General features: G+C 37.6%; 1 protein-coding gene and 2 pseudogenes across 3 annotated transcripts; all 3 read left to right on the plus strand.

Moving 5' to 3' along the window:
- The first annotated feature begins 11,298 nt into the window (after positions 1-11,298).
- kcna2b (potassium voltage-gated channel, shaker-related subfamily, member 2b) lies at positions 11,299-19,574 on the plus strand. Of its 3 annotated transcripts, none has more exons than XM_028453040.1 (3): positions 11,299-11,325; positions 11,915-12,015; positions 13,509-19,574. In XM_028453040.1, the coding sequence occupies exon 3, from the start codon at positions 13,614-13,616 to the stop codon at positions 15,111-15,113; it is 1,500 nt and encodes a 499-aa protein (XP_028308841.1). In that variant the 5' UTR covers positions 11,299-11,325; positions 11,915-12,015; positions 13,509-13,613; the 3' UTR covers positions 15,114-19,574. The 3 variants fall into 3 exon arrangements, with proteins under 3 accessions (XP_028308841.1, XP_028308840.1, XP_028308842.1); XM_028453039.1 differs by having other exon boundaries at positions 11,312-11,520; XM_028453041.1 differs by having other exon boundaries at positions 11,312-12,015; positions 13,513-19,574.
- Positions 19,575-30,141: 10,567 nt separating this feature from the next.
- LOC114466634 (ras GTPase-activating protein-binding protein 1 pseudogene) lies at positions 30,142-34,589 on the plus strand (annotated as a pseudogene).
- Positions 34,590-36,839: 2,250 nt separating this feature from the next.
- LOC114467158 (ras GTPase-activating protein-binding protein 1 pseudogene) lies at positions 36,840-37,924 on the plus strand (annotated as a pseudogene).
- The last annotated feature ends 12,597 nt before the right edge of the window (positions 37,925-50,521 follow it).

The following is a 50,521-nucleotide window of genomic DNA, read 5'->3' on the forward strand; positions in this document are numbered from 1 at the left end:
CAAACACGTAATTAATCTACAACTCTTTCATGGTGGAAGATCGTCTATATCGCTGAGAAAATTAGCACCTGGAAATGTCACATGTGGCATCCCTGATTTCTGATTTCCTTGGAAGAAGAAGAGGAAGAAGAAGAAGAAGAAGAAGAAGAAGAAGAAGAAGAAGAAGATTTCCTGGCCCCTAATTTTACATAACAACATATAATACATACAATCAGCAAACGTAGTGCTTTAACTCATAGTGGAACGCCCTAAGATGATTCAATATGATAATTTAACTGTAACCTCACTGAAATCAATGCTAATCCAAAATCAAGCTCTACAGACCTATGAATAATTGCGACAGAGCCTTTTGTCTCATAAATAGACAAAAGGCAACATGAATTTGAAATTGACTTGGATGAGACAAGATCACTGTCTCATCACTTGTAAGCAATAGTTGATGTTGCCACATGGAGGATTGTTGCCCGAGCTTCATGTAAACAGAGTTGAACTGGGCAAGCATGATGGAACACATCATTTTATCCTTGTATACAAGCGAGGTAAATATTGACATAAAAGTGCTTTACAGTGACCATGATAGGATGCTGTGTGTGAGGAATTGTGTTACAATGCCATAGTAAATGTATTGGTTCACTAACACTAATGACAACAGTGACTCGTTTGGATGGTGTCTAAAATCCAATGAGTCTCTAGTTAAGGCAGATCTGAGGTGGGAATCCCCTTATTTATCTGCCTCTGGGGGGCGGGGAGGTGAATGAAATTATATTGTTTGACATTTCTACTGCTTGGCAAACCCAAGAACTCAAAAGTAACCACTTTCAGTTTTTTCAGGACCAAGATTGATCAGAAAAGCCACTCATTGGACAGGTTTGCATGTTCTCCATAAGCCTCACATCAGGTTTTCTATATGAGACAAACAGAAAAACCTTTACATAATGATAATAATAATATTGCATTGGATTTCATATAGTGCCTTTTCCATATACAATCAAAGTGCTTTTACATTGATGTGCATTATTCTTTCACTCCACACACAGTGGTGGTAAGCTACTATTGTCGCTACAGCTGCCCTGGGGCAGACATCGGTCCCTCCGACCACCACCAACACTCACTCACACACCACATTGATAATATGCAATGTAAGTAAAGTGGCATGCCCAAGGACACAACGACAATGACATACATACAGTGGGATTTGAACCAGTAACCCTTCGGTTATTGGACGATCCACTGAGGAAAATAATATACCCCTCATTTTATTCAAAACTAATTTTGAACCTTTTTGTGAACCTTTTTCAATTAAATTTATTTATTTCTTATTTAAAAAAAAATGATAATAATAATAAAATTACTGTTATTTTCCTCATTGAGGCTATTTCCACCCAAACCAGAAAGGCTGCACCACTGCATCAGTGAGAAAGGATGGCTACCAAGGCAGATGATGCTGTTGCTATACTTCCACATAAATCTCATTACACTTGATGCTGATTGGCTGATTGCACTCAGTCTCCAGCTACAGGCAGCACGCCAGACAAGGTTCACCTCACTGATATATGCAGACATATGCTGTTTTGACAAATGCAGAAAACACAATTAGCCTTGCCCAAAAATACTTCAGTGTTAGTGCACTCTAAGACCTGAAAACACATCTTAAAAAAAGGAAAGAAAGAAAAAAAAAAAGTCATATGCCGACGCAAAATGAATTTATTTGTTTGCTGTTGGAGTGGGTGTCCTGCTGCCAGTCATTGCCGTTTTTGCTGTCAAAACAAAGAGACAGATGGTGGAGTGGGTGCTGGAGTAACACACAGAAAGATGCTGCTGCATCGACTAGATGACTCATCACTCTGTCACAGTGACCTTTAGCAACAGCTCTCTCTCTCTCTCTCTCTCTCTCTCTCTCTCTCTCTCTTTCTTGTCTCAACACTCTTTGCTTTTTAAGTTCTGCACACCTCTAACTTCATCTCGTGCTATCTGTGATGCAACAATTCCGAGACACATATACAGGCATGCATGGATGCATACTACTTTCATATGTATAATTTCACAAGTAGTTGTAGGGACACGATGGCAACAGATGCTTGTAGCGAGCAGACTGTGATTGTATGATTTTGTATACATTACTGTTTAGAGACACAGCAACAGCCTGTGTCAGAAGAAAGCACTTAGTGAAGGAAACGTCTATCATTGTGGTGCAGATCTTTATAAGTCAGACCGTCAGGCTAACCTATAAATAAAGCTCTGCATATAGCCAAACATTACAGGTACAGTATGTAAAAGAAATGCATTCTATATTCCTCTGTTTGCTAAAATTCAGGCATTATCTTAAGTACTGCCATTGATTCTGGTGTGTTTTCTAAGGCTGAGATAACAACACAAAATGAAACCACAACCAGGATCAATAATGGAGTACTCTACTCTGAAATTAAGGGTGTATCTCATCATGAGAGCAGCTGTAATGATGAGCCTGGCTGCATTCAATAGCCAGGTAGAGAACTCACAAGGTCAGGGTGTGGATATAAATGGACCTCAGCAGGAAGCATGACTGGAGAGAGGACAGGAGAGGATGGGAGGGTGATAAAGGACAAAAAAAGGCTTACTGTATGTGTATTCATGTAATGTGGGTAAACACTTTTTTTTTCTTCTGTAAAACCATATTCTTGTTTTTAATCATATCTGTATGTTATGTTGTCTAAACATTATCTTAAGCCACTAAATCTCAGGCTGAAAGAAAGCGTTTGCATGTGTGACTGAGCTCAAACAAGTATTGCTCAATGTTTTCATAAATCTTTGTTGTATGAAATTGAGCACTGAGGTCAGTTTATAGATGTATGTTAATGCCTACACTCATCAGGCTGGTGTGTAGTTAGTTACCTGATGCTGCATCAGCAGCAGAGGTCACCCATGGACATAGCTCCTCCCCTACAGTCTGCTGCTGTCATCAGATAGATCAACACCCCACTTTCTCACCTTCACTCCTGCTTATTCTCATCTCTAAATGGTTAGAGGCATAGGACAGGAGAGGACAAAAGTCTGCAAAGTCACACCCTTAAAATAGATCCTAAATATCTCACAAATAGGCTTACATTTTTCTTACGTTTTGCTATACAAATGATCCTAAATAATGAACTTCATGTTATTATTATTATTATTATTATTATTATTATTATTATTATTATTACATTGTTCTAGAATATTTCATCCTGATCCTTTCATCTGTGTTACCTGTTTTAAGGATATTAGTGCAGTGCCCGTGTATATATTTAGCACTGTAAATTAGGCTAGCATACATCTGCAGCTTGCTGAGAGAGAGAGATAGAACTACAAATTAACTTTCTTCTGTTGATTCTTTTTTTTTTATTTTGCCATTGAAAGAGGCCATTGAATGACTTCACTAATTCATCGATCTTTATTTGTATAGTGCCAATCCATAACAACGTGTTATCGCAAGACACATATTCACAGAAAGCAGGTCAAATTACTGTTTGTACTGTTTGTTTGAATCACTGCAGTCCAAACAAACTTGGCCGTAGACTGAGGCAACGTTCCTTAGAATATTTTTAAAGATACCATCATGAAACAGTCTTCATTTTACATCTTCATGGCATTTGTAAAAACGCAAAACATTGTTGTTTTTGACACTCCTACTTGCAAAGCATTAGGCATGGTTGAGTAATACACATTTTGTCAATTCCATCTATCCATTTCCTGTGCCCTCTCCTTCCTGCACTCAGGGTTAGTTCCAGCTCACTATGGGTGTGTAAGACCCACTCATTTACACCCACGGGCCATTTCATTTATTCCAAGCAACTTAACATGCACATTATTACATTGGGGGTGGAACATGGGGTAAAAAGCCCCCAATAGAAACATGGAGAACATACAAATTGTATGTCATTCATTGTAATGTTTCAGCTACTTTGTTTTAGATTTTAGTTCTTATAAAGACTTTTGTGAATTTATTTATCTTCAAAACTCATCTTATGCTGTATGCAGCTTATGCTGTGCTCCCTCTGGACAGGATATTTGATTTTGGACTGTAGGAGGAAATCAGAATACTTAAGGAAACATGCAAGTTCCAAAAAAAAGGTCCCGGGTCCACCCAAGAATTCCAACCTCCTGTGTCAGAAACCTTTGACCACTACATCCCTGCGCTGTCCAACTGATGCTACTTTAGGTTTATATTCAACTCCCAACCTCTATAGCTTTACGCTGTCGTAACCCAAATAAAAATGCAAAATACATTTGAAGAACAAATATAACTTAGGTCAATCAATAAATGTCACGCCTCATCCATTTCTAAATGCAAACAAACTTTCCTCTAACACACAGCTTGCACTAAGTGCCCTCTCTCCATACCCCAAGAGTACAACAGATGATGATTGATAAATCATTACTCTGACATGGGTATTGCTGGCAAGGCTTTCATCTGCCTTTTAGAAATGTTCTCTGTTTATTTACATCCAGAGACAAAATAGAATTCTAAGTTTCTGACTATCAATCGTTCTTCACCTGTAAATGTGTCAATAGATCTGTAATGGGCCCTTTAACCTGAGTAGAATTAGTGCAGCTGCAGACTTTGTGGCCCCAATATCTTCATCAGTGCTTTGCCTGTGACGTTTGATTTGAGGACAATTGCATATCACGCTGTAGTTATCCTTAGTCAGAATGGAAACAAAGTACTGCTCTTTGCTTAAAGACGAATCCCACAGTCACAGACAGCCGATGTTTGAGATGCAGGAAGTGAAGGCTGGACCTGATCAGCACATCAGCAAATTTAGCTGCTCCGTGTGAGGATAACAAAAGCTCCAACACGTGTTCATTAGGCTGTATTCTCTCACTGCATGAGGCTGCTTCTGTATGTGCCTTATTTGACTGCTTAGCAATTAGTAAATGTTGATTTTTTTTTCTAATACTTTCAATGATCAGAGCTACACAGCATCAGCACAGCAGGGCCACAAAGGCTGTGCCATAATATCTGTGGGTTCTATTGGGTCATACCATTTCATTAATGACCAGCAAGGACATTGGCAGATTTCATTTAAAGCGGCTACCGGAGTTTCTGAGAGGACGTCTCGATGTCCCGCCCTCAACAGCTCCACTTCCGACCCCTGCCTCTCCCAATCTACTTTTCTGCACGTGCATCACAGAACATAACAAGGTTGCATTGGGTCATATTGATATAGGTCTATGGGTCAAGTAAGAACCAAATTCATGTTTATCTGTTTTCTGCTGTGATGCTTGGCCTTGTTTTCGTGCACAGTCACACTTTCACTTTGATTGACAGTCTCAAAAACAGGAAGTCGAAGCCTCGGCGATCGTTTATTATTTGTATGGGTGTCTATATGACGAAGGAGGGACTTACTGTATGTACATTAATGTATTTGAATGACCACCGGCAGTAGAACATAGTAAAAGACTAGTTAGGTATTTTTTTGCATTTCAAAAGAATCATACATAAACATAGATTTTTCAAAAGCTCCAGATATCAGCTTTAATGGTACGTTCACACCAAACGCGTTTCGGACTTCAAAATTGTGCCTCACGCACATTGTTGGACGCTTGTGTTCATTGAATACAGATGCTTGTCACCGGTGTCGAAGATGCTCGGGACGCGCGTCAAGGGGAGGAGCTTCTCTGTTGCTGGTTGTGTTCATACATTGGAGGATATTGTGGCGATCAGTTACGTTCATAATTCACCCAGTGACTGTGAAGTTGCGGGGAACATTATCCGGTCGGATGTATTTTGGTGTGACTCAGTGTGTGCACTGTGATGTTAGAGGGCTATAGAGAAGTGTGGTTGAATGAAGAATAAAGTTTGGAGTTCCTTGCCTCCGACTCCCGTTCATCGGCTCTACATTATTATACAGGAGGCGCGGGATGCACAGCGGGACCTCAGAGGCTCCCAAGAAGCGCGTCCACCATATATTGTGAATGTAAACCTGCCGCTTTCGACGTGTTTGACGTGTTTAGTGTGAACGCGCCATAAGAATGTGAAACCCAGAGTTTAATTTGGAACGGATTTTGCCGGAGCAGGATGCGGCACCTCCCAGATTTTGACTGGCACTTATTTGATTGGACCCAGTGTCTTTTTTGAGTTGAAATCATTGGAAATTTTATTGTAAACACAAAATTGAATGTAGACACAGCGCAAATGTGAGGAAGAGAGTGAGTAAAGCCATGCCCCCATGCAATGAGGGTGATTTCGCTCAAAAATAGTTTGTCTGTCAGAGCTGAAGATGGTAGAAAATGGCAAAAAAAAAGAAGCCAATAAGTGAAGCCAAGCCTGAGGTAAAGGTTGTTACTGTGGAAATCCCGGAGGAGAGCAGCAGAGTAGCAGTTAGCTTAGCAACGAGCAGCACCTTGTCCTGCACCTATCTAGTGGAGATGAGGAGGACTCTTGGGTGATGAAAGACAAGGCAGGCCTCGGCTGTTAAATACGTTAAAAAGTTGCGAGAATACAAAGTTCTCTATGGCTGTTTTTTTTTTTTTTACAGCTGTCACTCAGAGAGTGAGAGACGGATGCTCTGTAATGGGCAATTTTCTTTAGATATTGGTGTAATTTTTTTAAAAACACCCACTGTTGATCATCATAACTTCATAGCATTTATTAAGAAATTCTCAACACAGACAAATGGCGATACAGGACTGTCGACCAGAACATGTTATCAGGGGGATACAAATTATTTCAGCCTGCCTCACTGTGCCTGTATCCCCCTTCTATTATCCTCAAAATGTGTGAATCAAGACTAGTTTCATCAAACTAGTTACACGTTATTATTATTGTGAGGGTTTGGGGGTGAAACAAGTCTTTCCATCTTTGCTACATCCATGTCTAAAGAATGTCTTTTAAAGGGGACATATCATGCTAAATCCACTTTTTTAGCCCTAAATGCATTTTGATGTTTATTTAGAGTGTTTAGAAGTACAGAAAAGTTCAAATTAATCTCTTCAGGTGCTCCGCTGATATCTTTATATTCTGTTTTGGTCATATTTTTCAATCTGTTTTGATTTTTCAATTCTCTATTACGTTTTTTGAACAATGACGTCACAGTATTTGCAGCGGAACTGCCAAATTAGGACATCGACTCCAGGCCCAACACTTCGAGCAATCCGCCATTTTTATTTCTCGCTGCGATTTTGTAGTCCAAGCTCAAGGATGCCGAAGTTACCAGAGGATAAGTCAAAATGTTTGGTTGTTGGATGTAGTAACCCACACGCTTCATTACACCGTCTCCTAGCATCAGAATCTTTTCGAAGTGCCTGGTTGAGTTTTATTTTTCACGGAAATGTACCCACATCTGTGGGTAAGGTCATTTTTGTGTGCGGGAAGCACTTCAAGGATGACTGCTTCAGCAACCTCCGCCAGTATAAAGAAGGATTTGCCGAAAGACTTTGTCTGATTGAGGGGTCAATTCCTTCTATCTTTGGAGACGATGAACAGAGCACTTCGGTAAGCTGTAAATAACGCTAAAAAGTGTGATGATAAGACGTCCCTGTCATTGTTTTGTTAGCATTAGCAGTTGCACCGTCTTCAGACTTCAAATGTTAGCGCTGTGTGCTCGTTTTAGATCCTTGATGATATGGCCTACGTGATTTAATTTAAGTCTAAAGTTTTCATTAGTCATTTCATTTTACCATTTTTGTCTCAGAAAAGACTGTATTAAAATGCATTTCGTGACGTTAGCGTTAGCTCGGTGCGCGTGTTAGCTCACTTGTTAGGGTTCTGCAGGTTCATCATCTTCATTTTCATCTCGCTCCACCGGGTCAGATTCTGGCTCGAACATGTAAAGCTGGATGGACAAGTCTTCTGTTGTTGACATTTTGTAAATAACCTCTGAATAAAAAGTTTCTGCACCGCTACATAGCCGTATCTCTTCTATCAAACTACAAAAAAGGCCGAGCAGGGTGGAGTTAAACCGAGTGTCATCTCTGTAACCTGAAGAGGGGGCGGGCTATGGAGTGTCTCATTTGCATTTAAAGAGACCGCACCAAAACGAGTTGCTCTCAGAAGCATCAGAAAGGGGGTAGAAAAGGGGCCTGTGGAGCTATAATAATGAGGAATTCAGACCAAAGCATTGCAGTTCCACTTTATATAGACCACAACTGTATGATTTATATGTAAAAAGGAAGGATTTAAAACCATGATATGTCCCCTTTAACTGCAATAGACATTAGTCAAGGTGAAGGTCCCAATTGACATTTTGCAAAAGCCCGCCCACAAACAGTCATTGTCCAATCATAGCAACCGTTACTATATATAGTATGGGAGATGTGTATGTTCAGCAAAATGACAATAAAGTTTGATTTGATTTGATTTTTGTCATGTTCTGTTTAGTTTTTGTTTGTGTTGCAGCTCTTGTGGTTCTCGAGTCTTTGTTTATTCTGTTTTTGAGAGGAACTCTTGCTCGTGGCTCCACCCCCCCAGTGATGTCATTGTGTTTGAGTTGTGACTGATTAGCTGTCTCAGGTGTGGCACATTCCCAATCCAACCTCCCTCACTATTGTGTGATTGCTGGATCATTGTACTGTTGACCCTCCACGTGTCCTGCTGCGTTTGTTTCCTGTACCTCCTTGTGTCTTTTTGGATTTTGGTTAGTTTTGGAATAAACATGGGCTGATTCCAAAAATGCTACGCCTGCATTCTGCCTCCATATTTCTCTGCAGTTGGGTCCAAACAATAACACTCTGTAACAGTTTTGATTAAATAAGGTGACATTACTATACATTCACGTACCTAGTTAAAAAAAAAAAAAAAGGTGGTGGGGGGGTGATTATTAGCAACTATATCACTATCAATATTTCAGTCGACATGCTCATGAAACATACAGGGACAAGTCTCCCTTTCTATATTAATAGGCTTTGTTACCACTTAGCAGCGTTGATAGCTACTATCTTACCTATCTTATTAGCCTTGGGTCACCTGCAGGTTTGTTTTAAGATCCCCATCAGCTGTGGTAAGGAGCATATGAACAATATAAGGAAACTTACCCAGCAGTGCAGGAGCATGACTGGTCCGGTATGTTTTTGCTTCAGTAGTTGTAATGTCCCCTTCGATGTTTTTGTTTTTTTTCCAATATGTTGGATATATCCCTCCAGAGCATAATGTAACCCCTTTTGCCTGGACATGGAGAACATCGCGCAGGTATTGCTCCAAAAAGAGTCACTAACACACACTGGTAGACTTCTCCCAGCCATTACAGACGAGAAACTCAGGAACATGATGCACATCCCAAAAGTAAAATGCTGCCAGAAAATGTAGACATGCTAATATTCTTGAAAAAGAACATGTCCATATCTTAAATATGGGCTGTGTGGACTATTGTAGTTTGATGTATTAAAAAACTTGTGCAAAATTCATGCAATGATAAAAATATTCTTTTGAAGAATGTCATGATGACATGATTTGGTTTTAATTTTGGACTGGCAAGAATTTGTCTGTTTTTGGGTTCTATTTGCAAAATTTTAAATATGAATAATTGGTATTTTATTTATTCACTTGACAAAGTTGTTTCCAGAGTAAGTATGTCCAGACTTAATCAAATAAAAGCATGGTGAATTTTTCAGACTGCTTTAAAATATATTGTATTGTTTATCGTCTCGCGAACTTTGTATATCGTCACACTTTTCTTTAATTTCACTGATAAGGATCACGATCAGTGAAAGGATAAATGAAGATGCATATTCGCATGCGGTACTAATTGTAAAGTTGCGCATGCTAAAAGAAAAAAGCTACTTTTTGCCACATTTAGCAACAAACCACATTCAAAAAACGTATGTGAATTTTTTTCATGTTAGATTTACAGCAAATAAGATTTAGATTTAGCATTTAGATTTAGATTTAAATGTGACATTTAGATTTAGCATTCAGATTTAACATTTAGATTTATATTTAAATGTGACATTTAGATTTAGCATTCAGATTTAACATTTAGATTTAAATTTAACATTTACATTTAACATTTACATTTAGATTTAGATTTAGATTTAAAATTTATAATTAAATGTGACATTTAGATTTAAATTTAAGGTTTAAATTTAATATTTATATTTAAGATTTATATTTAAATGTGACATTTAGATTTAGATTTAACATTTACATTTAAAATTTAGATTTATTACTTAACATTTAGATTTACACTTATATTTCACATTTGTCTTTAGATTTAGATTTAACATTTATATTTAAATGTGACATTTAGATTTAACATTGAGATTTAGATTTAACATTTAGATTTAGATTTAACATTTAGATTTAGATTTAACATTTAGATTTAATACTCAACATTTAGATTTAGATTTAACATTTAGCATTTAGATTTAACTTTGATTTTTAAATGTAACATTTATAGATTTAGATTTAACATTTAGATTTAATACTTAACATTTAGATTTACATTTAACATTTAGATTTATTACTTAACATTTAGATTTACACTTATATTTCACATTTGTATTTAGATTTAACATTTATATTTAAATGTGACATTTAGATTTAACATTGAGATTTAGATTTAACATTTAGATTTAGATTTAACATTTAGATTTAATACTCAACATTTAGATTTAGATTAAACATTTAGCATTTAGATTTAACTTTGATTTTTAAGTATAACATTTATAGATTTAGATTTAACATTTAGATTTAATACTTAACATTTAGATTTACATTTCACATTTAGATTTATATTTAGCATTTAGATTTAACACTGACATATTTTCATGGGAAGTGTTTGTTGCTAAATGTGGCAAAAGGTTGCTGTTTATTTTAGCATGCACAACTTTACAATCGGTGCCCCATATAGTTGTATAATAAAATATACGTATATTTTGGACCAATCTGTAGCCAGACATGTGAGCAGGTATAGATCTGAACTATATTATTAATAGATGATATTTAACTTGTTTTTTTTTTTTTTTTTGTCAGTTCTATATTTGGTGATATTTGATGCTCTCTGGGAAGATTTGAGTATTAATGAGAAACATTTTTACTGTGGTTGGCATTGCTTTTTCTTTAATGGGAAACTGTGAGAGCAGGAAGGGGCGAGGCGCGCAGGACGCTTTTAGTATGCGCTGCAATGCCCAGCTGCAGCCCACGCATCCCAACTACGGAGAAATAGAGTGAAATATGAAACCCGCCGAAAGCTCGAAATACTGGGAGTCGCGATGAAGATGACACACCCAATAGATAGAAGAGTCTAACAAGTTGAAGACGGACAGATATGGACTGATGAACGAGCTGAAATCATATTTTAACAAAGAGACTATAACTGGGGGGGTGGGTGGTGGGGGGGGGGGAGAGAGAGAAATGCAAGCAGAATAAACGCGGTGAATTCCTGCATGATGTTATTCTGTGAAATAATGCTGAGCGCCAGTTGATGCTGCGCTTCATTGTCCAGTGCATGCAATGCTGATCATCTATGCATGCACATGGCTGCTGTGGAGCAACTTGATCAAACTGCTGTTAAAGCTTTCCAACGCGCCATCTCGGGGATGCGGGACTCCATGGATTGGCTTGTGAATGTAAGCCTGCCATCGTTACTCATGTGCATCATCGCTGTGTGTGTGTGTGTGTGTCCATGTGAATATTCCCTATCAGGAGGATAAAAGGTGGGGTTTACAGCATGTTCAGGCTGAATGTGGGGGTTCTTGGTGATCAAACAGGTGATTTCGTCTGACATGGAGCCTTTGGGGGAGATAAACTGCGTCCTTTCATCATTGTCTGCAGATACCAGACTGTATACGCCTGCTGCCTTTCCCTCAGAGGCATTTTGTATCCAAGACAGGCTGACACTTACATTTTAGCTTTAGATTTGCTGTTATGAGAATTGCCTTGCGCTCATTGTCTCACACACATGCCTGTGATGGGGTGAGGGGGGCTGAGTGCTGCATCCTCACACCTTGTCCCCTCTCCCAGTCCCACTGCAGAGCTACAGGTGAGGTGACAAACAGAAGCTGCATTGGCCGCAGTGACTTGGACATTTGTGACACAAGCTTTGCAGCTGCCTGTTCAAGCAGGTAGGACATGATTGCATCTGATGTCCACTTTTAATATGGGATTCATTGGGACTTATAACATTTGCATGTTTTGAGTTTTCTTCAGACTGTGTAGCTAAGTTTGACATAGATAGAAACAGAAGTCTAGGATGGATTGAATAATTGTGAAAGATCTGGTCCAAGAATATAAGCAATAACATTTTCTAATGAATCTGAGTAGATACTGATTGCATGTATCTTATTTAGCTTGGCTTTTTTTAGACTCATGATACCATATTTCAAATAAGCTTCTAAATAATCACACAACATTTATTTTATTCATATGAAAATTTAAGTCATTTTTCTAATACAATTTATTTACAATTATGTGTTTATTTTATTTAGAAATATTGTTCATATCTTTGGATTGTGAGGTACATAAACCACCTTTAATAGTTAAAGTTAGGGCTGCACAATTAATTGAATTTTAATCGTTGATCACTATTTTTATTGTCACCTGATCGTGACATTTTTTTATCTATTTTTTTATTATGTTTTTAGTATAATTGTCATTTAAAACTTATTTTGCACTGTAAACTGTACACTTATTGTTTGTTTAAAAGCAGTTTAATAATAGTACAATTTTCTTTCCTAACATGATAAATAATTGTGATTATAATCAGGATTACAATATTGATTAAAATAATTGTGATTATCATTTTGGCCATAATCGTGCAGCCATATAAAGTTCAAAGCTAATGGTCAGAAAATGTGTGCTTTACAGGGGTTTTTTTTTGTTTTTGGTTTTTTTACTAAATTGTCAACAGTGATTTTCCATGCACCATGGACAGTCATTTAACGTAACTTTTAAACTAACCATAGCCTGATTAGACACCACTGAAGAAGTCAGTGTTTTAATGATGTTTGTCTCATAGCTTTTGTTGAAATGAGAGCTGGATTTTTTCTCATGGAGAGGGGGGGGGAAATCCATCTTAGAGATTCCATGAAGCACTCAGCAAATAATCAGATTTATTGGTTGTAATAGCACGCTGTGAGAGTGGATAAAGTATTACTGGCTAGCGTATTGATCTTTCAGTAAGCTCATATGAGAGAGAACTCATAAACTGATACTAATAGACACAATGGAGCCAATGCGCTCAAATGGTTCATCCAATCTGCATGGCATTTTCAGCTGCTCTGTTCATGTGTCTTTGCTGTAAGTTAAAAATGTCTGTGTGCATTGCTGATGCAAAAGACATTGCATGTCTTAAAAAGCTTTTTAAACTGGTTTATGTTGGTGCTATGCTTTAGGCAGTTCCAAATTTAATCTCTGCAATTGTTATACTCATGCTTTTCAGTGTTGTTCTAGCATATTGTATCTTGAAATGTAGTTTTCCTCTTAAATTATATTCCCCTTCTCTTTCTAAAAAAAATTTCTGCAACCCTTAAATCACGTGTAGATGTGCCATGGTGACAATTACAACATAAGCTACAATAATTGCATCTCTTTTCTCTTGATCTGTACATTTTGGCAGGCAGATCCACCTGCACCTGTTTCCCAGTTTGTGGACCCGTCTTACCATCGCGGCCCACCGAGGCCCCACCCTCATTGAAAGCTGCAGGTCCCATCTTCCTCCACCATGACGGTCGCTACTAGCGACCTTGCAGACGAGTCTGCAGCTCATCCAGGACAGCCACATGATCAGTATGACCTGGAGCCGGACCACGAGTGCTGCGAGAGAGTCGTCATCAACATCTCGGGCCTACGCTTTGAGACGCAGCTAAAGACACTCTCCCAGTTCCCGGAGACACTGCTGGGTGATCCCAAAAAACGAATGAAATATTTTGATCCTCTCCGGAATGAGTACTTCTTTGACCGCAATCGGCCGAGCTTTGATGCAATTCTGTATTTTTACCAATCAGGAGGGAGATTGCGCCGGCCAGTTAATGTGACTTTGGATATTTTCTCAGAGGAGATTCGCTTCTATGAATTGGGCGAGGAAGCTATGGAAATTTTCAGGGAGGATGAAGGGTTCATTAAGGAAGAGGAGAGGCCGTTGCCAGAGAACGAGTTTCAGAGACAAGTCTGGCTTCTCTTTGAGTACCCAGAAAGCTCAGGTCCAGCTCGCATCATTGCTATCATTTCCGTCATGGTGATTCTAATTTCTATTGTCAGCTTCTGCCTGGAAACACTGCCAATTTTTCGAAACGAGGACGAGGAGATGTACAATTATCCATACCACTCAATGTCCAATGTGACCACAACTTTTCACACCTCACCATACTTCACGGATCCTTTCTTCATCGTGGAAACACTTTGCATTATCTGGTTCTCTTTTGAGTTCCTGGTGAGGTTTTTTGCCTGTCCCAGCAAAGCTGGATTTTTTGGCAACATCATGAACATTATTGACATTGTCGCAATCATTCCCTACTTTATCACCTTGGGCACAGAGTTAGCAGAGAGGCCAGAAGACAAAGCAGGCCAGCAGGCTATGTCATTGGCTATTCTCCGTGTCATTCGTCTCGTAAGGGTGTTCCGTATCTTCAAGCTCTCACGTCACTCAAAAGGGCTCCAGATCTTAGGACAGACTCTAAAAGCCAGTATGCGTGAGCTTGGCCTTCTTATCTTTTTCCTGTTTATCGGTGTAATCCTCTTCTCCAGTGCTGTTTACTTTGCAGAAGCAGATGAGCCGCAGTCTCAGTTCAGCAGCATCCCTGAGGCCTTCTGGTGGGCAGTGGTTTCTATGACCACTGTAGGCTATGGAGACATGGTCCCAACAACCATTGGAGGAAAGATTGTCGGATCTTTGTGTGCGATTGCCGGTGTGCTTACTATTGCCCTACCTGTACCCGTCATTGTTTCAAACTTCAACTACTTCTATCACAGAGAAACAGAGGGAGAAGAGCAGGCACAGTATCTGAATATCCCGAGTGTGCCTAAAGCCAGCTCAGCTGATGATCTGAAGAAAAGCGGTCGAAGCGGTAGTGGATCCACTCTGAGTAAGTCCGATTATGTGGAAATCCAGGAAGCAGCGAACCACAGCACTGAGGACTTTAGACGGGAGGGAATGAAAACAGGAAACTGCACCGTAGCCAACACTAATTATGTAAACATCACCAAGATGCGTACAGATGTATAGGCTATTGCTAATGCTTGACTTCTGCCTGGATCTACTTAAGACTGTAGCCGGTGGGTGAAATGGCGACTTCCTGTACCAGCCAGTGTACGGCTGCTCCTACAGGAAGACAGATCGGAGGGCTGAGTGAGAGTTCCTCAGAGAAAGAGGTCCAGCAGAGGGGACCCTGTGTTTCCAACATGCAGTGTAAAGACCATTTCTAATGCATATCAACTGCCACTTATCTCATTTTGGACCTCGTAAGTGTCTGCATGGAGTTGCTTTAGTGTTATTTGTGACAGTAGTTGTACTTCTTGCAAAAGTAGCCAAATAGTAGCCTAAATAATATTATCAATTTCAAACAACATAGAGGGACCATTAGCTTCTACTGTACCTGTGTGCTCAAAATGAAACTGAGGATGCTGATGACAACAATAACACAAATCCTACCCTTTTGTCTTAAGATGTGATTTAACTTATTATTGTGAGATTAAAAGCAGGCCATGCCAGTCAGAGAGCCAGAGTGGATAGATGCTATTCTGTCAGAGTAACAAAAGACTGAGCTGAAAAAATACAAGTAAGCTCTCGTCCGCCCCTTGCCTGGTAACCTTTTAGAGACCAGTTAAAAGCGTGCCGTGCTGTAGCCTTTACTTCTGAACCACAACAGCACTGCAAATAGCTTTCCTGCCATTTGTCCTTGATGACGTCTCGAGTTACAAATAGACGTGAGATTATTTGATATATTCTGATATTTATATATTACCTTACTGATATAATTTATTGTTAAATCAACTGTTTTCATTTGTATTGAGCGAGTGCCTAAGTTTCCATCTACTTACGTGTACCTTAAGTGTCTACTACGCTGTCAAACTTCGATAGGAAGTGTTCCATTTGACAACAAAGCCCAGCAGCTATTAGTGCTTCTTCTTATTTCACATCGTCCTGTGTTTCTAACAAAATATACATTAAAAATGGAAGAGCAAACAGTCCAAGATAAGCTATGTTTGCTCATCTAAAGGTTGATTAATTCATATAAAAAGGGACTTAATTTTACCCTGTCACACTGCCTAAAGCTGTGGAAAATCTCAGTGATTTATGTAGCATTAAGGGCCCTCTACCATAATACCCATAGCACCATACTTGCAATAGTAAATCTTACAGAAAATGTGGCTTATGACATGTAGGAGATCAATAATTCTTAGGAGCTTTACTAATTTCAATCAAGTGAAAATCAACAGCCAAGTTAACCCTGTTTATTTTTAATCCAGCATCTGTGTTTGTATATTTATCAGCCTCTTTGGTTGTTCAATACAATTAAAATGCTTGGGTTTTTTTCTCTCTCTCTCTATAACCAGATCGGCTGTTCTATGATGGCTGTGAGTCATTTGTTATTCCACAGTTAGACTGGTCCATTTTACTGGTAGGACGTCAGACCTAGAATAATATATGTATTCTGCTTTTGTAGAACAGCATGTCCCCCAATTTAGTCAACGCGGCGAGCATTTGCATATGAACCAAAAGCTGATTTAAATATATTCCTACACCTCTCGATGTCTGCTTATATATATATATATAACAGTCCTGTAAAATATTTAAACACAAATGATATTTGGGTGTCCATCCAAGTTACTCTTATTCTGAAAGGATGAGGAAGCAGGTGGAAGAAATGGTGACATGACATTTCGTAAAGCATTGACTGCAGGTCCACAATTCCTAAACCATCAATCGACTGTTGTTAGAGAGAGTTTTGTTGTCTTTTTATCTTCCAGTCACAACCTGCCTGTTTTAATAAACGCACCAAAACTACTGCCTGCCCAATATTAATAATAAAGAGTTAATTATTGAAGAGCATTTCTCAGTATTGCAAAACTGAATAAAGGTGAAAATGAAAATGCCTACAGTGGTGTGATCCTCGAGAGGGATTATTAATGTCTTTGAATTAGCTGCCTGTTTATATAAAACCCAAAAGTGGATTTAAGCGTCATAAACAATATACTATAGGCTGCTTAACAACTCATAATCATTTGTCTATTTAGAAATCAGACTCAATTTGTGTGAAATTTGCTGTAAATACTCACTGAATATCTAAAAACCAAATATGCATTGTAAATATGAAAAGAAAAAAAAGTTGTCCACAAACCTTTGCAGCACATCAAAAATAAATGTGTGTTACAGAAAATCTGATCAGGAAAATCAGACGACTTTTAGAAACTCACTGATTTCTGTTTTATGAACCGTGACCCTTAAACTCAGGCCAAAAAAAAACCCTGGTGCTTTTGTTTTCTATCTTATCTAGACACACTGCACTGACAGCGCTCAACACAGGCATGCGGTTTATATTGAAAATAGATTTTTATTCTTTTTCTTTTGTATTTGTTGACGTCTGGAATATAGGACACAACTTCCTTCGTGGTTGGGATGATAGGAAATTGTAGGGAGATGATTGGAAAGATGGGATTTGAAATGTAATACCTGCCTTACTCTATACCGTGTACAAACGGACCAAGACATTTCTACTTGTTAGCAAGCGCACAATGTAACGAACTGCAGCTCGGTCAAAGGGAGAAAAAAAAAAATGTTCATCAAGAAACCACACATCTGGATCTGTGTCACGGAAAACCCATTTTCTTTACACTGCCACAGAAAGAAATGGAAATTACATGAATGTGATCATTTAAGGATATTTATGCACATGCTTGTGTAACCGTATACTGCCTGTAAACGGTAACCTTAGAGGACACGTCTGCTGTTGGGACGGAGAGCAAACAGAAGGCCACAATGGACTCAAACCCTCTACTGGTAGTTTTACAGACTTGTAGCCATGTGAATGTGTCTTATTATTACAGCTGCTTTAAATGATGTCATAAAATGCTTCAACTTTAAATCAAGCCTCTGCTGTGTATAGATTCTATGGACTTGAGGTCATCTATATGGAAATGAAGTTGTAGCTGCTGTGCATATTTGTTTATTTCCGAGACAAAGAATAGAAGGGAAAAATCAAACATTTTATTATAAATTCATGAATTCTGTTTTGACAATTACAGCCTTGTTTCTTGATTTGATCACAAACGTTAGGTTGTGTATATAACCCTGGTTCTATGAGTAATATGAGTGAGATGCCTCACCAGACAACCCTTCTTGCTCGAACGAGTGAGAAGAGGTGCTTATTTTGAATGAGGAACTGTACATCAGCCCTCCCTCTTATAGAGGGTGGGAATGTCCCTGGTGGATGGAAAGTTCTTTCCAGCCAATCAGGACTTGGCAGATTGAGAAAAGTGCTTCTGAGGCTACAGGGAGTGTGTATCCCATAGTGAGACATCTCACAAAATATTATGAAATAGGACAGGGCTCCTCAACTGGTGGGTCGGGGTCTAAAAGTTGGTTGCAGATGTACGTCAAGGATATTTTGTTGAACATAAAAATTACGGGAGCAAATTGTTTGCTTTTACTTTGAAAGAGACATGTTTCATTTGGTATACTTTCCCCTCAACATTATTGTGCGAAATTAAACTTTTTTTTTTTTTTTTTAATATCTGGAAAGAATTTGATACTTTTGGTTGACAACAGTGATATTTTTGATGAAAGTCTAATTTTATGCATTTCAAAATTTCTTCTTATTGGTAAGGGATTGTTTTAGAGCAGGGCTGTTGGACTCATTTTAGTTCAGGGGTTAAATAAGGACCAGTTTGATCCCTATTTAACCCACACAATTTTCACATCCATTGTGCCCTAGTTTTTAATATCAGTCCCTGTCGGATCTTCACTTAAAAAATTTTTGAGTCATTGGTGAAATTGGTGAAATTGTTTGTGAGAAATTGCAAGATTTGTGGAAAAATTGAGAGTTCTTTCCAAAATTTGTAATTATAAATGACTGCATTCATGTGATATAAACAAAGGAAAACCGCAAGCACCTAAAAATATTAGTTGCATTAATTGGTGAACTTGAGATATTTACCACTGGATTATTTATTCATTTACACAATAATGTATGTTTTCTCTGTCGTTCTCCTACTTAATTAGATGCTCCAAAGGGCCGGATTTGGCCCCCGGGCCTTGGGTTTGACACACCACTGCTCTTAAAAAACACTTTTGAAAGCTGTTAGCTCTCCTGTGAACGTCTGGGACTGATGTTTGTTGAAAAACGAGCGCTGTTTGATCAATGGTATATCATTAATCGTCTCATTATTTATTCACCCACCATCAGACGGCCGTGCCATCGTCTAAATATAAGTCAGTTGCACAAGTCTGTGGATGGGATACAGATGGTCCTCATACTCCTAATGTGCTGCTGTCTACCTGCTGTGGGCTCCGTCTGTGTAATGATTTTCTCTATAACTATATGGAAAATAAGCTGACTATATTGTTATACAATGGGAATATGGATTCAAATGCCTGCTGTGCCCTTCTCAAGGAAATGCAATGAATATTAACTGGAGAAATGATTTCATTATTAACACTGTAAATAATAAACTATTATTAATGCTATATGGATTTGGATGATTTTTATTCATATCAATATTTTTACATTCTGAGATGAAGGTGTCTGGGGTCTTATCTAAGTGTCCTTCAAACGTCATCACTCATGATGTGTCAGGTGGGATATCCTATATAAGTGCAGCAATAGAAAATGTGTGTTTTATTATGATGACCAAAACGCTTCTATAATAATTGATGACTCCACACTGCCCAAAAAATGTAATCTTCTGTTATTTCTACTTGTTTTACCAAATGGCTTCCAAACCTTCTTTGTCGTCCTTCAAATAAAACTCACAACTTACTGAAAAACACAATCATGAAGATAAAAATATGAATTTGACATTTATGCAAATGCAGTGTTTGACTGTCTGCTCCTGCATCTAAATCAAGTTTCAACCCTTACCTTTCCCAAATGTCTTGCGTCATGTTTTTCTCCTTCAGTGAAAATCTGCTCTCTGTGGATTACAACAGCACAGTGGCCTATTTATAAACAGTATGGAGGGGGTGAGCGAGGCAGCACTCGGCTTCAGACTCCTGGTTGCACTTAAGAAGCAAACAGGAAAATAGTGTCTGTCAACGCATCAGGTGGAGCACGGAGGTGCTGAAAAATGTTCATTTATACATTATACTGTACATATGGATGATATGCATATTGGAAACGAATGATCTGTCACAGGGCTAGTATAAAGAGACAGTTACATGTGTTTATCAAACAAGCTCTAATTAACCTAACATTTGTGTTTTTAGACTGTGAGAAAACCAGTCTACACAGAGTTAAAAAATATGGCTTTTTGACCACCAATTATGTTCACACCGACAGCCTTTTATTTTATTTTTATTTTTTTGTGCACCATTTGTTTCTCTTGTGTTCTGGATTATCGGTAAGTATTTTGTTTGAACATTATTCCAGTTGGCAATCCTGAGTTTTAGTCCAGGCTTGGTGCTTTGTTTTATCAATGATTATTTTGTTATTTGTCATGTGTTCTCTTTTGTCGTTGTATTCTCTCTGTATTTTAATACCTTTTATATTTTAGGATGCCTTTTAAAATTTGGCCAGGATCACCAGATGAAGACGAGCCTCTTTTGGCTAACTCATTTACAGCATGTCTGTTTATTAATGTGCATTGTCCCTTTTAAATAATCCATAAATTCAAATTCAGAGTAAAGCTGTATGCAAACAGGAGCCAATGGGGCATAAACTTTTGATCTGTTAAGCAATAGGAACAGTACATAACTGATTAAGAACAATTATTGAGAGACAGGGTTGGGGTCAATTATAATTATAATCGCATAATTAATAATCAATTACAATTATGATGTCATCTTCATTGGAATTGGAATTAAAACAATCTGCTGCTCTCATAATCATAATTAGATTGTAATTGAGTTCAGGTAATTGACTTTGTAATTGTAATTGCCATGACAATTCTATAAAAACTGTCAAATTGTAATTTAACGCAAACCTGGGGAAACATGTTACAGTTCTCTGTACAGTTCTACACATATGTAGTTAACAATTATTAAAATATGTTTCATATCAAGCTTTCACACATTTTATCATTAAAAAACATTTAATCGAGGAGTATACTGACACAAAAAGGTCTCAGAAAATATTAAAAACTATATTTTTATTGATTGGAAAGTCTAACAAGGTAACCAATAGATAGGAAAGAAATTAGATGATAGATATTTGTTTTTAGTGTATTTTACAGTTGATTTAGGACCCGTAATCATAAGAGATGCTAACAGAAAGCTAACACAAGAGGATGGTTAACTTTTATTAGGTTATTTATTTCAGGCTCAGTAATTGTGATTAATTGTAACTGATCTTTAGTAATTAAGAACGTTATTGTAATTGATTTTCTGACGATTGTAATTCATTGTAATTGAAAAAAATTGGTGGTCACTGTAATCGTAATTGAATTGCAATTGAACATGGGTAATTGAAAACGTAATTGTAAATGACCCCAACCATGTAGAGAGATTAAGTGTATTCATGATCAACAGAAATCTGTAAAAGATAAAACCGTAAAATAAAAAAAGCGCAATCTAAACAAAATAATGATGTAAATACAGTGATGGTTTAGATGATACGGACATACAACTTGTGACTGTGGTGACCTTTGCACCCACATCCTCTCGCTCTCTCTTAACATTGTCGTCATCTCATAACTGCAGGTTGTCTTTTTGCTTCAATATCACTGGCTATATCATGTACGCATCTCACATTTCATTTCCACATGTTTTCCCTGCTGTTGCCCTTTCTCTCCATTAATGCACAACGGGTGCTCTGATTCCCATCCCAGACACATTTTAGAAGCAGCGTAATGCTCCCTGTGGACGTCTCAGATGACTGGGTTCCTGTATCTCAGCCAAGGACAGCAGGCGGGCAGACAACTGATGGATATTTCTCCACTTATCCTCCCTTGATTGTCTTTGTGATGAAGACAGTCCTCCTCAAGGTCACTTAAAGGTTACTTCAAGCAAGGGAGAAGACACCTTTAACAATCCTGTCTATAATGATTCATTCAGTAAACTAACATTTGATTTTGGGGTCCACAAATATATATATATATTTTAACTTGTTCCAATTTGGTCCAACCATTTTCTTTTCCATAGCTTATCAATTTAATTAACACAAAAACATGTGTGTAGGTTCGCATGTTGAATGAATGACGCGACGCTCAATACGCCAACTGAGGCACCCACAAATGCTACAGGAACATTTACGCACTGCAGTCCCAACTGATTTATAACCTAATATACAGGCTCCTTAATAGCCTGTCAACTTCAACTTTCTTTATAGCGCACGGGTTCCATAGGAGAGGCCTGTAAGCCTGCGTTACACGTGCACAACTGTCAGTTTACGTGTGTGTGTGAGTGAAGCCCTTTTTCATCCCTCCAGTCTTTACAGTAAAAACCAATAATTGTTATGGTTCAAACTGTCTGACCTTGTATGACCTGCATATTCACTGTTTACTAGTTGTAGTCATTTCATTCAAGACAAAAATCAAGCACAAAAGTCCGAGTATGGAAATGCCTATAGAATCATGTGATGTGAAGAACAGTGATGGAAATAAGAGTCTGATAATTAAAGGTGTGAAAAACGAGGACATGAAGGAGAGAAAAAAGAACAGCGAGGATGCTCAGACTGTCAATAATATGAAATGTGCTGCATTGATTTATAGAACTGACCTACATTTTACAGGCTGCTGCACATCAAAGACACTGTGTTTACAGTCTTACACGACACTGTGCTAATCTGCAAAAGTGTCTTGGAAATTGAGGCTGTCATGTGATTTTGATTTGCAGCTTAAATGTTGTTGTTTATTACTGTGGTTTTGTACCTTTACATTCATACACCGATAAATAAAGTAGAATCCAGGATATCATCAAAAATGTCAAATGTATGACAGCAGCTATGTATAGCTAAACATTTACATTCACAAGACAATACGCACAACTATAACATCACATTGCACTCTCTCCGTAAAACAGTTGACTGTTCCCCACCCCTTCCATTTTCCTACCCTGACTCCCTCTTCCCTGTTCTCTTCCCCTCACCTAGGTGTAAACAACTGCCCCCTCTTTTTATACTCTCCCTTTAAAATGGGGGGAATTGTGTAAAAACACTTTTTTCAAGCTGTATATCATGTTAGTGTGCCATTCCCTCCTGAAAAACATACTTCCAGTGTTTCTCAGATTGATTCACGTATTTTTGGAGTAATCTTTAAATCTCCTGCTGTCAGCCATTTTCCTGCTGTTCTGTTCGAGGGGATGAGGCTCCGCCTTGGGGACGAGGCCCCCCCCCCCCATCTTCTCTTCCTTGGTTCAGCCCACAGCATACGCCTTGCAGATTAGCTTTTATTTACTTATTTAATAGTTTTGTAAGAAACCCCTGTGTGTGTGTGTCGGTGACAGGAAGATATCTCAATCCGTACGTTAGCATTCCTCACTTTGATAATCATTCTAATGTATTGTATGCGATGTAAAAATGTAGAAAGTAACCAAATACAACGCACAGAAAACAGAACTAAACAACATCCATGTGTTTTTTGTATGAGTACTGAAAAGGAGTGTTCATGGGGGTCTCAGACAACTTGGAGTTTCTTAATGAGGACAGAGGTGAATCGAGAGCGTCATGAACCGTGTGGCTACAGAGGGAAATTTCATTTAAGTTTTTTTTTTTTTATATTGCTGCATTTTCCAAAAAAAAATTGGGTTGCATAGTTATTTGAGTATGCTATAGAATGGTACAATGTGAATGAAAAAAACATGATACCCCCACTTTAATAAAGTTTTTTATATCCTTCCTTAGGGAGGGCTGGTAATGGTCACAATTGTGCACTAAAATAAATTCATTTATTTAATTGCAATAACAAAACACGCATTGCTGTTGTTAAAAGATTGCACTACATGTAGTGTTGACCTTCGACAGCTTTCAGCTAAACATTTCCAAACATTTGATTCTGTGGACTACTTGTGTATATTCTAGCAAAACCAAAATGACTTTGATTGTGAAAGGAAACCACACAGAAGCAATGGGGAGGTTTTTTATCTAATGCTCCTTCCAACCATCATCCCCAGGGTGTCATTGGAAAAAAAACATGTGAGCTGCACATGTAGCCCCCATGTTTAAAGTCCCATTTTCAATCTCCCAGAAGCAGCTACATAAGGAACATGGCTGCATGCAATAAAGTTGATGAGTTCAGTTCACCATGTCTTGGTAGATTACTTTAATAACAGATTACTTTATTGCTTGCAGAAACTATTTGAATAAAAATGTGTATGAAATGCCATTCTGGGCCAAAATGTCCTAAACAATGGATCTTAATTTTGTGTTTTCCTGCAGGGTATGGGCTGCCACACTTCAGGCGGCCCTTGAGCAAGTTTTAGGGTTTAGTGTCTTGCTCAGTGGCAGCATGCAACTCTCCGCTGGATTCCAGCACAGACCAACCAGTTCTCTTCTCTGGCCTCTAGTCCACACTCGACAAATTCCTAACAGTTATAAGTGAATATAATTTTTCAATTTAAAATACTAATAAATAGATAATCTGTTGTTTGGCACAAATGCCAATGTTTTCACTCGTGTATTAAATCTAAAAAAAAAATAATAGATTCCCTTTTTTCCCTATTGCCTTTATCAGAGCAATGTGGTGATGTCAGGGTTGCTGCTTCCCCGTTGCAACATTAAAGCCCTGGCTACTGTTGCAATTCCATAAGTGGTCACCTGGGACCTTAGAGTTTGCATGTTCTGATTTTGCTTATGTTGGTATTCCTTCAGCCTCCTCATTGCTTAAATTGCCCATTGGAGTAAATAAGTGTGTAAATGTGTATGTTTGTTGAAAAATTACAGAGTTCCTTCTAAAGATTGTAGGACAAAAGCCCACCGGACATTTGCCAACCCAAACATTTGACAAAGGGACAATTGCTCACCGCTTAATATACTAAAATATTTCTCGTACTACCCTAACTTGGTTAATCAGATTTTACTTACTTTGTACATTATATTGGTGATGAGCAAATGTCCATGTTTTAAACTTTGTGGGTATGTCTGGAGGCCTAAAGTCCTAGCACCGCAGCTCCCAAGAGTGTCCATAATAAATGATGTAGACCTAAAGAAGATAGTTGTAGTCTTAGAGAAGACTATTCCTCCACCCATTATTTATAACAAAAGACATGTTATGTTCGTCTCCTAGGGACTGAACTGGGAAACTGAGAACCATCTGCTTTAGACTTTTAATTGCACTTTTTGCACATTAAAGTAGATTAAAAAATAATTAATATCAAGCTGTGCATTGAAAAAACACATCTCAAGATTTATGTGTGATTAAATAATTAATGTGAGATTAACAGCACTGTATGCTCCATATTAGCACCAGGCAGCCAACCAATGGGGTGCACAACATTTTTTTACTTTATTCAAGACACACAACTTATTTTTTTCTGACAGAATAGACGAGGCTTATGTAAAGTACACCATTTTAGACATTTTTACACATTTAACATTTAAAAAAATCAAACTCTAATTTGTACAACATAAAAAGATAAAATGAATGCCAAATGTAATAATAATAATAATAAATTCCATTTATAATTGCACTTTACATTTGACGAACAAATCTCAAAGTACTACAGTTAAACGGCAATAAAACAAGAGTACCAAAAAGAGTAAAAGCAGCCTATGGTTTAAAAATCAGCAATATCATTTACTAAATAAAAATGTTTTTAAGTTGTTTTTAAAAGGAGTCATATTACCTCATCATACATATTTGTTGGTTCTTGAAGAGCTTCAACACATAGTGTTGCTTATACTGCCACCCAGTGTATAACATTAGGTACTACACCATTCTATCAATCTTAAAATTTATATATCATACACTGATTTTCATGAGTGAGGTGGGATGGATTATCTCTGCAAAGGAGAAGTGTTCACCTAACACAGGTTTACACAGATTTGTGAACAATATTTGTGAGAAATAGGTCTTTTGTGTATATAGAAAATGTTTTAGAACTTGAGTTCAGATCATTGGAAAATGGGAGCAAAAACAAAAGTGTTGTGTTTATATTTTTGTTCAGTATATATCGATATATCATGTCTTTAATTTATTCATTGTAAAACCTTTTTTTTTTCTTCTTAGTTGCGCCAATGAAATCTTCTGTCGCTCCTCTTCTCAGTATCTCCACCCATTGATGGCTCACATGATATGGTGGACTTAAAATAGTCTATCAGCATGAATAATTCATACATTAAAAAGTTATGCTCTACAATCCTCTGGTTTAAACTTCTCTCTCCATTCTTTGGTCCCACTTGGTTTTGTCTGTTTTCTGCTGGGGAGTCATAATTCATTTTTCTATTACAAGCCTGTTTTATCTGTTGTTGCAGAGATTTTGAATAATGGTCTTGACACACACAGTCACTCTATTCCTGCATATTAATTAAAAAATTACCAGAGAAAGATTAGAGAGCTGTGTGAAGAGCAGTAAACAGTCCGATTGCTATTTGTTGAGCCTAATTGATGAATTGAGCACTGACTGCCTAATTGTGATTTTTAGTGATAATGCCATAACTTTTGCAAACTGAACTTGATTATACAATCAAAAAGTGTTTAAATCAAAAGAAATCTTTAGTCAAAGATACCTTGTTAATCAAAAGTGTCTGAATGCAAAAAACATCCTTGACACCCCAAAAAATTGCATTTTAACACTTTTTTCTTTAAACTAATTTTTGATTTATTTATTTGATTTTTATTTCTTTGGTGAGGTATTATTTAATTGAATTGTATTTGGGCCATATAATGGGTTGGACATTGTGTCTTTATTATTCTATTCAATTACACATATTTTCATTTAAAAAAAAAAACGTCAACTTCAATGAAAAAACATTTTCAATCAAAGAAAAAGTGTTTACATGCCAATTTGTTGGTGTAAAAATATTTATTTTGCATTCAGACACTTTTTTTTCTTCGATTAAAATAGTATTTTTTTGATTGAAAACATTTTTCTTTGAAAAAGAGACACACATCTACCGCCAAACAATTAATTTTTTCTTATTTAAAAAAAAATAAAAAAATAAATAAAATTATCATTATCATTATTTTATCATCAGCTGGCTTTTATTTTTCCAAATACATCCTGCAGATGGCAGCACTTCACCACCATCCACTAGTACTGCAGTCGTGCTAGAAATGTCTTCTCAGCCTTTAAAGTGTTATTGGTCATTGATAGGGGTGGGCGATATGACCAAAAATGTATATCAATGGTATTTTTCCAAATTCTAATGGTTTCACGGTATATGACGGTATTTTAACTTTTTTTCTTAATTTTGGTCACATTTAAGGGTTGATGTGGCCTCAGATTAATTAACAATAGGTAGGAAACAGTGTAAACTACCAGAGCTACATTACAAAAACATTGTAATCCAATTCTCTAATTTTTTCAGGAAACTTTTTACACAATAACCTCAGTTGTAATGAAAATAATAACAGAAAGCTTCCTGTAGAAGCATAATAATAATAATACATTTTATTTGCTGGTAGGTGCTCAATGTTGCAAGCTTCAACAATAATAATAAAAAATAAAAAAAACACTTTAGATACATAACATTTAAAATTACAAAAATAGTGGACAAGATATCTATTGTACTGTTGTTCAAATGGTGTGTTGACAAGTTTAAATAAACTTTGTTATCATTACAGTCGTATTGAATGGTGCAGACAAAGTGACAGAGATAGGATTTTCTCTCTCTCTCTCTCTCTCTCTCTCTCTCTCTCTCTCTCTCAGACTAAAGGTTTTTTAGAATGGAATAGCCATTCAATAGCCAAAACAAATGTTATGTCACTTTCACATCTGCCCTCTGCTGGATTCGATCAGATCGTCTTGGTATTGTTCAGTGTTTGTTGGAAAACGTGCTGTGGTCAGAATCACGAGAGCGCGCAAACCATGCCTCGGCGCGCGCTGGGAATCAAACATTTCCAAACAACGAAAAGCAGTTTCCAAGTTTCTTTACAATCCTGAAGGTAGGTAACATTTATTTATTTATTTATTCATCCTCCAACAGTGTCGTGATGCATTTAGAAAGTCCCTCGTGTCTTTTATCTGTGCAGTCCTGAGTCAGTGTATTACATTTACTTTGTCTAGTGTTTTATCTTAGCAGCATTTACTTTGCAAGAAGTTATTTTATTATTGAATACTAATTAAGAGATAATGAGGGGCGTTTCTGGGGGCGTTGCATAAAGCATGGTTTAGTTTAACAGCTTTTCCAATACCAGGGACCAGGGGTGCCCCAAACTTGTGGAAATGAGTGTTTACACCCTGGGGTGGCACATCCAACCTAATGATAAATAATTGCTCTTTATTTATATAGCACTTTTCAAAACACATGTTACATGCACTGCTTCCCAAAGGCAGCTATACAGTAGAAAATAAAACATATAAAGTTCTGGTCTGAGATTAAAACAATTGAAAAAAAAAACAGAAAAAATTATGTAACATGGGAAATACTGTGTAATATTGTCAGCAATTATGACCAAAACTTCAATGTTTCTTTGAGAGCTCTTTACTTCAAAATATATTAGCATTGCACAGATTTACTGAAAGTTGCAAAAAACAAAACAAAACAATATATGTTAAATAAGTAGAGCGTTCTTTGAAGTGTTAAAATTGAACCTGTCCTCACCTATCATCTGTTTATCTGTTTGACTTCACTTCTAAGGTGACTCAGCACTCATTCACAAGCTGAGTCAACCAATATGCAGTAACCCCCAAAAAATGTTGATTGCTTGATAGCAGTATATTTTACTTAAAATGAGGAAATACTATATATATATATATATATATATATAATGTGTGTGTGTGTGTGTACAGTATACATATACGATACTATTGTTTTCCCCTCCCGAAGATGATAATTGTATTAATTACTAAATCATGCAAGCCATTTTCTATTAACACGCCAAAGATAATATCATTTTCCCTAAATTCATTAGGATGCTGGAATATGAATTTTGTTAATATCCAGTCATGAAAGTGATCAAAGAAAGCATAAGAAAATAAATACACAGTCAAAAAACAAGTGTTGTGTAGTCTCAATATGTTCAGTACCAGTGACGTGCCGTCAGGGTAGGCAAGGTAGGCACTACCTACCCAAGGGTGAATTGATATTTTTGTTTATTTGTTTTATTTAGAATATGATTATAAATTAATTATTTTTCCATTTCCGAGTGAGTGAGTGAGTGAGTGAGTGAGTGAGTGAGTGAGTGAGTGAGTGAGTGACCGTTATAGAAAAATTGTGTTTTTTGACTGACTATGTTATAGAAGAGCAATTTTTGAAGTTTTTGTTGCAACCTCTAAATTATAGAACTAAATAATTAGGCAAGATGTGGAAACAAGGGTTTCATGACTGAAAGTGTGTGTGTGTGTGTGTGTGTGTGTGTACAGTATACATATATAAGATACTAGTGTTTTCCCCTCCCTACCCTCATGTATGTCAGCTCACAGTGACTGAACAAAGCTGCAGGCTGAGATCTTGAGTAGTTGTTTTCTTTTCTTTTTTTTTTTTTACAAAGCAGCTACAGCCTCCAAAAAACACAATAAGCATAATATGCACAACTACAACTTCATATCTCACTCTCACTTTAAAATAATCAACTATTCTCCACCCTTCCATTTTCTACCTTGTGAATCTTTGAAAATTTAAGAAGCACTTTAATGTTATGGTTTTGCAGCATTGAATCTACAGTAGTAAAGCACCCAAAGGAGCCCATTGACCTGGATTGATAAGGTGATTGATTGTGTAACATGATAGCAGTGTAGTAATAATAATATTAATACATAATAATAATAGTGGTTTGGTTCGAGGTCCCTAATAAAATGAGCAGGTTTAGACAATTAATAATTAATAATATTAATTCCTAATCTAAGTTAAAATGGAAATAACTGATGTTGACAGGTAGTCATGGTAACTCAAAAGATGAAGTCACTATGTTCTAAAAGTCCCACGGGCTGACATCAAAGCCTTTTTGTGGAACCACAAGCACTGCACTAGTTACTTTGATCATAGTACTTTGGACAATCATCAAAAGCAGACATCCAGTTGACTTCAGCTGATCAAAGAAATGATGATGGAGAAGCCAAGTGCGCAGGTGGCCGGGCGAGCGTTTGTCCGACACTATTACACCGTACTGTACAAGGAGCCAGAGAACCTGCACAGCTTCTATGGGAAGGACTCATTGTACATTCACGGAGGTTTGGTCTCCAACGGACGGTCGGAGATCCAGAAGCGGGTGACGGAGCTCAGCCTCAGGGACTGTAACACCAGGATTCGTCACATGGACGCCCACTTCACGTTGAGCGAAGGCATAGTGGTGCAGGTGATGGGGGAGCAGTCCAATAACATGCAGCCCATGAGGAGGTTCATGCAGACCTTCTTTCTGGCTCCTGAGGGAACAGCAGCAAACAAATTCTATATTCACAACAATATGTTCACGTACCAGGACGAGGTGTACGGGGACTCGCTCCCAGCGTCAACAATCCCCCCCCACGTGGTTAAAGCCCCGCCCACAACACAACCCAGAGTGGAGGTAAAGTGTGAGTCTCAGAACTCCACAGAGAGACCTCAGAGACAGCAGAAAGATGGAGAACCAAGGCCCAACAATTCAACGGTGGTGAACCGCGGCCCCCGACCAGTGCTTGAGGGGCAGAGCGGTAAGTCTGAGGGTCCAAGGATGGTTTGTTATCCTGACGCTCATCAGCTCTTCGTAGGAAATATTCCTCACGACGTGAAAAAGACAGAACTGATGGAGTTCTTTGAATGGTTCGGCACAGTCCTGGATTTGAAGATCATCAGCGGAGGAAAACATCCAAACTTTGGTTTTGTGGTGTTTGACAATTCTGAACCGGTCCAGAAGATCCTCAGCAGCAGACCTATTTGGCTGTTTGACGACGTGCAACTGAATGTCGAGAAGAAAAAGACGCATGAAGTCAAGCGCAGAGATGCTCGTCCTCGCCCTAGAGCACCCTGAGGGGGCGGAGTCAGAGGCCCCCGACCCGAGGGGGTGGAACCAACAAACCCAGCTTTGGCTCTGGGCATGCGGTGGTGGCCTAGTGAGCGTTTCTCTGCCCTCAAGCAGTGAAACCACGCCCTCTCCCAAAGCCCCACCCACTGTGTATCTGGACGTTTGCCTCACGCTGAACTCGAATCAACCTAAAGATTCAAATGTTGGTTGAAAACTACTTGAACTGTCGTCTGTGGTCAATGAACTTTGAATAAAAACTAACAAAAACAAACACGACTCGTAACATTGTGTGCTGCCTGGAAAGCCTTTTCAGAGGGCTTGAATCAAAGATCTGAACAATAATAATAATAATAATAATAATAATAGTAGGGCACATGTCATTGTTAAACACAGCTCTTTGTGCTGCTCAGGTCACATTTTTCAACTTGCGACTGACACTTAACGACATCCTTCATGACACCTTATTCATGCTAATGAAAGATAATAACAGCCCACTGTCAGCCTTATGTTAAAAACTTCAAGTAAAGTGTTACAAACAATCCAACGTTGAAATCAAATGCAGAAAAATGTAGCTTTTTTCAAAAAAAAATTTGTTTGTAGATGTCTTGTGTTTATTGTGTAATTTTGTGTATATTTGTTGCCATTTTTGTCTGTTTGATTTTATGATTGTGCTTTTGCGTATTTACTATTTATATTCTGTGATATATAATATTTTTTGGAGTCAATTTGTGTATATTCTGCTTTTCTGTGCATTTGTGTCATTTTTGTGCGTTTACTTTGAGGGCCGCCAGTTGCCCACGTCTGCTCTAAACTGAAATTTTGCGAATATATCTTAGATTTGCTTTTCACATAATTTTACTTAATTAAACAAATTAATTAGTTATTCTAATCAGTCTACCAGTTATTAATCAGTTTTTCAGTGTATATTTTATATCCAGATGGATTTAATTTTTTCAACTCTTTTTTTGAAAGAGTGACATTTTCACTTGGTTTGATAAGCAGATGTTAATCATGCTGAACTGGCCAATCACAACAATGTTATTTAAGTGTGTGTATTTCTCCGGTCCTGCCTAAAGGTCATTGACTGTAATTGACTTTGATTTTGCAATAAAAAATTAAAAAAAAACTGGCAACATGCTGAATGTTTGCCCTGCTTTGCCTTCATACGATAGGATAGTATCCAGGTACTTGATGAATATATGTACCTAATTAATTCATTTCAAGGATAACCAATTGAAAAACCCTAAACATAAAATAATCAAAAAAAAAAAAAAAAAACAAGTGTTGTGTAGTCTCAATATGTTCAGTACCAGTGACGTGCCGTCAGGGTAGGCAAGGTAGGCACTACCTACCCAAGGGTGAATTGATATTTTTGTTTATTTGTTTTAATTATAATATGATTATAAATTAATTATTTTTCCATTTCCGAATGAGTGAGTGAGTGAGTGAGTGAGTGAGTGAGTGAGTGAGTGAGTGAGTGAGTGAGTGAGTGAGTGAGTTGAGTGACCGTATTATAGAAAAATTGTGTTTTTGACTGACTATGTTATAGAAGAGCAATTTTGAAGTTTTTGTTGCAACCTCTAAATTATAGAACTAAATAATTAGGCAAGATGTGGAAACAAATGGAGGGTTCATGACTGGAAGTGTGTGTGTGTGTGTGTGTGTGTGTGTGTGTGTGTGTGTGTGTGTGTGTGTGTGTGTGTTGCGTGTGTGTGTTGCGTGTGTGTCTTGTGTGTGTGTGTTACGTGTGTGTGTGTGCGTGCGTGCGTGTGTGCGTGTGTGTGTGTGTGTGTGTGTGTGTACAGTATAAATATATCAGATACTAGTGTTTTCCCCTCCCTACCCTCACGTATGTCAGCTCACAGTGACTGAACAAAGCTGCAGGCTGAGATCTTGAGTAGTTGTTTTCTTTTCTTTTTTTTTTTTTTTAACAAAGCAGCTACAGCCTCTAAAAAACACAATAAGCATAATATGCACAACTACAACTTCATATCTCACTCTCACTTTAAAATAATCAACTATTCTCCACCCTTCCATTTTCTACCTTGTGAATCTTTGAAAATTTAAGAAGCACTTTAATGTTATGGTTTTGCAGCATTGAATCTACAGTAGTAAAGCACCCAAAGGAGCCCATTGACCTGGATTGATAAGGTGATTGATTGTGTAACATGATAGCAGTGTAGTAATAATAATATTAATACATAATAATAATAGTGGTTTGGATCGAGGTCCCTAATAAAATGAGCAGGTTTAGACAATTAATAATTAATAATATTAATTCCGAATCTAAGTTAAAATGGAAATAACTGATGTTGACAGGTAGTCATGGTAACTCAAAAGATGAAGTCACTATGTTCTAAAAGTCCCACGGGTAGACATCAAAGCCTTTTTGTGGAACCACAAGCACTGCACTAGTTACTTTGATCATAGTACTTTGGACCATCATCAAAAGCAGACATCCAGTTGACTTCAGCTGATCAAAGAAATGATGATGGAGAAGCCAAGTGCGCAGGTGGCCGGGCGAGCGTTTGTCCGACACTATTACACCGTACTGTACAAGGAGCCAGAGAACCTGCACAGCTTCTATGGGAAGGACTCATTGTACATTCACGGAGGTTTGGTCTCCAACGGACGGTCGGAGATCCAGAAGCGGGTGACGGAGCTCAGCCTCAGGGACTGTAACACCAGGATTCGTCACATGTACGCCCACTTCACGTTGAGCGAGGGCATAGTGGTGCAGGTGATGGGGGAGCAGTCCAATAACATGCAGCCCATGAGGAGGTTCATGCAGACCTTCTTTCTGGCTCCTGAGGGAACAGCAGCAAACAAATTCTATATTCACAACAATATGTTCACGTACCAGGACGAGGTGTACGGGGACTCGCTCCCAGCGTCAAGAATCCCCCCCCACGTGGTTAAAGCCCCGCCCACAACACAACCCAGAGTGGAGGTAAAGTGTGAGTCTCAGAACTCCACAGAGAGACCTCAGAGACAGCAGAAAGATGGAGAACCAAGGCCCAACCATCCAACGGTGGTGCACCGCGGCCCCCGACCAGTGCGTGAGGGGCAGAGCGGTAAGTCTGAGGGTCCAAGGATGGTTCGTTATCCTGACGCTCATCAGCTGTTCGTAGGAAATATTCCTCACGACGTGAAAAAGGCAGAACTGATGGAGTTCTTTGAATGGTTCGGCACAGTCCTGGATTTGAAGATCATCAGCGGAGGAAAACATCCAAACTTTGGTTTTGTGGTGTTTGACAATTCTGAACCGGTCCAGAAGATCCTCAGCAGCAGACCTATTTGGCTGTTTGACGACGTGCAACTGAATGTCGAGAAGAAAAAGACGCATGAAGTCAAGCGCAGAGATGCTCGTCCTAGCCCTAGAGCACCCTGAGGGGGTGGAGTCAGAGGCCCCCTGACCCGAGGGGGTGGAACCAACAAACCCAGCTTTGGCTCTGGGCATGCGGTGGTGGCCTAGTGAGCGTTTCTCTGCCCTCAAGCAGTGAAACCACGCCCTCTCCCAAAGCCCCACCCACTGTGTATTTGGACGTTTGCCTCACGCTGAACTCGAATCAACCTAAAGATTCAAATATTGGTTGAAAACTACTTGAACTGTGGTCTGTGGTCAATGAACTTTGAATAAAACTAACAAAAACAAACACGACTCGTAACATTGTGTGCTGCCTGGAAAGCCTTTTCAGAGGGCTTGAATCAAAGATCTGAACAATAATAATAATAATAATAATAATAATAATAGTAGGGCACATGTCATTGTTAAACACAGCTCTTTGTGCTGCTCAGGTCACGTTTTTCAACTTGCGACTGACACTTAACGACATCCTTCATGACACCTTATTCATGCTAATGAAAGATAATAACAGCCCACTGTCAGCCTTATGTAGAAAACTTCAAGTAAAGTGTTACAAACAATCCAACGTTGAAATCAAATGCAGAAAAATGTAGCTTTTTAAAAAAAAATTTTGTTTGTAGATGTCTTGTGTTTATTGTGTAATTTTGTGTATATTTGTTGCCATTTTTGTCTGTTTGATTTTATGATTGTGCTTTTGCGTATTTACTATTTTTATTCTGTGATATTTAATATTTTTTGTAGTCAATTTGTGTATATTCTGCTTTTCTGTGCATTTGTGTCATTTTTGTGCATTTACTTTGAAGGCCGCCAGTTGACCACGTCTGCTCTAAACTGCAATTTTGCGAATATATCTTAGATTTGCTTTTCACATAATTTTACTTAATTAAACAAATTAATTAGTTATTCTAATCAGTCTACCAGTTATTAATCAGTTTTTCAGTGTATATTTGATATCCAGATGGATTTCATTTTTTCAACTCTTTTTGAAAGAGTGACATTTTCACTTGGTTTGATAAGCAGATGTTAATCATGCTGACCTGGCCAATCACAACAATGTTATTTAAGTGTGTGTATTTCTCCGGTCCTGCCTAAAGGTCATTGACTGTAATTGACTTTGATTTTGCAATAAAAAAATTAAAAAAAACTGGCAACATGCTGAATGTTTGCCTTGCTTTGCCTTCATACGATAGGATAGTATCCAGGTACTTGATGAATATATGTACCTAATTAATTCATTTCAAGGATAACCAATTGAAAAATCCTAAACATAAAATAATCAAAAAAAAAAAAAAAAACAAGTGTTGTGTAGTCTCAATATGTTCAGTACCAGTGACGTGCCGTCAGGGTAGGCAAGGTAGGCACTACCTACACAAGGGTGAATTGATATATTTGTTTATTTGTTTTAATTATAATATGATTATAAATTAATTATTTTTCCATTTCCGAATGAGTGAGTGAGTGAGTGAGTGAGTGAGTGAGTGAGTGAGTGAGTGAGTGAGTGAGTGAGTGAGTGAGTGAGTGACCGTTATAGAAAAATTGTGTTTTTTGACTGACTATGTTATAGAAGAGCAATTTTGAAGTTTTTGTTGCAACCTCTAAATTATAGAACTAAATAATTAGGCAAGATGTGGAAACAAATGGAGGGTTCATGACTGAAAGTGTGGTGTGTGTGTGTGTGTTGTGTGTGTGTGTGTGTGTGTTGTGTGTGTGTGTGTGTGTGTGTGTGTGTGTGTGTGTGTGTGTGTGTGTGTGTACAGTATACATATATCAGATACTAGTGTTTTCCCCTCCCTACCCTCACTTATGTCAGCTCACAGTGACTGAACAAAGCTGCAGGCTGAGATCTTGAGTAGTTGTTTTCTTTTCTTTTTATTTTTTTACAAAGCAGCTACAGCCTCTAAAAAACACAATAAGCATAATATGCACAACTACAACTTCATATCTCACTCTCACTTTAAAATAATCAACTATTCTCCACCCTTCCATTTTCTACCTTGTGAATCTTTGAAAATTTAAGAAGCACTTTAATGTTATGGTTTTGCAGCATTGAATCTACAGTAGTAAAGCACCCAAAGGACCCCATTGACCTGGATTGATAATGTGATTGATTGTGTAACATGATAGCAGTGTAGTAATAATAATATTAATACATAATAATAATAGTGGTTTGGTTCGAGGTCCCTAATAAAATGAGCAGGTTCAGACAATTAATAATTAATAATATTAATTCCGAATCTAAGTTAAAATGGAAATAACTAATGTTGACAGGTAGTCATGGTAACTCAAAAGATGAAGTCACTATGTTCTAAAAGTCCCACAGGTAGACATCAAAGCCTTTTTGTGGAACTACAAGCACTGCACTAGTTACTTTGATCATAGTACTTTGGACAATCATCAAAAGCAGACATCCAGTTTACTTCAGCTGATCAAAGAAATAATGATGGAGAAGCCAAGTGCGCAGGTGGTCGGGCGAGCGTTTGTCCGACACTATTACACCGTACTGTACAAGGAGCCAGAGAACCTGCACAGCTTCTATGGGAAGGACTCATTGTACGTTCACGGAGGTTTGGTCTCCAACGGACGGTCGGAGATCCAGAAGCGGGTGACGGAGCTCAGCCTCAGGGACTGTAACACCAGGATTCGTCACATGGACGCCCACTTCACGTTGAGCGAGGGCATAGTGGTGCAGGTGATGGGGGAGCAGTCCAATAACATGCAGCCCATGAGGAGGTTCCTGCAGACCTTCTTTCTGGCTCCTGAGGGAACAGCAGCAAACAAATTCTATATTCACAACAATATGTTCACGTACCAGGACGAGGTGTACGGGGACTCGCTCCCAGCGTCAACAATCCCCCCCCACGTGGTTAAAGCCCCGCCCACAACACAACCCAGAGTGGAGGTAAAGTGTGAGTCTCAGAACTCCACAGAGAGACCTCAGAGACAGCAGAAAGATGGAGAACCAAGGCCCAACCATCCAACGGTGGTGCACCGCGGCCCCCGACCAGTGCTTGAGGGGCAGGGCGATAAGTCTGAGGGTCCAAGAATGGTTCGTTATCCTGACGCTCATCAGCTGTTCGTAGGAAATATTCCTCACGACGTGAAAAAGACAGAACTGATGGAGTTCTTTGAATGGTTCGGCACAGTCCTGGATTTGAAGATCATCAGCGGAGGAAAACATCCAAACTTTGGTTTTGTGGTGTTTGACAATTCTGAACCGGTCCAGAAGATCCTCAGCAGCAGACCTATTTGGCTGTTTGACGACGTGCGTCTGAATGTCAAGAAGAAAAAGACGCATGAAGTCAAGCGCAGAGATGCTCATCCTCGCCCTATAGCACCCTGATTGGGCGGAGTCAGAGGCCCCCTGACCCGAGGGGGTGGAACCAACAAACCCAGCTTTGGCTCTGGGCATGCGGTGGTGGCCTAGTGAGCGTTTCTCTGCCCTCAAGCAGTGAAACCACGCCCTCTCCCAAAGCCCAACCCACTGTGTATCTGGACGTTTGCCTCACGCTGAACTCGAATCAACCTAAAGATTCAAATGTTGGTTGAAAACTACTTGAACTGTGGTCTGTGGTCAATGAACTTTGAATAAAAACTAACAAAAACAAACACGACTCGTAACATTGTGTGCTGCCTGGAAAGCCTTTTCAGAGGGCTTGAATCAAAGATCTGAACAATAATAATAATAATAGTAGGGCACATGTCATTGTTAAACACAGCTCTTTGTGCTGCTCAGGTCACATTTTTCAACTTGCGACTGACACTTAACGACATCCTTCATGACACCTTATTCATGCTAATGAAAGATATTAACAGCCCACTGTCAGCCTTATGTTAAAAACTTCAAGTAAAGTGTTACAAACAATCCAACGTTGAAATCAAATACAGAAAAATGTAGCTTTACTGTGGTCCAGTGGTGCTTTATCAGGTTTGTGTTGAGTTCAGGAAGTATTTAATTTACTGAGAAGCGAGTTTGGCATTACACTGCTCTTCATGCTCAGTGTGTGTGTGTGTGTGTGTGTGTGTGTGTGCCAGAAGAGGATTTTGGGGGTTTAGCTCCAAGCTGCCGTGCACAAAGACCTGGACCAGAGCCTGCAAACACATCCTTACATGTCCGTCTCAGCAGTTGACGTTTTGACTTTGTTCAGTGGAATTAATTCTTTCTATATCAAGGGCATTACATACAAAACCATTGGAGTCATCTTTTTATAGTCCAGTTAGTATGATTGGAGTTAACCATCCCAAGTAATATTTAAGCTTTTTAACAGTGAACTCTTATGGTTTGACGTACACAAACTTTCAACTGAAATACATCATAGAGGTTGATAAAGCCAAAGTTGCAATAATTGTTGGAACATAAATTAAATTGATCTTATGAAACTTTGCAGCCAAAAAACATTTCTTCAAAAGTACAGAAACCTAAGAAACAATGATAATCTGTAGCTAATGATAATATCATCATTCAAACCATCAGTTTTGGGATTTTTGCGTATGCATTTATTTACACCTTTATCATTTTTCATGACATGACATGTATATTGTATTGTATGTTTTTCATTTTGCATTATTTAACAAAGTTTTAGGCTTTAGGGTTTAATGGTTTGCCTGGTGTTATTTAACAAAATCAATGGATTAACTGAATCCTTACAAAATATCTTACAATATGAAAGAATTGTTGCTGATATGATGTAATTTATTTGTCTTACAACCAACAATTAGCGCTGGGTAAGAATAAAAAAATCTGTCTTTGAATGGTTTTATCGATTCATAAAATGCTGAAATTTATTATTTAATAGGTCTTTTCTACTGTGTGTAATGCAGTGTTGTGGGCTCAATTCTGAATGCAAACATTAATATTTTTGATAATTACTAGTGGTTACTTTCTACTACAGCATTAGATATTTGAGAATTTCTCCCATATTCTAATAAAATTGATATTGTGACCGAAATATTCTTGACCAAATCGCAAATCAAATCGAATTGGAAAGTAATCAAATCGATTTGGGAAATCTGAATCATTATTCTGCTCTACTAAAAATAATAATTTAATTATCTAATTAGGTTGTATTTTGATATTAGTGTTTAATATTTGTATTTGGACAGAAGTGTACAGAAAATGGCAACAAGTTTTTCAATAAAAAATGAAAAATAAAAACTCATAATAAATAATATTAATAGTAATGTATAGAAAAGACAAAAAAGAAAAACTCCACGAATTACTATCACTAAATAAAAGGTTTGCATTCACCCATTAGGCCAGTGGTTCCTAAACTTTTTGTCTGGTGACCCGTTTTTTAAAAATGACAAACCATCACGACCCAATTCACCATAGGCCTCTTATATAAACTGTGAGAGAAGCGACTTAAAATAATAAATTAACATTTCTGTATCACCTTATCTTATCTTGAATAGGTAAACCAGCAATTTTCATGGATGTGTTATTGAAAACATATACACGTTAGACATACAAATCACACCAAATTAAAGTTTTTAGGCAGAGTTAACATTGTTTTTCTTTTCTGTCATCAGTAAAACATAGACTACATTTGAATTACTTTTAAATAAGGCAAAAGTAAATGCATTTTAGGCAGTTAAAATAGCCATAAACACATTTTTAGAAAATAAATATAAGATTATGCTGTCGACAGAAACCAAAGAAGATGAACAAATAAGCTAAATATATTAGTCCTCCAGTTTTAACTTGTTATTCAAAACATAATCAAGGCTTTTTCTCGTAATCATGACCTTTACTAATGACTTACATTTGTATCAATCTGAATTTAATGACTCCTCAAAAAAAAAAAATGTGCGATATCTAATTTCTTTTTTTTTTTGGTCAAAAATCCGTAATCATTTTATTATATTGTATTTCATATTGTATTCCAAGTGTTCTGAGTAGACAGTGAATCACTTCTCCTTCTCCTGGCTCTGTAAATGAGCTTTAGAAATACAGGAGTGTGATGCTTGACTTCAGCCAATCAGAGATCTTTCTACCAACAGGGCGATCCCATGAGCTGTTTTAAGCGTTGCACATACGTGTTCAGGAGGAACAGAGTCCGCGGAGGTTCCTCTGACTCGGTATGCGCGATCCGCTTTGGGATGGGATAAATCGCTTGTAAAACTAAGAAAAACATTATATAAGGTGGCGAGAACAGACCCATTTCATTTGCAGTGTGTGTCTGTCTGCTCTGATCAGCTGGGATCAGGAGGCTTGGTGTGTCAGGAGTAGCTCTGAGCCTCTTACTGTCCTCACAGCAGTGAGTGATACGTGCTGTTATGTCTAAAACATCAGAAAACTCTCCAATACCACAAGATAAAATCCTGACATTTGTTACGTGTCTCTATGTTGAATACAGTCGCAAAGAGTTCCACAGTTGTGCGCCTGCACGCAAGCGTTCTCAAGAAGACGGGTGAGTTTTTCAGTAGGGGAGGGCGGAGTGTGGAATGCCTCACGATTCTACATATTGCAGCTTTAAGTAATGAAATGTTACCTGTTGCCTTTAATGGTTTCAGTTGTATAATTTTCTTTGATTCTATTCAAACAAAGTTTTCCTGGAATTTTTGCTACTGAGCAAATATAATGCAAATATTCGAGTTTATGCTTTCCATTAATTGCAACTCATTGCAATTTGAACCCCAACAACTCATCGCTTGAATTTTTATTTGTGAGCATAACAGCTGTTAGTTGGGCCTCCATAACAGCTACCCAGTGACGTCTCTGTTGCATAGGCCACCAAACATTGTGTGTTTGTGTGTTAAAAATAATATTTTTTCCCTTTAAAAGGGACAATGATACAAAATACTGGGAAACACATACGCACATTCACAGACACAATCCCACGCTTATTCAATAAATACAGCATAGGCGCTAAAGTTCATACAGGGTCAGTTCTGTTTTATCTATTTTGAAGTTCATTAACGCAAGTCCATTTTTGGCTCCGATTATCAGGAGTGCATTATACAATTTGACCTTTGTAATTCATACGTGAGAGGTTTAATCACTCAACCGAAAGGAGGAAGCTTGTTTTAAACATCTGTAATTTGGTTGACAGACAGTTGGTACTCACACAGTGATTCTCAGTTGCCATCTGTGCTATAATTTCAAAACTGTGTGTGCTGAATGTTGAATGTTGGAAATGTTTTAGCTGTTGTTTGTTGCAGTTGCACAGCTTTATGTAACACAACAAAGGCGGAGCCAGTTTAGGTTGAAACGAATGGCCTGTGTAGACTATTTCTGTTTATTATGTTACTGACATTAATTCCTGTCTTTATCTTCTTTGGTCTGTACTACAAAGCTGGATTTCCTCGTATCATACTAACTCCCGGGACTTATTCCGTGTATCCTGTACTACGGCGCTGCTTAACGTCTTACGATAGTAAATCACCATGGTAACTTAAGCTGAACATCTAACCTGGTCGGAGTAGGTTTTGTTCTGGCTAGGATATGAAAGCCCCACCTCCTGACCAATCAGTTCTCTTGGAAAACGACCTGCCCCAGAAAAGATGGAACATTCTGTGAACACGTCCCTGCGTGGATCTGATCTGACAGCTGACAGGAGAGAGAATGTTTAGGCATTGATGCCATCCTTTCATTTACCCGATGACATCCTACATAAAACGTATAGATTTTATCTGATGGACTGACCTGCATTAATCAGCTGACATGCGCACCTTTTGCCTCCCAAGACAGTAGCAACTGATCACTGAAAAATCCTAATACAACAGTGACACTAACGGTGCTTTCCTACATATAGTCCCATGTGACCATGCGAACAGTATGAGGAAGAGAGACAAGTAAATACAGTAAATGAATGATGTGGGAGTAATACGGAAGGGAGTGTGGAAATGTGTGTGATGTGTTTGCTTGTGTGCTGGCAAATGAATGGATGGATGGATGTGTGTGTGCTGCCCGATGGAACGCTGGGTTGCGAATGTGTGCACGCGTGCCTGTTGCCGTGATGACAGTGTATGATTGCTGTGTGTTGCTGCTGAGCTGTCACTGCATGGAGTTGTTCCGTTCCTCAGACAAAGGTCTTTGCCATTTTTTGCTGGCTCCACCATGATATAAGTTTTGAGAAAAGAGAATTTGTAGACAACCGTACGGGACTGGTCATAATCTAGCATTAGTTTGTATTGGGCTGCCGTAAAGCTGTACGTCTTGCCACCGGGTCGAAGGCACGAAAGTTGCAAGTGCGGTTTTCTGGCTACAGACAGCAGGGGGAGATGAAAGACCCCCAAATCACCCCATAATATATATATAATATAGCTAAATATTTTCTGTAGTTTTGTCATGTCCTTCTCTTTCTGCCAGCATTTAGATTCTGCAGCTACCATCAACATGTTTAACTATTAACTATTCGAAGTGAATTAGAAATTGTGTTTTTAATGCATGTAGATGTCTATGACATTGATATGTAACAATATGCCAATGAGACAATTTTCTTTGTGTGTGTGTGTGTGTGTGTGTGTGTGTGTGTGTGTGTGTGTGTGTGTGTGTGTGTGTGTGTGTGTGTGTGTGTGTGTGTGTTATGTCTCTCTGGTATCCCTGTTGATCTGAAAGCAGAGATCCCTCGGCTTATAGCACTGAGCTGCCCAGCCTTCATTAATCTGCTTAATTAAAGCAGATATTGGTATCGGTATTTTTGGATCAAAACTCAGGTCCAAAAATATCAGCTCTACCGACAAACAGGCACAGAGTCGCCACCCACCACACACAAGGTCAAACTTGTTCTTTTCTTCATACGTTAGAATGCCATTAGATTTCCCCCCCCCCCCCAAAAAAATGAATAATAATGTCTTATATCATAAATAATGTATTTTGACAACAGTTAATTGAAAGAACTGAATTTAACATATTTATTTCTGCTGCTGTTGCTTTTTCCACAGTTTTTTTTTTACTGCTTTCAGTCTCCTTTGAGTTCATAAATGTGCATTTATGAATTTAAGTTGGTGTGCACATGATTACTTGGTTGTCTGTTTGCCCTGTGATGCACCAAACTGAAATCTAATTGAAATAGATTGTTGATCATTTGAAATATAATAAGTGAAAATATAAACGCCTTTCTTTAGAGCAGTAAAAAAAAAAAAAAAAGAAGCCTGCTTTAATCAGTCAACATCCTGAGATGTTTAAAACTCTCCCTGCCTGCTCTACATGTTCTCATTTATAGTTCAGATTATTTATTTCTTGCATGTGTTTGTGATTAAAGCACTGCATGTTTGAGATGTGGGTATCTCCTGGTTTCTGACTCTTCAGTATTAATAGAATGACGAGAATAGTTGCATGGTGTGTTGGCTGGGGCTCCGTATGACACCTCTGTTTCATGTCCCACCACAAGTCAAGGGCACGCTACATTGTATCTGTGTGGCTCTGCAGTGGTGTGAAACGATTACATGCACGTTCAAACATAATTACCTCAACTTGTAGTTTCTACTTTTTGTCTCACTTTCATTTCCAATAATGTGACAGAGAAACTGGGCTGATATTTGCATTGGGGGAAGGAGGTTGTAATTGTGGGGAGGAGATATTATACCAGCGAAAAATGGTATACATTCCTGTTTCTATTCAAAATTATAACTCTGTGTCACATGTCATCTTGACTATCACATTATCTCAGGGCAATGTATTCTCTTCTGTATGTACTTCCCCATACCAGTGAACAATTACTTAAATGGGGTAAAATTAAGGAACAAAACAATAAACGTAATGCTTTATTGTTTAAGTAATATCTTGCTTTAGCCAGAATCGAAATATTTCTTGATATTTTGGTGGATATATGTTTAATGTGACTTCAGCTCATTTGATCATCAGTGACAACTCCAAGAAATTTGCATTCATGAACCCTTTCTATATTTACAGCCACTCTTTATATTACATAAAAAAGAGAAATTAGCCTGATCGATCATGCTGGATACATGGATCATCCTCATCCTCTTTTTCTAAAATATGAAGTGATGAAACTCTTGGCTATTGTAGAATTTCGAATGATTCAGTTCATGTACAAAGCTAGACATGAATTACTTCCAAGTAAATTAGAAAAGATGTTTTATGAAAGAGAAGGAAGATTCAGTCTGAGAAATAAGTTACACTCTACAATTCTAAATTACAGAACAACTAATACAAAAATTAGTGAAATTGTCTAACAAACGCAGCACGGACTTAAAGCTGGCCAAACATAAAGCATTTTAAAAATAGACACAAACTAAATGTTTTTACAAAATACAATTAAGAAGGTGTTTAGCTGCTCATGATATCTACCAATCGTTTGAGATGAGCAATGACATTGTTTTGAGAAATGGACCAGGTCTAAAAGACTGACTGTATATGCTGCTGTTAACATATGTTTGTGTCGTTTGCAAGGAAGGATTGTAATTTACTGTTGCTAATGGATGAACGATTGTGACGTATAATAGACACAAAGAGACAGTTCAATCATGTTAAACACCAAAGAATGTGTTTATGACAAAGTATGGAAATACGTTTAACTTCTTTCTACTCCCTTTCGTACATGTATTAATTTAAATCTATTGTATTTTCTTTTCTATTTATGTGTTTTTTTTTAAATATCAGAGTTATAATTGTGTAACAAACCAACTCTACTCAGGATGTGAATATTTAACCATTAATGATCACCGCATAGGGATGTGTCTAAAATCTCACTCTATGAGCATTTCACTTCTAACAGCTCTTAACTTCTAGGATGAAAATGCTTGATCAGGAGTTTAAAAGAAAACAAAAAAGGTTTATTAATCATTCTTTAATCATAATTTGTTCATTGATGTCTGCTTATACTTCATTATATTTAAACCTCCATTAGTGTTTGATTCCTATTTCTTCAGTTCAGAATGATACAGATTTGGGGTATATTAGTACTGTAGTCTCAGTGGTGTCCCTATCTGTTTTGTCTTTAGGTCTAGTCCTAGAATTATTAAAATGCTGAGCCAAGTGTAAAAAAATTAACACTTTGATGGTGTTTTTAATTTGTAGGTATTTTCCTGTACAGAAATATCCTCTGCTGAAGACAATTATTATATAAATCAAGTGATACCTTCTATTTGTATTAACAAATTTTTTTTTCAATCAACAAATATCATCATTTTTGTCTTGCTTAAATTCATTGATAGCTTATTCTGACCCAGCAATTTTTTTATGTCAATAAACTCTTTTGTGATGGTGTTTAAAAGTTGCTGTAAGTTTTCAGTCCCGATTATGTCCGTGTCATCTGCAAACAGAATTAATTTGAGTTTTTCAGATGATTTAATTATATCATTTATGTATATATTGAATCATTTTGGTCCCAGCACAGAACCTTGAGGTATGCCACATAACAATGTCCAAACATATAGACTTGTAAGCTCTCATCTTCACAAACTGTTGCCTGTTGTATAGTTAATTGGTCACTTCTCTTGTCCCATATTGTTCCAGTTTGGTGAAAAGAATCTCATGGTTTGTTGTATCAAATGCCTTTGATAGGTCCACAAACAGAGCATTTGTAATTTCTTCTGTAAAATCGATCAGAGCGTGAGCTGTGGACCGGTTTCTTCTAAAACTATACTGTTCGTCATTCAGTAGATTGTATTTGTCCAGAAAACTTTCTAGTCTATTGTTGAAGAGTTTTTCTAAGATTTTTGAGAACTGTGTGAGAAGTGATGTTGGTCTATAGTTTGTGAAGTGGTGCTTGTCTCCTGTTTTATATAGAGCTATTACTTAGCTATTTTCATGTTGTTTGGAAATTGACCAGTTTGCATGGATAGATTAAATATATGTGTAAGTGGTCTGGAAATACCTTCAATTGCAATTTTAATTACCTTCATGAATAGTTCACTGAAGTCAGTTTTTTTTTTTTGCACTCTAAGAATGTCTACTATTTCTTTTTCTGCAACAGGTTCAAGGTACATATGTTGTCATTTCTATCTATTTGACTATTGCTTGTTGTCGCTAGATTTTTTGATTTTCTTCTCTAAATTTGGTACTATGTTTAAGAAAAATTAATTAAATTTGTTTGCTATATTGTCCATATTATCGATTATTTTATCATTATCTATAAAATACTGAGGGTAGCTGATGCTGCCTGATGTATTCTTAATTATGTTATTTAGTATGTTCAATATACATCTTTTATTATTCCTATTTTTTTTTCAAATATATTAGTAGTCCTTCTTGGAACTTCGTAGTATCGATGTCAATATATTTTTGTATGTTTTATATTTACATTCAGACTCCTTAGTTCTTATACTATTCCTAAAAAGGTCAAGTTAAAATAGTTGTATCCAGTTACATGGGTGAAAAATCAAATCTATCTATCTTCTATCTATAAAGCAAGGAATCTGTCTGTCTGTGTGTCTGTCTGTCTATGTGTGTGTGTTCCTCAAGTATCTCTGCAGATCAGACTCAGACTGACCTGAGACTTTCAACATGGCTGCTGCTTGGTTCAAGGGTGTGCAACGTATTATTTCATAAAATTGTCTTAAATGCAGCTTTGCAGAACAGCTCAATGTTGACAGGTAGTCATGGTAACTCAGGATAAGTTGGTGAGTAATAATAATAATAACTAATAATAATAACAATAATAAATTGTGTGCGTGTGCGTGAGTGTGTGCGTGTACGTAATTCAGAATTCAATTTGCATTAGGAATTGTGTGTTTACAAGGTCAGTTTAAAGATGATTTGACTTTTATTCTGTATTAAAGAGGAATTAAAGCACCCATGTAAACCATCCATGAAAACGGTCCTGCACCTCCTACTTTTCTTTAGATAGACATACTTCCTACGGGCACAGCACGAGTTCATTTAAAGGACTGAAGATCTACCTCTTTAAACATGCGGTTAATTCCTGTCAATATTGTTTTAACTCTTTAGACATTTTTTTTCGTCTTTTTTTTATTTAATTAGTGTTGAAATCAAGATTTGTTCATTTCACACAAGCCCTAATGGAAACGGAAAGAGACGTGATGATTGAACAGTGTTGACAGGACTCACCGTGCGGCAGTTGTTCACACATGCAAACTGTGAAAGCTGAGTCGTAGCTTTGTTACGTGCTTCTGTGAGCAAATATACATTTACAATGTGAGGAAAGGAAGGTATGGGGACATGTGTCGGAGTGTCACCGTGTTTAGTGGGACATAAAGTGACATATATGAAACGTTTTGGTTGCCGATGAGTACCGACATGGCAGTACTGTTTTCAGTTGTTTCAGAGTAGTTGTATCTTAATAAAGGCTAAAAATTGGAATCGGTGTTCATTGCAAATGATCCCATCACAAAGTCAGCTGATGTACATCTATCTGAGACAGATTGCTGGGATTAAGTATTCATTTTTGATGTTTTTCCATTGCTAGGTTAGAAAAGGATATTAATGTCAAATATAAAGAGAGAGCATAGAGTAAAAAAATATAGAATAGACACCTTGTGTGTGTGTGTTTGTGTGTGTGTGTGTGTGTGTGTGTGTGTGTGTGTGTGTGTGTGTGTGTGTGTGTGTGTGTGTGTGTGTGTGTGTGTGTGTGTGTGTGTGTGTGTGGCAGCAGCTCTTGTTTCGCCCGCAGCGTAGAGTTACCAAATGTAGTCGATCACAGATTAGTCACTCCATCCAAAATAAGACGGAAGCTAAAAACAACAACATTTAATGGATGCTTCTTTTATCTGTTTGTCTCCCTCATTGCTGTTTACACCTTTTCTGAAAACGTCTTATCGGTAAGGTGTGTCGGACCTCTCATGTTTTCTGTCTGTGCGCCTCTTAATGTATCTTTGTTATGCCAGATTCATTATTACATTGGAAATAAAATATTCAACTCAAGGATTTGGAAAGAAAATATTTAAAACCTGGGATTTCTTTATTGCTTGTCTGAAAATACTTTTACAAATAACTGTGCCTCTCATGTGATATTTTGCTTGTTTTATAGGGAGGAAAATACAGCTGCAGCTCAAAGACCAGGTGAATCACAAGTAAATCATTGAGCAGTTGAGAAACTTTGACCAAACTGATATTTTTTCCTTTGGTTAATCAATCATGATTACCCATTATTTAGAAGATTACCACTTTCTGGGTTGTTGGTTTCCACTTTTTAATTGTAAAAAGTGACCACTTTTTATTTGTGTTGCATGTGATTTAATAATCTTTTCAGATTGTGAAAAATATTTCATTTCATGTTATCACTCCACAAATTGTCATTTGTTTTGGTAAAGCCAGAATTTGCTTCTTCCACTTTGGGCATCCTATCCATCTGTAGAGAAGAAATAGATGTTTATATTAAATAGAGATTAAAATGGTAAGTTAGAATAACGCTAGTGTTGTGAAAGAGAATTGTCTTTTGGAATAAATGTCAAAAGAATCCATTTGATGGCACAAACAGTGATTTCTTAATGTTTTAAAGCATCAAGTTGGTCACTATTCACAAAGTGTATTTTTAAATGAAGTGCAATATTTTTTTTTCAGGGGTTTCAGAGTTTGGTCTGCCTTGGCTGTGAGGTCCAATCTTCAGATTCTATTTCAAATATCAAAAGTCAAGCCAGAGCAAAAAGTCTTTTTAATAGAAACGGGGTTAGAATTGAATAGAAACTATGTGGTTTTGATATAATCATATTTTTTCCTTTCAGAAATTTAAAGCTGCTACCGATAATATTTTTTATTTGATAAATCATTGTGTAGGCCTCATAGATCAATAACTTGAACATGATTTATTGTCGTTAAAAAAGTTAGTCACGGTAGTTAAAAAAGAACAGTTTTGAGCATTGCATTGTGGGATGTGGAGTCCCGTAAACGAATGCATAGGATTGTTTTTACTCTCTTCCTATCGTGATTTTTTGTGTGTTTTTTTTTGTTTTTGTTTTACAAGACAAAGAGGACAATGATTTCTATTTTGTGACATTTTAACCCAGCTTTACTGTTGTGGCGACGTGTACAAATTAAAACTAGTCCAGACATCATGTCACTGTTGTTGCTATTGTGTAAGTTTGCTGAGTTCATTTGATTTCAGTCATACTAGTGTTTTATTCACCGTTGCTTGGCATTATGGGAAAATGCCAAGCAACACAAAAAGTTGCTTTTGATCTCCACTGTACACTCTCTTAGTGACATTTTCGGAATTGTTTTAAGCATTGCATTGTGGGATTTGAAGTCGTGTAAACGAATGCATAAAATTGTTTTTACTTCATTTTTACCGTGATTTTTTTGTTTTTTGCACAAGACAAGGAGGACAGTGATTCTCGGTATTCCCCGTGATATCACTTCACTCCGCCAGGCATTTCATTTCGACCGGATCTTTTTGTGTAAACCCAAAAATAAACATCTACACATCTGCCATTCATTTGCTACAAACTTCAGTCTGTGTAAACACCAAAAATGTGTTGTGAAGTCGCTGTGGCAGATTTTTTCGGGCAAACACAATAAATCACAGTAAGTACGAAGTAGAAACACTTTCATGCATCTGTCTACAGGACTTCACATCCCACAATGCAATGTGAGAATCTTTTCCGATAATGTCAGTAATGGCGTGTTTCCATTGGCGGTATCGGCTCCACACGGCGCCGCACTCCTCACTTTTGGGACTCGATACTGTTTTTCCGGAGCGTTTCCATTCAGCACCAACTTGGCACGTGAAACTGCCAGACTCCACGGATTGCACTTTTTTGCTGCCATCCTCACAAAAATGCCAACTGAAGTCAACGGTGGCCAAATGCTTTCCCGCTGTGATGATTCTCAGACCCAATCAGTGTCTGAGAATCATTCAGACCAGTGCTGCTTTTTTTTCGGAAGCTCAACGAAGGAGGTATTAAAAAAAGCAGCACCAGGTACCACGGAGGAGGTAATTTTTCCCAGTGGAAACGCGCAAAAAAGAGAGTAGAGCCGAGCGAAGTAGAGCCCATAGCGTAAATGCGCTATAAGAGTATTTACAGTAGAGAAAAAAACTTTCGAGCTGCAACTCGTTACCTTTTTCCTTTCTTTTTGGAGTAAATTATGTTCAATTCATTGATCAATGAGGCCTGCACGATTTTATTATCCGATAAAAAATGATCATGGGTCGCAGCTTTTATACAATAATTGCTAGAATTGTATTAATCCAACAACTGAGACAAAAAGGAAA

The sequence above is a fragment of the Gouania willdenowi genome, chromosome 7 (genome assembly GCF_900634775.1).
Source record: "Gouania willdenowi chromosome 7, fGouWil2.1, whole genome shotgun sequence".
NCBI lineage: Eukaryota > Metazoa > Chordata > Actinopteri > Blenniiformes > Gobiesocidae > Gouania > Gouania willdenowi.

Bases quoted from the DNA above. Each gene is read 5' to 3' on its own strand.
- kcna2b (XM_028453040.1), top strand. From the start codon at position 13,614: ATGACGGTCGCTACTAGCGACCTTGCAGACGAGTCTGCAGCTCATCCA.